Here is a 60,948-nt window from a genome sequence, read left to right as displayed (position 1 = left end):
AATAGATGTTGGCCGATTCTCAGACTTACCGGATATGCACAGAAAATTTAATGAGAATCGGTCCACCCGTTTCGGAGGAGTATGCAGACTAACATTGTGACACGAGAATTTTATATATAAGATATTTCCACATTATTTACTTCTGCAATAGATATAATACTTATTTATAAACAGTTAAAGTATAACTACTGATATAAAAATAGTTTATTATTAGCGATATTAATTATTTTAAACAAATGACTGCAATCTGGTCTATTTATTTAAAACTAGCGGTCCGCCCCGGCTTCGCCTTTCATTTTTATATATAAGATATTAACCAGATGTGTCAAAATTGGGTAATCCTGCGGAAGTTTGCTAGCCATAGTTCACCGTTAAATCGGTCAATGTACGCGTAGTATCGGAAACCGTAGGCACCTATTGAAAAATAGGATATCAACTATATTTCTATAGGTAACGACTTAAATGGAACATTTTGATCTAAATAAGAATGTTTTTACGGGCTTAACTTATAATATAAACTTATAATAGAGCTAACTCTACATTTTAAGCTTACAAAAATATAAATTAAAAAATATAAGTATGTAGTTATATACTTGAAATGAGAACCACACATACCTATATATAAACAAATCTCAATTTATATCCCTTTAGTAACTTCATAGGACGTTATTGATGACTACCTACTTTTGTTAATATCCCTCAATGCCCTCAATAAACATTACTTTTCTTCTGCGGATGTATCGGTCGCTTTTTTATTAATAATATATTTAATATTTTTACAAGAATAGATAAATAGCGTGTAAATAGCAAAGCAAAAAAAGTGAAACTTACGGCATTTTTAAACATAAGTATTCATACTTTATACTATTAGAATATTCGATTATTCGACTATTTGATTATAATATTCTTGTCCTATGTAAATATTATTTACATTTAAATTTAAATTTAAATTGCAATAAACGATGTCTTTATAAAAAGAAGCAAATAATTTAAAAGTCTAACTGTGAATGGCTTTCCTAAAAGTGTAAAGAATTCGAAATCTATGGGCGTATTCAGAAAGAAAGCTTGAAACTTGTAAGCGCTTATCGGCGCTTGTCATGTTCATATATTTTCCTGTCAGTGCTGTCAACCCGCGCAGGAAAATATATGAACATGACAAGCGCCGATAAGCGCTTATAAGTTTCAAGCTTTCTTTCTGAATACGCCCTATGAATATGACACACGAGATGACACATAAGTCAGTTTTCCACTATCTTTCGTATTTAGTCTATGGTGCTTGTTTTCGTCGCGTGCTATTGGTTAATAAAATTCTATGTAATTGTGATTGGCTATAATAAAATGCAGGTAATATTTTAGCCAATCTGAAGTTTCAACCTTTATGAACATTGAATAGAAAGCAAACCATTTAGTGTGCTGTGCTAACATGGCGAATTTTCTTGGTCATCAACATCGTTATCATCAGTAGCAAGTTGAGAATTGGGAATTTGTTATGGGATTTTTCTCAGCAACTGCAATATTTTACTTTTTTGACAAATTTTATTTCCTGCACTTAACTTAGTTGTTGTTTATAAAAATGAGCGTCGACGCATACGGACCGAGCTCTCAAACGCTCACGTTTCTGGATACTGAGGAGACAGATCTTATTGGTGCTGATACTCAGGGTTCTGAATTTGAATTTACTGACTTTACTTTACCTTCACAAAGTCAAACGCAAGCCTCTCAACATGACCACGGCTTAGCTTCGTCAAACCAGGTAAATGTATTGTATTTACATAACCTAATTATGGCTTAAGTTGATCGCTTACGTGACTTAACAAGTTGTTGTAAATTTTAGGTCAACGGCTTAGGAAGATCCGATCTAAGTTCGAAATTATCAAGTGTAACTAATGCAATAGCAGAATTGCAATTCGAGGAAGATGATGAAGCTCTATACAGCAGCAAAGAGTTGCCTGATCATGCCTGCAAATATTGTGGCATACACGACCCAGCCACTGTTGTTATGTGCAACATCTGTAGTAAATGGTAAATTACATTCAATATACACATGTTATTTTGTTTTCCCCATGTATTGGTAAAAAAAAATATGGGAACAATTGAAGTGCCCAATAAATATTCTGACGAAATTAAAATTGAAAAGAAAACTAATGTGTAATAAACATGACATAGAAAATAATAACAGCACAATGTTATGAAACAAGAAAGAGGAAGATTTTGAATTTGTTATGAAACAAGGAAAGGGAAGATGTCTTTGGAATTTCATGTGAAATATAAATTTCTAATGCAACATAATTTTTCCTTACATTTTCCTTTTTAAAATTTAATCAAGAAGGTCAAAACAATCTTATACCTGAGTACCAACTATGTTAACTTTTCAAAAGTATTGCACCATGAATATTAATGTAGTTTGAGTGAGTAATAGGAAGTAAACAGTAACCCTTACATTTGATAATATTTTGTATACAGGTTCTGTAATGGACGTGGCAATACATCAGGGTCTCACATAATTAACCATTTAGTGAGAGCAAAACATAAGGAAGCTGCATTACACCGTGACGGCCCTTTGGGAGAGACCTTACTTGAGTGTTATTCTTGTGGAGCTCGGAATGTTTTTGTTCTGGGATTTATACCAGCGAAAGCAGATTCAGTTGTTGTGCTTCTGTGCCGGTGAGTTGACATTTTATGTATTGAATACTTTTGATAATAAAGTAATCGATTTTTGAATAGTAAATATATATTTGTAAATTTACTAGGTATGATGTACAAATTAAATGTTAGCTATATTATAAAACATAACTAGCGACCCGCCCCGGCTTCGCACGGGTGCAATGCTGATACTAAATAGTAAATACACTACAGAAAAACTGTGAACGTTGTATAAAAAAACAAAGCGGCCCGCTCCAGCTTCGCACGGGTATAAAATAGATAGCTGGGCGGCCGCCGCAAACGCTAAGTCCCGCAATTTTTAAATCTGTTATATCTTCGAAAATATTCACTTAAATCATACGGTGTAAAGGGCCATATAGATCTATATTAAATGAACAATGCATTCAAGGTATTTAATTGGTTAAGGATTAATGCTGTATTGGTTAAAATCGCATCGAAAATTAGCCATTATTTGTCGTAAAAAGTAAATTACAAAAAAAAGTTATTGTGGGTTATCCATAAGAGATAGACATATACCATCGCGGACTTTTCTTTAGACCTTTTCAATGTGTATAATACTTAGTACATTATTTTGATAAAACTCGTAGGGTTCAGCCTGCGTTTGCAATGTAAGCGGAAAAAATGTAATTTTTTACGACATCACATTAGAAACCTCAAAAATAACAGTACTTCTCCACTATTTAATAGATGTTATTATACATATAAACCTTCCTCTTGAATCACTCTATCTATTTAAAAAAACCGCATCAAAATCCGTTGTGTAGTTTCAAAGATTTAAGCGTACAAAGGGACATAGGGACAGGGAAAGCGACTTTGTTTTATACTATGTAGTGATATAACATTATTGTTAGCGTTACCACTTTGACTTGTTTATACAGTTTTCAATACAATCATGGGCTTTAAGCATTTGTCACACCATATGTGTTAAGGATCTGGGGATCCATTATTTTCATATATGTAAGGATTTTATTATCTTGAATTAGAGGAATAATAGAAATACCAATTTTTATTATTGACTAGCGGTCCGCCCCGGCTTCGCCCGTGGTACATGTTTACGTTTTCTCTACATAAGAACCATCCTCGTACTTCAAGGAATATAATAAAAAAAGAATTATCGAAATCGGTTCAGCCGTTCTCGAGTTATGCGCTTACCAACACATTTTGCGATTCATTTTTATATATAAGATACTAAACATCAAGAGATTTCAAAGAAAAGCATTAATTAACTATCCCTTGGTGGCGAGAACTTAATTCGATTTGTAACATATTTGTTCTTGGCTTATCATGCTCCTTGTTAATATGTTATAAATTATGGTGTGACAAGTACCTAAAGCATGCATGCTCTATCAATTAAAATTATAGAACAATTTATTATAAATAATAAAATATTTTAGACAACCTTGTGCTGCACAAAGTTCGCTGAAAGATATGAATTGGGATCAAGAGCAATGGAAACCGTTGATATGTAAGTTTTGTCTATAAAATGTATTTTTAACTAATAAAAAATGTAAGTATAGTATAATTGTAAAATATATATATTATTTACAGCTGATCGGGCTTTCCTGTCCTGGCTTGTAAAAGTACCATCTGAAGCTGAACAAATGAGAGCTCGCCAGGTATGTATAACCATAAAAATAAGCTTCTTATCTCTACTTAGCTCTATGAAATAATTATATAATATTATATGAAAAATACTGGTACTAATTTTAATTTTTTAAAGTTACCTGATACACATTTTTGCATTTCATGTGAAATGGTGAACAGAAATTATTAATTCTAAATTTGATAATTCCAGGTAACACCACAACAAATTGGACGACTCGAAGAGCTTTGGAGAGATAATGTGGACGCCACATTCCAAGATTTAGAGAAACCAGGAGTTGATGAAGAGCCACATCAAGTGTTGTTAAGGTACATATTTAGTATTAACGATAGAAATTTAAATAAATAAATTTCTAAAAATACTTCTAATTCACAAAATATTATAGTTTTCTAAATTTGCCTTCTCCCATGATATTTCTTATGTTGATAAAAAAAGAGAGATAATATCTACAGATTGTTAAAATAACTAGTGTAGTATCAACAGTTTACTGAAAAAAGAAACTAAGCACACATACCCTTTACATATCTATTTAGACAGTCATTTAAATTATTTATTACCTTAAAATATCAATATTCCTCCATCTTTTTCTACTAACAATGAAATAACATTTACAGATATGAAGATGGATATCAATATCAAAATATATTTGGTCCTTTGGTTAAATTAGAAGCTGATTATGACAAAAGATTGAAGGAGTCACAAACGCAAGAAGGAATCGAAGTCCGTTGGGATGTGGGACTCAATAAGAAAACAATTGCTTACTTCACTTTGGCTAAAACCGACAGTGATATGAAACTCATGCATGGTGATGAATTGAGATTGAGGTAAGGCATAAAACAAGAATAACAATTAACAGACATATCAATTAAAATAGTCGTATAAATATTGATACAAAAAAAAAAATTGATTAAAAGTAAATTTATTATACTACTATATATTAAGCAAATTATTACTTTAATTACGGAAATTATTACTTTATTCTTAAATTAGTAACTATTTTTAATATTTTGTCATTGACATTGCAGGTATATTGGAGAACTTCACAAAGCGTGGTCAGGTGTGGGTCACGTGATAAAGGTGCCCGATAACTACGGTGACGATGTAGGGCTTGAGTTGAAAAGCGGCGCCGGCGCACCACTCGACTGCACTTCCAATTTTGTGGTGGATTTTATATGGAAGAGCACGTCTTTTGATAGGTAAAATAATCTAGTTAAATTCGATTCAAACTTATTGCTCATTCCATAAAAATTTTAACAACATTATTAAAAAAAACAAGAACAATTTGATGAAATAATTAAAATTTTCTATATCTGTTCACATACAGTTAAAATCCATACTAACATTATAAATGCGAAAGTAACTCTGTCTGTCTGTTACTCAATCACGCCTTAACTACTGAACCAATTTGCATGAAATTTGGTATGGAGATATTTTGATACCCGAGAAAGGACATAGGCTACTTTTTACCCCGGGACATAGGATAGGCTTTATCCCGGAAATCCCACGGGAACGGGAACTATGCGGGTTTTTACTTTGACTGCGCAGGCGAAACCGCGGGTAGAAAGCTAGTAGAATATATTTGAAAATTGAAATGTGTAATTTTTATATTAAATTGAGTTAAATACATTCCAGAATGCAACTAGCTTTACGCAAATTCGCGGTGGACGACTCGTCCGTATCGGGGTACATCTACCGCCGTCTACTCGGCCATGAAGTGGAGGAAGTTCTGTTCCGTGTCCATTTACCCAAACATTTCAGCGCACCTAATCTACCCGATCTTAATAGATCACAGGTAATTGTTTTATTTACATTACATAAATTTGAGAAATAAACTATATTGCTGTTTATTAAGATCTCGTAAATGTTTAATAGTTACCTCCATATATAGAGATTAACTCATTAATTAACTCATTTTGTGTTAAAATTTAAAATGCAGACATTTTTCAAGTTTCATTGCATCAGTAGCAGTAGAAGAGTTGTAAATGTTGAAATTAAGAAGCTGAATTTCAACCCCTGCATAATATTAATATAGAGAATGTTTCTTTTACAGGTATACGCTGTGAAACACGCACTTCAACGCCCCTTATCGTTGATCCAAGGTCCTCCCGGCACAGGTAAAACTGTTACATCGGCGACTATTGTATATCAGCTTGTAAGACAAAATGGTGGACCTGTTCTCGTATGTGCGCCATCAAACACAGCGGTTGACCAGCTTACTGAAAAGATCCATCGAACTGGACTGAAAGTAGTTAGATTATGCGCCAAGTCGCGTGAAGCAATGGAGTCTTCGGTATCATTTTTAGCACTACACGAACAAGCACGTGCTTTGGGTTCAGCAGATAGTGAATTGCGCAAGTTAACTAGATTAAAGGAAGAAGCCGGGGAACTGTCGGCGGCTGATGAAAGAAGATATAGAGCATTACGTAGAGCGGCAGAACGTAGACTTCTCGATGCTGCCGACGTTGTTTGTACAACTTGCGTCGGAGCGGGCGATCCTAGAGTTGCTCGCATGCGATTCCAATCTATTCTTATCGACGAGGGCATGCAATCTACGGAACCTGAATGCATGGTACCCGTTGTTCTTGGTGCTAGACAACTTATACTGGTAGGAGATCACTGTCAGTTAGGCCCGGTCGTAATGTGTAAAAAGGCAGCGAAAGCTGGTCTCAGTCAAAGTCTTTTCGAAAGATTAGTTGTTCTTGGAATTCGTCCATTCCGCCTTGAAGTTCAATATCGCATGCATCCAGAACTTTCGCGATTCCCCTCCGATTTCTTTTATGAAGGATCGCTTCAGAATGGCGTCAGCGCTGAAGAGAGACGCCTTCACAAAATTGATTTTCCTTGGCCGAGACCGGATAGACCTATGTTTTTCTATGTAACACAAGGACAAGAAGAAATCGCGGGGTCAGGGACATCTTATCTGAATCGTACTGAAGCCGCCAATGTGGAAAAATTAACAACTCGCTTCTTAAAAGCCGGTGTCAGACCTGAGCAAATAGGCATCATTACACCTTATGAAGGACAACGATCTTATTTAGTGCAACATATGCAGTACCAAGGAAGTTTGCACGCCAAATTATACCAAGAAATCGAGGTCGCCAGCGTCGACGCTTTCCAAGGTCGTGAAAAAGACATCATAATCATGTCGTGCGTCCGTTCTAACGAGCATCAAGGAATTGGATTTTTAAGCGACCCGCGCCGTTTGAACGTAGCTCTGACCCGCGCAAAATATGGTCTCATCGTCGTCGGCAACCCAAAAGTTCTAAGTAAACAGCCACTGTGGAACCATCTGCTGGCGTTTTACAAGGAACGTCGCGTGTTAACCGAAGGTCCACTGTCCAACCTGAAAGAATCCGCAATACAGTTTGCGAAGCCGAAGAAACTGGTGAACGCCCAGAACCCCGGGTCGCACTTCATGTCGACGTCCATGTTCGACGCGCGCGAGGCGATGGTGCCGGGCTCGGTGTACGACCGCGCGCGGCCGCTGCGCGACCCGCTCGCATACGTGGGCCCGGAGCGCGCCGCCATGCTGCACGCGCCCGTGCCGCCCGCCGCCTTCTCGGCGCACCGCGGCCTGCAGCGCGCGCCCGCCGCCGGCCTGCAGCGCGGCGGCAGGAAGCGGCCGCCGCGCCTGTCGCAGGAGCCGCTGTCGCAGCAGCCGCCGCTGTCGCTGTCGCAGGGCGCGTCGCAGCCGGACTTCAGCCAGGAGTCGGCCGCGCCGGACTGCCCGTCGCAGCCGGACGGGCTGCTGTCTCAGGACTCCACGTACCAGGGCGGGTTCCGCGCGCGATGCGGCCAGTACTGAGAGCAGCGGGCGGACCGCCGCGGGCCGCGCCGCTTCAGCCGACCTCGCTCCCTCGGGGAGACACGGGACCGACGAGAGACGCCGACGCACCGTGAACCGGACCGACGCCCGCCCGAAGCCGGGTGACAGACGCTCCCCGGGCCCGAGGGCGGTCGCGCCGGCGGCGGGATCGCGAGCAGCTCCCCGCCCGAACATCTCGAGAGTGGACGCGTGTCGCGCGTCCCGATTGTAGTGCACCTTACGACACGGGCTAGGTTTACATTTCATCGTTACGGGGATAGTAAATTGAATGTTCGACCTCCATTCATTTGTTATATTGAGCGTTTCGATATCAGTGGTCGTAAATAGTTGTCATGCGAATTACGTCGATGTTACGACCATCAAGCACAAACTAAAAATTTATGTTCCCACATTATTCTAATGATCTCTTTTTACCCTTCGAATCGTGCGGGGTACGAGAATCATGAAATCGCCCATTAAAAAGTAGGTTTATTATTTCTATATTATTTTATAAAACAAAAAAAATATCAATTAGCCAGTTAGCATTATTCATAAGGGCATTGTATGTGGTTTATGTTCATTTCGCTATCACTCATATTATTGACATTAACAAATTGTTAAGTCAGAATCTTCTAGGCAATATATCAGCAATAAATACTTCATTGTTTTTCCTTCTACAATTTAACCTATATTAACGTTTCTTTAACACATGCTTACTCTTAAAATTTATTCTACCGAATGTTAAGTGAGAACTTTCATGTGATAATATGTATTTATTTTTTCGAGAACTTACGCAATGTATCAAATTATCTATTAATAACGTCCTGCCCTTAATAGACATTTAGAGAAATAGATGTTATAAGAAATAGTAATTTTATATAATTCAAGACGTGTTGATCAAATTCGTTATTGAAAAAATTTAAAGTTTGAAATAAGAACATTTGTAGAAAATGAAATTATGAAAACCATTTGTTCAATGATTTGTGATTTTAATGAAATCGAACGCCTAAAAATAACTTTTTAAGTGCAAAACTGTTTAGTATAAAATATAATTGACGTTTTTCCTGTTATTTTTATGAAATTTCCTTGTTTTTATAATAATTTGTTTTATATTGTGAGGGAAAATCAATAAAGGTTCTATCATCAATATCTCGTTTTATTTATTTTTCAAATCGAACCCGTGGCTCCTGAACTCGGCGCCTTCAAAATATAAGTATAGAGAGAATGTCTATCTTTTTAGGATTTGATAAGTTGGACCAGTTTTTTATGAAACTTACCTATGCTCTTTGATGGTTATGAATGATAGAATTAGTTTGGAATCAATAACCATTTATTACAACGATGGATGATCACCAATACATTAAATACCGCCCGCGTTTTCAAAGAAAAACCCGCATAGTTCCCGACCCTGTGGGATGTCCGGGATAAAAAGCCTATGTTTTATTCTGGGTGTTTTAACTACCCACATTCCAAATTTCATTGTTACACAGGTAATCGGTTCATTAGTATTTGCGTGTAATAGTAACAAACATGAAACATCCATCCATCCTCACAAACTTTCGCATTTATAATATACTATCTTTCCGTCCGCGGCTTCGCCCGCTTTGTCTAAAACATAATAAATAATATACTTAAACCTTCCTCTTGAATCACTATCTATTTAAAAAAAACCGCATCAAAATCCGTTGCGTAGTTTTAAAGATTTAAGCATACATAGGGACAGAGAAAGCGACTTTGTTTTATAGTTTATACTATGTAGTGAAGTAGGATTTCAGCGAAATAAAACTCAAATTATAATATGGATACATTTAATAAAACAATGTTAAAATCTGTATAAGTTATATAAAGTAAAACTACAATATAAATAATTATACAAGTCCATGAGTCAAAAACTTCTTCTTAACAAGCCATTAATGTGTAAGTAGGTAAATGGTCAAAACATTTAAAAAAACATATCGTTCACTTCAAAAATATGCTTATTTTGACTTTTTAGCAGTATTGTAAAATACACTTCACACATTATTACTCCCAGTTTATAGTCTATATTATTACTCTGTTCAAAATATATAACAAGTAAATGGCATATATAAATGCTTGGGTGAATACTAGGTCCATACTTAGTCTGAGCTCCGCACATCACGACTATAATAATTAAAAAAGAGGGCACGTTAATCCTTTCAAACTTGTAATTTTTATTGATTTTATAAAATATATTTATGGTACAAAATGACGTATGGTTTTCAAATATTTTATGATAAACTAATAAATCAGCTTAATCGAATTTCCAATAAAAAACTCTCGTTGAAATAAAATTGCAAGTAATAGTATTAATCCAGTCTGTAGGTATTTATGCTCTACAAAAGGTGGCGTAGAAAATGTTTTGAAACGATATTGTTTAGGTATGAAAGGTTAATCAAAATCCAAGTTTTCGACCTTGACGGACCCAGGCGCTAGCCGCCATCTTGAATTAAAGGTGCTAAAATTAGGTATATTTTAAATAACTTCTCTATTGTTTACTAAATCACAAAAGTGTCTATGAGGGGTTCAAAGAAGACAAAATTACCTACATTTTTTTCATACATTATTATTCTTTAAGTCTTAAAGGTAAAAAGTTACAAGCGACGGAAATAATAATATTTACAGAAATCATATAATTTTAATTTTGTTTAAAAATTGTACAGCTATCATTTTTTAATTCTCTTTGATGGCCCGGGCTGGTTAATGGTGGCATCTTCATTATCGTCGCTGAAATTTTCTGTTTCATTGTCTGTATTTTTAGTTTCCAACCATGAAATTTCGTCATCATGACCAGAAGAAATCGAAGACGCTGGAGCACGCTTTCTAGTAACTTTTTACGGAGGGGACATGGATAAGGAATCCTTAGAAGATATCCGATATGAACGATTCGTAAAGTTATCAATAAAAAGTAAATTTAATCGACGAAATTTCATGGTTGGAAACTAAAAATACAGACAATGAAACAGAAAATTTCAGCGACGATAATGAAGAAGCCACCATTAACCAGCCCGGGCTATCAAAAAGAATAAAAAAAGGTTGCTGCACAATTTTTAAACAAAATTAAAATTATATGATTTCTGTAAATATTATTATTTCCGTCGCTTGTAACTTTTTACCTTTAAGACTTACAGAATAATCATGTATGAAAAAAATGTAGGTAATTTTGTCTTCTTTGAACCCCTCATAGACACTTTTGTGATTTAGTAAACAATTGAGAAGTTATTTAAAATATACCTAATTTTAGCACCTTTAATTCAAGATGGCGGCTAGCGCCTGGGTCCGTCAAGGTCGAAAACTTGGATTTTTATTAACCTTTCATACCTAAACAATATTGTTTCAAAACATTTTCTACGCCACCTTTTGTAGAGCAGAGGCTTTTACATTTCCCCACAGACTGGACTATATGCAATATGTACTATAATATTTTCAATATTAATAAACTATCTTTTAAAAACCAGATCATTCCAATTTCCATTACAAAGTTCAAAATAAATTTCTTAAATTAAAATATCATAAAATAATTGTGCGTTTTTGGTAAACGTAATATATGTATGATGCACAATTATTAATATAAGATCTACCATTTTATGCTAGCTAAAGCTGCCTGATAATACGTATTATTTTTACATAGATTCGACAATATCAAAATTAAATTCTGTCCCAATTACGATAAAATACCATTTGAGCAATGAGTAGTCTTCATTGGATTATAAGTTTTGGAGATTCATACAATATACTTTAAAAAAGAATGTGGAAGACTCATAATAAAAAAGAAATACGCAAACTCTAAATTTTTTTTCTGTAAATTTACAAATAATAATAATATTAGGACGGGCATGTCTTTTAACAATCCTTAAAGATACAATTACTGAATTGTAATCTAGTAGTACAATCAATAATTTCTAAGATCTCATGTAATCACAAATAAAATTAGTCATAAATTTATCGTAAATAGACAGTATTCGTACAATTTCATTTCACTTCAGCATCATAGTGTTAATTTATACTGCGGGGTTTTCTGATTACATTTATAAGATATAAATGAGACATTTGGGAGATTGTATGGTATAACTTCGGAACTAAAAAGACGCAAGAAATACGAAGCAAAAATAATCTATCAAAATATTCGAGGCTTTTAAGGGCCGGCGCCCACTGCCGGCACGGCACGGCATGGCACGGCAGAGCATCCCGCGGCGTGCAATGGCATCCCGCGGCATGCCGTGGCATCCTGCTAAAAGCCCCACTAATGCTGCATAAGTTTCAACCTTATTTCAACTAGCTAGCAATCATAATTCCTCGACCCCAAAGCAAGACACGTCATGCCGCCGCATCCTGCGGCGTGCCGCGTCATGCTGCAGCATCCTGCGATACGTCGCGGCATCGTGGCATCGAAATAAAGTAACTTGAATTCTAAACTGATTGAAATAAGATTCAAAATAACTTCATTAGTAATAAAATCCTCTGCCCTGCCATGCCACGCCGTGCCGGCAGTGGGCGCCGGCCCTTAATTAGCACGTTTCCGTTTACACTTATTACATAACGATACACAACGTAAAACCTTATGGTAAAAAGAAATATTCACTAACTGTTAATCCAATAAAATGTAAATATAGCTGGTTACTATATGTCGTTAAAGCAGTTTCGAAATTCGATACAAATAGATACTGTCTAACTACTAGCACACATCACAAAAGCTTGTTAAAATATTTTATTGTGGTAAAGGCGGGGGTTGGACAGCCGCGTAAGTAGGATAGTAAGGAGCGAATTTTGCAGGACCATTAATGGCCATGTGCTGACTTTCATTGCGATCCTTAATAGTGCGGCCGTATGGAGATTCCTGGTACACTGGTTCAGCTGAAATATTAATATTTATATGAGTAAGATTTATCAAGAAAATATTTCCATTCATGAATGCACAAGGGGTCTATCCTATGTTGTGTATATGGCTATGTTTATTGAGCATTATGACACATACTGATGAAACGTTCATTAGTATGAGGAAGAAAACGTTTTTAAAATATTGTACCAGTTTTATTAAATAGTATAATATATAACAAATTCTGCATTTTCTGACTCTTACTTATCAAAGAAAATATTATCAGTCAATTTAAGTGTTAATGTACTTATATTTTGTCCGTTTGCTTTTTACTAAGTATAAACATTATCAAATATAATTAAGATATAAATTGTTATTAAAACAATATAACTTTAATTTGTTTCAAACTGCTATCTGTTTATGAGAGCAGAAAGATAAAATATAACAGAGATATAACTGAATCATTGAGTTAAATTTGCACTAACTGCTGATTGCTGAATGCGTGATTCACCGTAACTCAACCGACCTTCAACTTGTTTGTAAATACATATAAGTAATATTTATTGCGATCTTACTTCGAATCTTATTCATAAGAATACGGTATGTCAAAGATCATAAAAATATAAACTTTTATTTTGTTACAACATTTTTTATTTTAAGTGTGGGTAACATCATTTAGTAATCAATAGTAAAACAAACGAATATGGTAAATATAATAATATTTACCATAAAAAAAAAAAAAATTTTTGTTTCACAGAACAGACTGTAATTTTATAAAAAAAAAAATATTCGTTTCATTATAACCGGGCAGACCCGGGCCCAGCCGGTAGTATTAAATTAAATAAAGCTTAAAATTGAAATACTTACTGAGAGTAGGGTACAGCGACTGGAAAGGTGGCTGAGTTGGTGACGACCCTGGGACCATCCATCCTCCTGGAGCTTCGCCACCAGCCGGTGCCTGAATAAATAGACAAAAAAAATACTTCAAAAGCTCTATTCCTTTTATGTACAATTAAACCACAAAATATCAAATTTCTTGTATAACAAATATTATTGCAATAATAACATGTTTCGATTTCGAGAAAATTAGTTTCTTCCAAAATTATATGACATTTTTTTAAGCTATTGCATAGCTTCTATCGCGGGTCTTGAGCGCGGGGACCGAATCCAGTAATTCCGTAACGAAAAACCTCACGCTCCCCACTCCGACGGGCGCGGAGGTGTGGCTTGAAGGCATAGCATACAATAGCTTAACCGCGGCAGTTCCCGAGTGTTTTGCATATTTACTACTTTTTCTAAGAATAAACTCTAAACTCAAAAACAATTTAATTTCGTTTTGGTTTCATCTAAAAAAGCTAAATGACAGTAATTAGATTGTATTCGAATCTAGCAATCACAAATAATGCACAAGTTTAAAACAAAATAATTCAGAACTCACAGAGGGTTGAGCAGGCTCTCCCGGAGACACAGGTAGAACGGCTGGTTGGTTTGATGTATCCACACTCGGCTGAGGGGGTGCTGATGGAGCCGCTCCAGGCCCACCCATCAGCGGCACCGTGCCAATCGTTATGTACTTCTTGTCTTTGAAGTTGAGATGCATTCCCGATACTACACATTCCACCTGCGATACAAAAGTCAAAACGAAAGATAGAAATAGGTTTTAATAATAATAATAATTTATTTATTAATAGAACATCAGAGGTCCACTTGTAAGTATTATTTCTTAATTACTATGTTAGTTTACATTGTTTTTATACAGTTTACATTTAAATTAATTTAAATATTATCATTATTGAATATTTTACCATTTATAATTAGTCATTTTATTTTTATTTATATAAAATGTGTGTACTTGCTCACAATGGTGCAAGCACGCACAATCGAATCTGTCTGCAATCATTTTAAGATTTAACAAACAAGTAAGAAGGAATCTACAACGATAAACAATGTATTGATAATATGCTTGTTTAAACATATGTAGATATAGATAAGGAGGAGAAAATTGAAAAAATAATGAAATGTTTCATTTGATTGAAGAGTTTTTCAAACAATATTTTTTAAACTATTCAAATATGTATTCTTATAAGTCTGCTATTTGATTATTATAGCTCCAAGTCCAAAACATTCAAAGTATGTAATATGCAAGTCCACACGTCATAGTGATTAGAATGTTCTTCAACAAATGCCTTCTATATGCAAAGCTCACTGTACTGCACCTTTAAATCGTAATCCAGATCAATAATACTGCAATTGACAAGGTTCGAGGGTGGTATTGGGGGTATTTCCATGTTCAAGTTCCAATGCTTAGTGGTTCCAGCTGGAGCAGGTCCTTCTTGTATTGTAAGAACAATGTCCTTTGACTTCTTCACAGCAGTTGTTGGTGAAGTTGCTCTGTATGTCACCACCTAAAATGATAATTTGTCTATATATTATGATCAAACAGCGCTTTTTAACCTATGCTAGAAAGTTTTTTTCTATTTACAATTATTACTTGATGAATGGATTTATGTGTGCAACTTTAAAAATTGACATATTAATCAAAATATGAAACATTTCATTAATATTTTCAATTTATCTGTATGTTTATACAAGCATTATATTGACACATAATTACTGTTGCCCATATCAAAATATATATATATATATATATATATATATATATATATATATATGGGTGATTATACAAAAATGGGGTAACTCGATGTCATCAGCCAATTTAAACAAAGTCTTATTATATTTTATTCAAATAACAATCTATTTTAAAACAATGAAGCGTCCTTTATTTGGTCACTCAATTTCACTTCTTTATTTAAAATACAAATGAATAAAAAAAATAAATTAATACCTCAAACGTCAGTACTTTGGCATGTCACAACTCCGAAAACCAACAATCAAGTGACTATCGTTTAAACATTATCATCGATTTAAGAAAACTTACTAATTCACTACAATCTTTGATGTACATAGTATTATATACTACAACTTTCATAACGCAATGTTTTCCATTTTATTTAAAAAATAAAATTAAACTTTGTCATCGTTTTCACTAGTCAGTCCGTTGTGTGTTTTTTAAATTTGAAATTCTCGCTAAATATCACCAAGTCGAGATCAAATCCCTGTCTAAGTATTAATGTTGGTAATGAAGTTACTTGTGCACCGCATATTTTGACGGCCGTCATAACTGTACCAGCGCTAGGGTTGTGTTTGTCCTCTAAAATCTTGCTGCGCCAGTCAACATTTCAGTCCTATGGTGAGTCGTTATTTTATTGTTAGTCCGATTTTTATTTTCATTTATAAATGGTTAACTATGATTTGTAAAAATATAGTTTGTTGATATTAGAAATTAGGCAAAAAAACATAATTTTTGATTAAAACCTCATATTAAGTCCCTTTTTATCAATCCGCTGGCATCAGTCCTTTGTCAGATATCGTGCCAGAGGACTGACGCGACCCCATAGTACTGATGATTCTGTCGTTTTTGAGAACTTTTATCTTGATTGCTATTGGTATAAGCATTTCTATTTTATATTTCAGTTTAAAACATCATGCGCCACGCTAAAAGAAACTGAATTTGACTAGGGAAGAAACATTTAAGAAACAGTAGCAAAGAAAAGAGCTATTGAAACAAACTACTAATAATTTTATTAAAAAGATCTTATTTTATTTTGATTATTGATTTTGATGCTTTCAGGGCATAGCTTTTTATATTTATCAGATAAATACGTATACGTATAATACCGTGAAGTAAAATTACCTCAAAATAACATAAAAGTTAATTAATATACTTGATAACATTATAAAAATGTCAAGGGGCTCTTATGAAAACAGATGAGACTTTCATTCGAGCCTTTGGTTTTTAATTTTACTATAATTAGTACTTTTAACATAAATATTGGTAGATTTTTAGGGCTCCGAACCTCAAAAGGAACAAACAGAACCCTTATAGGATCACTTTGTTGTCCGTTTGTCTGTTAAGACGTTTTTTTTGGAACGCGTGGAGGAATCAATCTGAAATTTATATTGGATACTCAAGATTAAGAACCCTTGGGGCTGTAAAAAAATCAAACTTATAACGCAACGCAATCAAAAGATACCTACATCCGTTAATACTGCAAATTTCCGCAAAATTCAATATTCGCAAGGGAATAAAAAAACACACAGGATGCTTCCCGTGTATACAGTCTACTATATAAACTGCTATATAGTTTACTTCTACTTGGTAAATAGCAACGTCTTATAACACAGATAAAGGAAAAATTGCTAAAAGTGTAAATTTTTAGTTACAAACATAATAAAAAATAGGTTTGTTAGGACTCCAACTCGCACTTGGCCGTTTTTTTGTTTCTATTGTTTGTGAATTACTTGAAATATCAAGTAAAACTAAGTCAAAGTAGTAAAAGTTAAGTAAGAGAGTAAGAATATTCACGTTGCGTTAAATGTCAGAAGGCTGTTTTGAAACTTGAGACATTGTTTTTTCCCAGTATCACATATTATTAATTATCATTTTTAAACGTAACTAAGTGATTTTAATACATAAAAGACATGTGCCAATATTAAAACTGAGAGATTTGTATTAATTTTCATTCAATTTCTTTAAGAATATTACAAAATTGTGTTTTTTATCAGTACCATGTTAGCCTCGTCAGTCCCCTGGAGGCCAATTCCAGAAAATTTAAAATATCTCACAATCTACTTAAAAAAGTGGCTGGCCCGATTTGGAACAATATATTCATTAGATTAGCTATCATATACACCCTAATTTGTAACAATCTGATATAAAAAATATAGTAAACAAAATATCCTCAAAAGTTACCCCATTTTTGTATAATCACCCATATATATATATATATATATATATATATATATATATATCCAACAACATGGATGGCCAATAAATTGGAAATATCAAAGACTACAGTGTGGTTAAATACCACTCACACACTTACCTTCCTCAAAAATATCTTGACAAGATGCAACTGAACATTACTCTTGTTTTCTATGTCAATAGTTAAAGGAATGACTTGGCCAGGGCAATATCCAGTCACTGGGGCTCGAACATCTACCGATAACGGAGGTGAAGCACAGCAGAAACAACAAAATGTTTTTTCCATTTGGAAATGAATTGGTTCCTAGAACAAACATATCACTACATCAAAATAATATGACATATATTTATAATAATATGTTTTGTAAGAAAGTATGTAAGACAATTAAGATAATAAATTGCTAAATAAATAAGACATTCACAAGATAAAAGCATTGTTTACTTACTTTGTATGAAGGATTGAGGTTTAAATCCAAAGCATTAATGACTGTAAATGCCATTTTAGTCTCTTGATCAAATTTCCACGGCCTGTCAAGGGTGACTTTAACAGTGTAGCGCACAAAGCCATGCTCACCCTCAAAAGAAGATGGTAATACTGGAGGCAGCGCACAGGTAAAATTATACACCTGCTTGCCAGCAGGAATTTCAATTTCGTTTCCTAAAATATAATGTTACAATATTTTTTAATACAATACATTCATGATATGATTAAAGACTGTATTCTATCAATACATATTGTAAAATCTCTGATGTCTTTTACAATAAACTCAAAAACCACTGCACACATTAATTTGAACACAAAAACAGATCATTTGTATACTCATTCAAAATCTATCTGTGCTCATTGAAAAACCCTATATTATATAATTTATGCTAAAAATAAAATGATATCTCCCTTAGAAATAATTTGTTTGTATGCGAGTGTTAAACATAATAGTAGGCATATTAGCATAAATATGTAACGGTATACCAATATGGGTATGGAAATATTAGAAAGTAATTGTAAGAGTCTACCTACTTATCATACATGTACCTACTAAAAGTAATAATATAATATGTATGTACCTGTACTGCTGCCAAGAAGATAATAGGATATTTGGAAATATTCTTCATTTCCAGTATGAAGAGTGTCTGTGGATTGAGTTTTTCCTTCTGAATCTTCTTCTTGTTTACTTTCACTCCATTCAGTGTGTGCCTCTCCTTTGAACTTGACATGAATACCTTTAGATTGAAAAAATAAGCTTACACATTGCTATATAATATATAATAAAAGGTAAACAGTAATTAGGTAAAGATGCACATACTAATTTTTCAATACCTATGGGTAAAGAAAATGCAAAGTTTATATACATATTACTACAAAACATCAACACAATGTAGATGCAAAAACAGATTTGCACTGCCTCTTTAAAACTATGACTCATTTAGGCAAATACATATTTTTTAAATAGACTCACCTCTAACTTTTTTAGGGCTATCAAAAACGTATTCAATTCTCCCATTTACTGTTTGACCGGCATAATAGGCATTCCATTGATTATCTAAATAAATTACAGCTTCTTTAATTCCCATGTTGTTAAAATTTATATAATTTTTTAGGAATACAATAAAATAATGCAAACAGAACTGTCGGAAGTTCTCAAACTCTACTTTTAACACTGCTGACTGTGACCACAGACTGACACAGTCACTTTGACAGTCACCACAACAGTAACTGCTCTGCTCTCTGCTTACTGCCGAGTGCCGACTTCTGATTTCTGAAATCTGAATTTCTGCATTTAGTTTGACAAAATATGATAATTATTGACTTAAGGCTGCAAACACAAACTAAACTAAACTAGCTAAAAGGTTTTTTAAACATTTTTTTTATATAGGTACATATTTCTATTTTTATATAGGTACATATTACTTTTCCAGCGAAATTTTTCTCCCTTTTATAAAAATATGTTGTAATTTGTAAACTATCAGATAAAAAAAATCATGTCTAGTCATGCATATTTTCTCTGTGAAGTATATATAATGCAGCAGCTCGTTTCTGGTATGTGTCCATGGCAGCCTATAAAGAGCAAGTACATAATCGGCCTGCAACCATTGAGATAATATTAATATGGAGACGACACCGCCTACATCACTTATGTTCCACTCAACATACGTCATGTGACGTATGTTGAGCGGTATTTTTTAATGGTTTTAAAGTGAAACGCATCAAACATGCCTTCGTGTGTGTTACGATATTGCACAAATAATACAAATAATACGGAAAAGTGCAAAGGAATAACTTTCATCGTTAAGTACCTAACTAGATAATAATTTTTAAAACTTAGTTAGAGCAAAAAAATGGCGCATAGATTTTGTTCGTGGTGTCTCCTCCATACGTAGTAATATTATCTCAATGCCTGCAACTGAATTGATCGTATAACCGGCAACCGCCGCGCTTGAATCCGCCCGCCTTTCAATAATCAAGCACCAAGTTTGCGAGCGATAATCGCATGATCGCAATCGCGACGGTTAGGGCTGCGTGACCGCATCGAACTTCGGTCTCGTGAGTTTTGAAAATAGAACTCCATTCCGCTGCCGCAGCGAGCGCGGGTGAAAACCGCTTCGTGTATGCTTAGCCTAATTGTTAGAAGTGCACGTGCGGGCCGAGAAAAGTCTTGTGCCTCTTTTTAGAGTATAATTAGTATTCTTTGGTCTTGTGGCGCTGCACAGACCCAACTTGCTCTGTACAGAGCACCTGCACAGCATGCACATTTGGATCACAGATATTTAATTTATTTTCACTTAATATTGGCAAATAGAAGAGCCATCTTGCCGCAAAAGAGAGAAAAAAAATAAAGGTGACATCCACTGTCACCTGTCACACTGACATCTATCAGATCCTGAGACTTGAAATTGAATGTGATGTGCAGATTTAGGATGTTATCTCCTTAATTTATTTATTCCGATTTATTCATTTCAAATTATTGAGTCGAATATAATTTTTAATTTTTCATACATATTAAATATACAAGCATCTTAGATTTACTAAATAAATAATTTTCATCAATATTATCCTAATTTAAAATATAACTTAGTTTTAACGATGGATGAATCAAAGAAAGAAAATCCGCAATTATCCGTAGAAGAACTTAAAATCAAAGGAAACGAGTGTGTCAAAGATGGAAAATATATCGAAGCTGTGCTGCATTATACTCATGCCATTAAAATGGAACCAAATAATTATGTCTTATATAGCAATAGATCGTTTGCATTTCTTAAATTAGATCAACACTATTTATCACTACAGGATGCAAACGAAACTGTAAAATTGCAACCCATTTGGGCAAAGGTACTTACTTGAATATTTACTAGGATTTTGGAATATATTAAGATGCTATTTGAATACATTACAAAAATGTTTTAACAGGTTTATTGAAGGAGCTATTATATTAAACAAATTTTATATCATTTAGGGTTATTTTCGGCGAGCAGAAGTAGAAGCTGCCAGTGGTTTATATGATGAAGCTATAATATCTTATACACGGGCTTTACAACTGGAACCTCATAATCCCAAACTAATGGAGTCTATTAGAGGCATAACTGAATTACAGAAAAAGAAATTAAAAGGTGATTAATAGTCTAAACCTAAAATATGAGGTTTTATTATATATATATTAATCAATATCAATTTAATTAATTTTAGGAAGCCAAAACACAATTTGGATATGTACATGTATAGGCTTAATAATAGGAATTCTTGTTGTGATTTTGGATTACACACTAACTGCAAATCCTACATTAACTGTAAGTACTTAATATACATAAATAAGTGAATAATATGTTTTAATTATTGCTTGAATGTGGATGATACTTTTCAGAATCCAATAAGCATGGTAGCATTTTCAATTGCCCTGTCGGGTATCGGATTTGCAGTTGGAAAGACTGCAACTCTGATGACTGCGTGGAGTGCAGGAAAGTCGTTACAACCACCACCTGATTTAAGTAAGTTATTATTTAATTTAATAAAAGAAAAATGATTCTAATAAAAATTGTATCAGTTACTATAAGTATCTTATGTATTTTTATTATATTTTTATTGAACAGTTTCAGATGAAAAGCAAGATAATGAACAAACAATACCTGAAAAAAAGACAAAGTACAGTAAAGCTCAAGCTAGGCAAAGGTATAAGCAAGGCAAACAGCTATAGTAAAGCTTTAATATAAAAGTAGTATACTACCTTCATACTAGGTATAAAACAAGTGTTATGGTGATGGATCATATTTCAATTTTTATCATCTTCATTAAAACATCATCACTCTTGTAAATTGATGGAATATTTTTCAATAATTACCCTGCATAATTATTATGTTTTTTTATTCATATACTTACATACATTTATAAAACATGGATATGATTTAAATTTTAAATGTTAAGTCAAGTCAGTTGTATATATATTATATATGTGTATTATACATATATAGGTTTCATGCATGTTATAATATGGTATAAAGGTATAGGCTATAGCCTATAACATGCATATGATTTAAGTTACTGCACAAACCTTATTACATAATTATTAATTATAACAAAATTTGTGTGACTATTTAATAAAAGTTACAAGTACACCCTGTATCTGTATTACACTTCATATTAATTTTGATTTGACTTTACATTTAAATTTTACTCTAGATTTATGTATTGTGATAAGTATAGAAATATGCATTTGTGATCTTATTTTCAGTTGAGATGAGATCATATGAGTTTTTGCTCCTTGCTCATGTTTTTGAAAGAATTTTTACATCTTGCAACTGATGACTTTTGAAATTGCATATAAGGTTTAAATTAAATGTAAATAGTCACAGCTATTACTGTGTACATTGTCTACATAATATTTTGAACATATTCCTGTATTTCTACAAATTTCTATTATACATGTATCTGGTTAAATTATAAGATAGATTTTATAAACAATTTGGGACATTCTTCAAAGGCGTCTTACTGTTATTTGTTATTTTATTGTTATTCTAATTTTTAATTGTACTTACTGGATAAGAATAAGACATTTACTAATATTTTGTTTTATTAAGGAAATGTTAATTAATATGAAATAAATAAAACGTTGGATATATGGGGAAATACTTTATTGAACCTAGTGTAAAATGTATTTCGAAAATTGCTTTAATACAATATAATATTATTTACTTAAAATTCTTGGTCTTGTACCTTATACTTAACATAAGTCCAACACTATATATACGAAAAATAAAAATAATCTGTATAACAATATATATTACAACTTCTACAGATGGTGACAAATTTACAAAAACTTAAGTAAAAGTGTTATCAATTTTTTGCAATATTTCCATGCTCCTTACAATTTACTATGTGTATTTTGAAAACATTAACCTACTAAATACCTCCTTCTAGAAGGTGTCAGTAACATTTTGTGTGACTTTTGTCTCATAAAAAAAATATTAACATGTACTTATCCTTACCGTAATAATAACGTAAGTTGTGGCAACATTGATAATATAATATGAAATAATAACATGAATATTACATAGTAATATTATGTGAATTATTATTATGTACTTTAATATTGATTAAAATGTTAATGAACTATTATTCTTAAAATTGCACCATGTGGACAACATAAGGTAACAAACAAACATGGTACACTATTTATTGTAGAGTCGCACTTTGGTGTTTATATTACTACACATGTTAATATATATTTATTATTAAGTCAATCGCTATCTGAAATAGCTTTCTTTCGCCGTTTTGCCTGCTTCGGTTTGACGATTTCTTCCTCCTGAAATATGATTTTCAAAATGTTATACATTTACAATACAATTTACTTAGCAATATAGTATATAAAAAAGAGCGTGTCTGCCGAGCACATGTGTAAGAAGTGAAACTTCTTTGGCAAGATTCAAATATACCAAAATCGTCGTCTTACTCCATGACGCGACGGTATAGTCATGACGCGATCTTGATATTTTACTCTTAACGCGCCTAGAGAAGTTTCACTTCAAAAATAGTAATAGCGAAATAAGTGAAAATTTTTTGACTGTTGGAATTATGAAATTTAATATTAACACAAAGTATCTCTGCAAGTTGAATCAATTTAATCTAAATTGGATTATAAGGTTCGGTCGTTCTAGAGATAAATCCAAAGTATAAACAGAAAGAATGAAAGGCAAAAAAAAAACAGCATGTGTCAGCAGTGAAATTTCTTTGGTAAGATTCAAATATACCAAAACCGTCGTATGGTTCCATGACGTTACGGCATTGCCATGACGCGAATTGAAATTTTACTCTCAACATTAGCAGCTTCACTTCAAAATAAATTAATATTTCAGGACATATTTCACACACGGCTCGATCTGATCCCATACTAAGCTTGTAAAAATCTAAATAAGTTGTGTAGTGTTGTTATAACTCAGTTACTACTTATGTATGTAATTGCATATAATATTACCTCACTATCCTCATTTGATGAATGTAAATTTTGATTTAATGGCATTGAATTCGAAGCTAATTTTCTTGCTCTCCTCAACATTGGTAATTCATCTTGCCAAGCCAAAAAGAACAGGTCACTGTATTGTCTCTGGAATAACGACACATTACAATCTTTTTATTAATATGCAGTGGATTCTACTATTTCAGAGTTCCACGTAAGGCAGTGTTACACCTACTTTTGTTTTTATATCACAGGGAAGATTTCTCTAATGTATTTTTTCTTTACTTTTATTACAGGTTGAAGTTGTTTTAGTGAGATAAGTATTTGTAAGTTACATAATTAATATGCATATTATAATATATTTACCTTCAAACTATCACTACTATTTGATTGCGAGTGCTGCAAAGCTTTCTGCATACATTCCATGTTAAAAATTGACATATCATTCTGCTCCACACAACATACTCTTATTTGTTCTAGGTGACCTAATACCTGTTAAAAAAAATTATTGTATTTTGTTTGTATTTAATTTTCCAAAAATTATTCATGATTAAGTATGAGAATTTCTTAAGTAAATACTTACTAATTCAGCGGAAGGCGGCGCGTTTGGTGGAATGTTATGTTTTCCTGGACGTTTTCTTTTGTTTGGACTTGTACCTGGATATCGTGTACTTAATAAAACGGCCAAAAGATCAGCTACTTTATCTTCATAATCCTGACACCAATACATGACAGTAGACACAACAAATGAGTCGTCCTCATCCAAAGATCTGCAGAACATTTGTCTCACAACATCTGCAGTTGGTCTTTCTTGTTTTAACATGAGCAATACCGATGTTGATGCTTCTGCATGGTCCTTGTAGGATAATTTAGGTATAATTGGTAAAACATCTTCAACTGATATTTCATGTGCTGTCAAAAGTTGCCATAAGCAATATTGTTCGAAGGTCTCCCAGCCCAGACTTGTAGATAACATTGTTGTTATATCGTCAGATTTAAACATCATTAAGTTTCCCTGTAATGTTAGACACACTAGACGCTGTAGTTGTCCAGCATCTAATGTGGATACTATAATATGCAATAATCTGATATGATTTTGAACTTGATCTTTAAATTCTCTGTATACATCAGGTATCAACCATACAAGAACATTTGCATCACATTCTTGGCACTTTTCAAAATCATCAGCTAAACTCTCGGCAAGTTTTAATTCTAAATTACTACAATAATCTTTATAAATATCTGTTTTAAATTTAACATTTCTTTTTTTTGCGGGATCTCGTTCAGCACGGCGTTCTTTCTCATAACAAATTTTTAAATAAACTAATAAACAATAACCTAAACTCGGAACAGAACTTTGTGCATACATCTCTTTGAATGCTTCCATTATTAACTTACGTTTCGAATCAGAACTATCGCTACTAAGATAGTTAAACATTGAGAATATTGGATTATTAAGAATAGTTTCCAATTCTGATGTAGTAGGGTTTATACTTATTTTTGGGGGTGGAATATCTTGTACGGCAGCAGCAAATAAATCAGCAAGTGCTACTGCAGTAGGCATTGGTGGAGAGCATGCGCTAAGCAATGCTGTCCCTGCACTTGCTGTTCTTTCATCAAGGAGGGTTTCAGCAAATGGCCGTAAAACTAGAGGTAAAGCTGCTGCTAGTTCAGGACGTTCTCTTGCCCGAACCTCTGATAGAGGTAAATCATCATCATCAGTATCTTCTCCAATATTTGGACTGGCTTCATCCTCATCATCAGAAAATACTGGTTCATCAGGTCCACCCCTAGGCAGATCTTCAATACCTTCTTCTCTTAATCCAGACACTCCTTCACCATTACTACAAAACTCCTTAAAAGTCTCTCTTACAGTTGTGCGTAGTTCTCTATCTAATTTTGGAGAGTCAAATAGGGGTTGTAAATTGGGAAGAACCCTCTTTTCAATAATTTGTTGAAGGGAATTGAAAATTCCTTGTCTTACTTTGTCTGCAAATGATGGATAAAAATTAGGAATAATGCGACAGAGAAAATCAAGAAGGGTTGCAGTAACTGCTGGATGAGATCTCATAGAATGATGCATTACGAGTATAGCAGGTTCAATATTCATGATATTATCTTTTTCAGGGTCATAAAATAACCAGTCATAAAATAAGGCTAATTTTGCATTTGAAGCTGCAACATTTGAAGTGCAAGTTGTAAGTAGCCAACCAATGACTGCCCATCGCGGAATTATGTCTGAACACAGTAACTCATTTGTAGGATGTATAACCCCTACTATGAAACGAATCATATCACTACGTAAGGATTGAGATTCAGGTGTTGCAAGGTATTGTCGTTGAAACCATTCTTGATATTTTTTATGATGCCCAAATCGTACTTGCGATGTCAAGAATACTAGTTTTCTTTCCATATCTGGAGTGAGTCTGGACTGTAAATATCTTCTAGAAGTTCGTGTTTGTAATAACTGGAGTACATTGGTAAAAGTTGGTGATAGTGTTTTAGGATTTAAAAGAATATCTTGCCACAATTGATTAAATTCGGGAATTCTTGCAACATTTTGGAGTAAACGGACTAAATCTCTTCCCAAGCTTAAGACTTCATTGAAATGCTCCCTTATGAGTGCTATCACAAAATTGACTTCTTTCTGTCGCAGAGCCATTAGTTGTGGTATATTATGATCTTCGATTAATCTCAAATATGTATATACCACCATACATATTAGTACTGGAAATTTGTCAAGCCACATTTTGTTGTCAATATAAATATCCAAAAGAGATTCCACTAAGAAAATATTTTTAGGTGTGATGTCACCACCAGATGCATAACGCATTAAATTCCAACAAACACTATCCACTCCTGTTACAACATTTCTTATCATTTCTTTTACAAGCCATAATAATTGATTCCGTGTTGTATCTTGGAATTTTAAATACCTCTCTAAGATCAAATTGGACAAGTTGTTAAGAACACATGTTAGACCATCTCTTGTTATTAGAGTAAGATCTCTATAGCATTTTGTGGCATTATGCGGCTCAGTGAGAATTGACATAAGCATTCCCAGCGACACATCTTCATGATTTTTGCAAACAGCATTGTTAAGTGCATCGTGAGCTTCCTTTTCACTACAATCAGCTACAAGAGATTGAAAAAAGATGTAGGCTCTTTCGTATCTCTGAAATAAAAGAAATAAGTATTTTATAAATAAAACATAAATTTAATGTATTCACATAAAGTAATGCACATTTGATATATTGAATTTCGCGCCACAAAACCGCAGCGCCGCCACGGATTCAATAGGAAAATATAAATTTTTACATGGCTGACTAAGTAAATCTTTGTTAGTAACTGCAAATTTGAAAAAGTACCTCTTCAATTTCATCCTTGTTTTCTATAGCGGTGCACACAAAAAGTCTAGGTGAATTAGCTTTTGTTTGTTCCATAGCTCAGAATATTTAAATCCTCAATTTAAATAATAATTTGGCAGAGCTCGCCTGCATGGCCATCGTAGGTGAAAAATATATATATAAGCAATACAATCACCACAGATAATAAAATATACATAGGATACGCATAGGATCTATATAGTGAGCAGAGCTGCCAACGTTAAGAAAATGATCTGTTTGCGACATGCAAGTGTTGCAACTTGTGACGTACAAAAGCTTTACAAAAGCTTAGTACAAAGAGTACAAAAGCTACAATTTCATCGAAATCTATATTTTTTATTTTAATATTAACATGCATTGGGCCGTTGTTTCGTGTGCGAATACTACAGTTCCACAAAACTCAATAAAACAAAAAACTGAAGCATCTTGAAAGAAGTCAACCTGTTTTTATTAAATAATAAAAATATTTATTTATGTAATTTCTACTAACTATACTACAGTAACTTAAAGAAATTAACAAGTCAATTGAAGACTAAAATTTGGTTATTTTAAATATATAGAATAATTTGTATTTTAATAAAATAGGCAATAGACATCCATGATACATCCGTAATATAGTCTGTATTAGAATGACATAAGTCATATGTGTCGTCTGTTACCGCCTGGCGCCTGTCGCCATTTTGTGAAAAGCTACAATACTTATCTTCCAACGAGTAACAACATTGAAATTTTGCGCCAATCACACATTATTTAATACCGAGCGAAAAAGTAAGTTTACGTTTTTCAATTTGTGTAGAAGTTATAGTTTTACAGGTAATTAAAAAAATGCTATAAAACTACCTGGAACAAATATTTTTTTGATTGTTCTATATTAACTATTGTCTAGGTTCAGAACCGGCGTCGTTAATCAAGTATTGTTTTGATACTTAATTAATTTTAGAGATACAGATGGATAACAATAGAGAGAAAGAACGTGATCGGTCCAGGCGTGGTGATAGACCTTCTCGTTTTTCTGATGCCACTCGAGACCGCTCCGGGGACAGAGAACGCTCCGATGGGAAACGATTATTTGTTTCTAACATACCTTATGAATTTCGCTGGACTGAACTGAAGGATCTATTCAAGGAAAAGGTAAACAAGCAAGCAAATAAGCGTTTTTTTTAAACCCTCAACAGAAGAGACTATCCTTATATATAATTATGAAATAACTAGATTTCCGCCCGCGGCTTCGCCCGCGTTTTCAAAGGAAAACCCGCATAGTTCCCGTTCCCGTGGGATTTCCGGGATAAAACCTATCCTATGTGTTAATCCAAGTTACCCTCTATATGTGTGCTAAATTTCATTGTAATCGGTTCAGTAGATTTTACGTGAAAGAGTAACAAACATCCATACATCCATACATCCATGCATCCATACATCCATACATCCATACAAACTTTCGCCTTTATAATAGTATTAAGATTAAGATAACCAAGGCATTTATGTCCAAACAATAGTCGTTTAGAGTTTTTGATGTTATCTTTGTCCTCTATATTGGTTTTATAGTTTAAAATTTGAGTCACTCATCTTCCTCTAGTCAAATCTAAAACAATAAAAAAAATTGTATTTGATATACCTACAACATATGACATTATAATACTTATATTGACCCTAAATCTTAAAATCTTTATCTATTAGGTATTCTATATTTCATAATTTATGAGCATAAATTGAAAGAAATGAATTATTTGATTATGGTATCATTATAATTGGGTAATAAATAATGTTTATATTATTATATAATTGTTTTAGGTAGGAGATGTTGCTTATGTGGAGCTTTTTACTGATGAAAATGGTAAACCCCGAGGCTGCGGAGTTGTTGAATTTACTAATGCTGAAGCAATGAAGAAAGCACTATTTGTAATGCATCGTTATGATTTAAATGGACGCAAACTTGTTTTGAAAGAAGAAACAGGTAAGTGAAAACTGTGCTTTCAACAGTTATTAATTAGAAAATATATTTATAAAAACTTATTCTAAAATATGTAAAAAAGGAAATTCGTTTGCAAATTGGACAGGTAATGAAAGGAACAGAAATAATAATTCAAGATCAACAGGGGGTGGCGGAGGTAGAAACAATAGAGATGAGAAGGATGGGTGAGTTGTCATTATGTTTAATTTATATCTTTTTTACATCCAGCTTATTGTTATTCTTTAACATCATTATATTAATAAATTTCTTATGAACACTTTCAATACCTATTTAAATGTTTTCAACAGATGGGCAATGAATAAGCCACGGGAGCCAGAGAATTTCAATACATATGGGCTAAGTCTACAGTTTTTGGAATCAATCAATGTTCAACCGCCACTAGTCAAGAAAGTGTTTGTTGCCAATGTATGTTTACTTTTGAGTGTTATTGAATTTAATAACATATGATATTACCATCTCCTAATAATTTATGTACTGATTTTAGCTTGATTACAAAGCTGATAGAGTAAAGATTAAAGAGGTTTTTAAAATGGCGGGAAAAGTACGTAATATTGATTTAGCAATTGATAAAGATGGTAATAGCAGAGGCTTTGCTGTTATTGAGTACGATCATCCTGTAGAAGCTGTGCAGGTATTTTATTTTTTGTCTTGTAAACATGCACTTATACATTTTTTCATATCTGTAATTTGAAAAAAAAAATGTTCTATTTTTAGGCTATATCAATGTTTGACAAACAAATGTTGTATGAACGTAGAATGACAGTTCGCATGGATCGGGGTACAGACAAAACAGAGGTTAAGTTACCAGAAGGATTGAAAAGTATAGGTTTAGGGTTGGGACCCAATGGTGAACCTTTAAGAGATGTTGCCAGAAATCTTCCTCAGCCAAATCCAGCCAATAACATGAATCTAGCAAATGCAGGAACAGCGATAGGAGCCGGTGTGTTAGGTGCAGTGCCGGCCGCGAGTGTCGCTCTGAATGGTCTGGGAACTGGTCTCACTGCTAGCACTTTGGGAGCAAATGCAGGATTGGGTGGTGGTTTAAGTCTACAGGTGAGAACCGTTTAATCTATACATAATCTCATTCTTAATTTTTGTAATATATCTGTATAGTCGTATTTTTAGGGCCGATTTTTCAATGCTTGGATAAAACTTATTCGTCAAATAATGTATAAAACTACCATTTTAAAAACGTATTCTAATTGCCCGTATTTGACAGTTTATGTGACATTTTAATATTATCGTGTACTTTATTGGACGGATAAGTTTGGACATCAAAAACTGACAACACAGTAAATGTCAGTTGACTTCGTCTAATTAAAAATACGACTGTAATTATTTTATTCAAATGATGAACTTCAATGTTGATACTAAATTTTTATATCCAGTTTACACTATTAACACATTTGACTTTGTTTTTAGGCTCTTGGTTTAACAGGGCTTGGAGCTTTACAGAACCAGTTACTTCAACAGGGTATCACAGCAAATGACCTAGTTAGTTCAGTTTTAACACAGGCACAGGCAAATGTAAACACTAATTCAATGGGCATGAACACTAATGATTTAGGTCCTAATGTGATGGGAAATGGGGGCATGTCCAATAGTGTATTAGGACAAAATCCAGGGCTTAGCAGTGGTCCACATTCAGGTAATTTTTACTTTCACTAGGAAATTATTCATTTGTATATTTTCAATATATGGGAGAGATACATAATAAGTTTATTATAATATAACAACGTGAAAATTATTTGTAGGGTCTAGTCGTCCAATGGTTAATGTGTCAATACCAGGACAAGGCTATGGAAGGGACCCTCCCGTCCAACAGTCCAACCGCGAGAAACAATCAGATATGGTTATCATAACTAATGTAAGTATAATATTTTGTGTTTAGCCAAAAAAAGAAACTTCATTCGAAAAATAGAAGAAAATCGATTGCCCAGGAGGGATCACGGGCAGCCGACGAGAGGCTAGGCGTTGTCTTGGTAAAGCAAAAAGATGCTGATTCGAATCTCGCCTCGATCGAACTTTTAAGCTATTGCATAGCTTTTATCTCAGACTGAGCGCGGCAACCGAATGTAAAAATTTCGTAACGAAAAAACCTAACACCTCCCACTCCAACCGGCACAGCGATGCGATGCTATGCAATAGCTTAACCGCGACAGTCCTCGAGTGCCACACGTATTTCATTTTTTTTAAATTTATCAATATATAATAATATTTCAAGATGTTTTTTAACATGTTTTTTATTTTGCAACAGCAATAATGTATAATTTATTTCAGCTGCCCCAAACAGTGACATGGCAACTGATTCGTGAGAAGTTTAGTGAATGTGGTGATGTGAAATTCGCTGAAATGACAGCACCTGATACTGCTATTGTGCGTTTCCACAAAGAGTGGGATGCGGAGCGAGCAGTCAGTATCCTTTTAATAAAGACAAAAAAAACATGAAAATTGTGTTGCCCCACATACTGAGTCGTACATAAAATATTAAAAATTTATTTAACTGTGACAATTCGAAGTATTAATATTTTTTGCATTATTGCTATGTCTGAATGTCAATTTCCTTAACAGCTGTACAGAAATGTTTGACAGGACTCGAATAGATGGGAGGACAATTGACGTCAGATTTTTTTAATCCATTCCTGAATGAGGTTAGTAAACTGCGTTTCTATCACTTCTGTTTCATTTCGTATAACATTTATCATTTTTAGTTTATTTTTTTTTATATACAAGCAGTGTTTATGGTGATTAATTGGGATATTATCATTTTCTTGAACTAGGATATGTGTTTCGGAATTAAAGAAATATCTCATTATATTTCTATCACCAGATGTTTCCTAGGTGTTAACCTCATTGGCTCAGTATTTCTACGTCTCAACTAGCAGTCATTGTGGGATAGACTATTTATTTCGGCAATGTCTTGAATTATTAGCTTATAAGAATAATTTCGAATTCTTTCTCCAAGTTGCAAAGAAATAATTTATGTATTATGTATGATTTATATTGATTGTAATTTAATGTGGTGTCGTGTTGAGTGGACGATGGTTGAACTGTAAATATTGTTTACACTAACTTTGATTTTATGAAGGGATTTTCCAATAAATGAAATGTTTTTGTGTTTGCAGGAGAGTCGTATCGAAGTTGGTCTGTCGGTCAGAAAACATTCATCGTCGTCTTAATCACTACTGCAACAGAAGTTTTGACTTGATTTTTTGTTCATTGACATTATTTCTTGACAAGAATTGTATGTAGGTTAGTCTAGTATAAGAATCCACACTCGTTTTATGCATTTCCATGTCTTACATTATATCGCAACTTTATTAAACTGTTGGAAACTTGGTCCAAAATAAGTAATTGTATTGTGTCAAGGATAGCTTTCCGTCGATGTCAGCGTGTGAGGTATTGTCGGTATAATATTGTATGCGGGTTGATCTCCTATAGTCCGTTCGCGTTAAGAAAATAGTGAGTCATCAGTGCAACTACAGGATGAGGGTGTATTCACAGTGGAGAAAAAGTACAAACATTTTTTTAAACATTAAATTATTATTAATGGAAAAAAAATGTCTTAAAATTACTTAAATCACTATCTAGTATCGCTAGATTCTTCAGTTACATTTATTATGAAAAATTTTGTTCTTTTTCGTTTTTTAGTTGCATTAAAATCACACAATTTAAAGTACTTATAAACATTGTAAATTATGCGTCTCTCTCCGCTATGGATTATTGATCCACTTTTATTCTTTCGAATTGGTAAAGTATTCATTTTCAAAATTTATTGTTGAACGAGTCACGCAAAATACACAACCGTTTTGTTCGAAGGTCAGATTTCAACTGGTCACTGTGAACTCGACTTTCTAATTTGGGGCGTGGCCAGGCCGGCGGACAACGATGACTCACTATTTTCTTAACGCGAACGGACTATAGAATGTTATTGCGCTATATTCTATTCAATTTCAAAATATTCTTACACGCTCCCATCATACTAATATTGTTTAAATAGATTTCATGTCAAATTAAATTTGCTCGATTTGTAGTCAATAAATGGATACGTCGTAAAATTTGTTGAATTATTTTATGCTTCAAAGGTGTGTTTTCAGCGAGATTGGAACATTATTTTTACTAAAATTGTACATGAATTTAGGCACCGGCAAGGTGATAAGATTTTTGATTTTAGCAAGGGTTTTAGGGAAATTGGCCAAATTGCTCATTATGGGATATTTTTAATACATATTCCTTATGGTGTCATTTCATTTGCATCTTAAACTTGGACTTATTTTGATTAAAATTGCGTGCTGCATATACTTTTAGAAAAGTACTGACTCTCGTTTTTAAACGACGGATGATTCTTGCATACATAATAGTTATGACATCCAATACATGTATGAATGTTGCTAACATCGAAGAAGTACGTTGCGTTGAAGTTATTGGATGTTGCCGCGTATACATTTGAATATACGCCAAGAAACATTTGTGGACGATTTCGGGAAGTTAAGGTTGAATTAAATATAACCAAATTTGTACAAAGATGGAAGTAGTTGTCTACCTTTATTTCTGCCTCTAAAATATTATCCTACTAAACTACTTTGTACAATACGCCACGTCTCTTTGTATAATGTCGCCTGGATCTATTGGGTATACAAGATTTCTGTGCGAATATTTAAAATTTTATTTTTTCCGTTCATGCATTATTAGTTTATCATAGATTATAGAAAATCGAAGTGAGTATACAATGCAATAGATATCTGTGATGATTGCCGCTTTCTTTATTGCCTGATGAAAAAATCTGTCTACAAAGTGTTTAGCGGGTACCTACGAGTTAAGAAACCATCGACTTCTAAATTAGCCAATATGAGTCGCAGTTTTGCTTCCGGATTTTGGTGTCTGAAGAAAGAAAATCATTATAGGACATCCCGCCTTCAGAATGTGGTGATCTTGACCTACCTTATTTAGATCGGTAAGTGTCTTCAGCCAAAACCTTCCATTTTATGTTTCATTGGATGGGTTTGCATGTTCGGACTTTACTTCTTATAGGTTATGAAAGCTGGCAACATCGATTGTAAGATTCTCTTCAATAACTGTTGAAGCTTTTTGTAAAAAAGGTTTCTACGATGTGGTTTGTTGCTCATAATTGTTTAGGTTCAACAGATCTTTATGTGTAAAGTGGGGTCGGACATTAATTTCGAAGCTTTGAGCTGCACCTTTGAGTTAAAATGTTCTTCATTTGATAGCAAACGCGATTCTTATGAAGTTTTCACAAATTGTTATTTTTAATCTGCTCTATTCCTAAGATGCACATGTGAATATATTGATCGTGTATCTATTATTTCGTGTACCAGGTACCTACGCCCTTGTGTACGCCTATCAATTCTTAAATTATTTTGACAACTTTATTTTCATTTAATGCCTTGTTTTATTTTAATTAGATGCAGGAAAGGATATGAAACTATTGGGATAGCGTAGCAAACAATTTTAAAAACAATCATTGCATGCAGTCGCACGACGGGCCAGGCATGAAAAGGTAATTTTGTATTAACTATTCTTGTGTAATAATATACCATTGATAAATTTGTAGCTCACTCGGGTTTTTAGAAACTCTACCTTTGTTATTGAAAATTTGCACTTGTATCGAAAGTCGATAACTTGGCCTTTTTAAATCAAATTGCATCACTAGGATAAAACCACTATTGTTCAAGTCAAGCTTAAGTCATAAGGGACAATTTCCGATATTTATTATAGAATTTTACTTTTGTTTTCCAGATGTTTGCACAAGCTCAAGTGATCGTGAAGAAGACTGATGAATATTACCTATTTATAAGCTATTTATTTATATTGTTTCTAAATAATAAACGATAATTCCACAGTTTATTTCTTTTATTACCACAAAAAATCTATTTTAAAACATAAATACAAATCTTGAGAAAGATAACAAGACATTCTATCAATGATATTATTGAACATCCGAGACATAAGTTTATGACGCCACCTGTTTTCACTGAAAAAAAGTTATCTGACATCGAAAAATAACAGTATTATTTCGCCATTTGAATAATAACTCTTAAAAACCGACTAAGCTCAAGAAAAGTGAGGCAATTCAAAGGGTCGGCCCGAACGCATACACCGTAGTACCGTACCGTCAGTTGGTTTGAAAAGTTTTGTACTGTATATTCAGCACAATACAATTATCAAGTTTTTTGCTACCGATGTAGACGTTATTAATCTAATATTGCCACTGACAGTATGTAGCCTGTTTTGAATTATCTTCTTATATATAAAAATGAATCGCAAAATGTGTTGGTAAGCGCATAACTCGAGAACGGCTGAACCGATTTCGATAATTCTTTTTTTATTATATTCCTTGAAGTACGAGGATGGTTCTTATGTAGAGAAAACGTAAATATGTACCACGGGCGAAGCCGGGGCGGACCGCTAGTATTTAATAAATATAAATATAATAATTGGCCTAACTAATTGTGATATATATAAATTAGAATGAGTATGTACTAGGTATGTAATGTTCATACTTACAGAAAATATCGTAAAAATTAAAGATGATGTCTCTGATGACTCGGACCTTTGGAAATGAAGTGATTCTTATTTCTAATACATAAGAGTCTTGAGACATATAATCTTCTCTGTCTTTGTGATACTGATCTAATTCACAAGTGCTTAGGCAACCACAGTCTCGTGAGCTAGTTGGCAAACCCTGAGTGTTACGTAGCTCTAACGGAGCTTCGGCAGGTGCTAATGTTACAATATCCTTAAGATAATAGAGCACGCATTTTAGTTCCCGTATATGACAAATTCTTTCATGAGCTAGAAAAATAAAAACAGGTTATAGAATAGCAGAAGAAGCAACTGGTGGTCAAAAGATGACAGGAAGATTAATACTCACGTAAAGTTTTGTAAAAATGTGGAACGCAACCGCACAATCTATTGACTAGCATAATTCTGCATTCTAAGAGACAATGACTATACGAATATATTGGGTATCTTTCGCTAATTGGTTCGTCGATAAATCTAAAACCAATATTACATTTCAACCACGAGTGGCTAAAACTAGCCTCTGGTGACAATTTCATACTACATGTACATGTACAACAACACACATAATTACTCTACTTACTACTAGGTACTATACCTAAGTTATTTATAAAGAAAAACGGCTAGACATTTTTTGTGTATTATGTTTCACCGGAAATGCGGTATTTCTAGACGAGATTTGTAACATGTATAAAAAATATTGTTTTACAAATTATTTTATACATGTAAGTAACATATCCTAGGAAATGTATCAATTTTATTCCATTTTATTATAGGTATTTTTATTTATTTCCCACTACAACATCAGAATTACAAACATTTTCCATAGACATTTTCATGGCAAACAATTTTTTTGATGACCTCTATTGACCTCCGAGAAATAAGTCGCAAAATATTCGCGAAAAACTGATTTTCGCGGCCTTTTGATCTTTATAACTCTTATCCGGCACGATATCAATTAAGATATCTCATATTTAGTACAACCCCATAATAAAGGAGAAGGTATAAAAAATTTTAGAAACAAGGAATTATTTATAGGTCGTCGTCTAGGCGATTTTTAATACCTAAGCATTATCATAACCTGCATTTTCTTATCCGTAATGGCATATCTCGTAGTTCATCCGATATTCTGGTAGTCCAGACAGAGAGACCGAAAGACATAAAACCTTCCACATCGAAAGTGAAAGATGATGTTGTGCCCGTGATAACTTCATCGGGGCCGTGAATATAAACCTAGAAAATATGAACGGGAACCCCCTTTTTAAAATGCGGTTAGAAATACATTGCATATTATAACATATATCTACTTAATGGATTTTAATAAACTCAAAAGCTCAGAAGGTACACTTTTTTAAGTTTAACGGTACAAAAAATTATCTACGATACGAACATTAATATTATTGCGCGAGGGTATGATATGATAATTTCTTTAAAACAATACCTCACAATTCACAAAAATAATTGTAATTAATTCTGTATGACACTTCTATACAAAGTGAATTGAATTCCGGGATGTAGGTAGTCACATGATCGGGAATTTGCCTCACCTGTTGTACCCAAATATTACCTAATATTTCTTACTTACTTTATAAACTTTAGCATAATTAGTAATCTCTAGGAAAAAATCCCGGTCGTAAATGGAAAGTTCAATGTTGTTTTTGACGTATTTCGGAGAGCCGGATTTCCATACACTGAAAAGAAAAAATATCAGAGAACCCGCATGAATTTTTACTTATTGAGTACAATTGATTTAATGTTATAAAATTGTTTTAATAACTGTATACACCTTGACGGTGGAATATTTTTAGATTGAAATTTGAATGTGACTTCACAGTAGGTAGAGATTGTCTAATCTAAAAATGAACGCCCTTCCACTAAACTTAATTGTTTCAATGTGTGAGGACAAATAATTATTGAACCACTTTTATATGTGTGCGCGCGGCGATTCTACTGCAAACTTTGACTTTCGCGCACTGATTTGTCAACTAATCGGGCGATCAGTTCAGGTGCCTAGCATTGTATGGCGGGGAGAGCGCGCTATGTACGGAATGACACGTCCGTTCTGTCGTGCATCGCGTCATTTATGCACTAGTTGGCCAACTGGTCCTGTCGTTCGGGCATGGACAGGACTGGAGGACTGAACGACCAATGAGGCAGACCAATTTGTGTGTATTGCGTCTATACACGTACTTTGAATGTGAGCGTAAACACAGTGGAGGGGCGTTCATTTTTAGATTAGATAATCTCTAACATTATTTCTTTATGGGTTTTCATTAGTTTGGTAATATAATTATATTGTATTATCTAAGAAGATATTCCGAGATTTCATATTAAAAAACTAGACACATTAAATGAGAGCACAATAAAATATCAGTTTGGTCCATAAAATACCTATAGTCTAAACTCTAAAGGACCTTCAATTTTTTGCAACAAGCCCTTAATCGATACTGAGCTTTTTTACTGCTAGTGGCTTCTTTCAGTTAAAGCACGTAGTTTTATTTGCACACAAATATAGGTAAATACAAAAATATAATATACAAACAGCTTATTAAATTGAATTACGGTAGACTGGACAACGCAGTACACAATCACATACATATATCTTATACCAGCTTTGCACCCGCGGCTTTGCCCTAAAACCTAATAAATTATATACTCAAATCTTCCTCTTGTATCACTCTACCAATAAAAAAAAACCGCATCAAAATCCGTTGCGTAGGTAGTTATAAAGATTTAAGCAGACATAGGGACAAAAAACGACTTCAGGCGAACATATTGTAACATATTGTGGCGCCCACTTGAGGTGTTCTGAAGGTTTGCACTAGGAGAGGCAAGAGACTCCAACTTCAGACTTTGGCGCCCCCCAGAATTTGTCGCCCTGGGCCATCGCCCCCTCTCGCCCCCCCTAACGCCGGCACTGGGTACTATGTAGTGAAGAATTGGTAAGAATTAATACAAGATAAATACATATAATAAATCATATTGGTTTGTCGGGTTTGTCTTACCTTGGTTGATCGTAAACGGCAATATTTGAATTAAGAACATGACACATTCCCATTTCTGTCATTGCTGACGTTATTGTTACTGGGTGATTTATTTTTGTAACCATTGCCTCTATTGTATTAAATTCAAAACTCCTAAAGACAGCTGCTGATAACTCTGCGTATTCCTCAGGTTTATAAACCTTCAAAAATCATAAATTTACAATTTATTTAAAATACATACCTATAGGTACACTTTACACAAACACAGGCTATATTGTTATGAGTAGTCATATGAGTTACTGAATGCTTCAGAATTAGGTACATAATTTCAGACTAATGCGATATGCCTGGCCGAAAAACAGTTTTCTACCCGGGGGCAGGAATGAATCATTTACCGTTAAATGAAGTTGCAATCAACAGTTTTGTTAACAAGTCTATCAGAGTTGTCAAACATCAATAAATATGTTTTTATAAATTTGTTTTACGAAAAATATATTTATACAATAATCATATTTCGTACATAACTATATTATGGGCTGATTTTTCAATCCTTGGTTAATACTTATTCGTCGAATAACGTATTAAACTACCATTTCAAAAATGTATTCTTTGTCAGTCTTTGACAGTTTACGGGTGACATTTTAATATTATCGTGAAATACTTTAAAGGGCGGATAAGTTTTAACCATGTTTTAACCATGGATTGAAAAATCGGCCGTAAATGATATTATATTGTTATTTGCAAATATCTTCAACAACTTGCTGTTAACATGTTTTCAGTAGATAGTTTTGTGGCCCAACAAAGAATAGGATCGATTTAAATTTTATGTAGGTAATTCAGTCAAAATAAATTACCTACTTAAACTGTAATAGGTATTGAATGCATTTTACACGTAGGTACCTAATTGATAGTTGATACATAGAGGTCATAGAAGTTCCTATTCTTAGTTGGATCGCATATTATGAAAAATATCGTATCGCACATTTATTTGATATCTGACTTATATTTACCGTAACGACTTCATCAGCCACGTCCATTTTGACATATTCTAAGCTTTGTATATTAGTGTGTATTATGGCCCATAAATATCCTTCAGAAGCCAGATCTGAAGGGCTATTGTTTTTTCTAAATATGAAATTTGTAACTGTTAATTCTATTAGAAAAAATACATAGATTAAACGGAAATATTTATAGTATTATGTTCATTGACTCGCTTTCATTTCTTACTCTACTCAGTGTCTAATGTTGTTTAGTTAAAAATAATTAACGTTCATATTCGGAGGATCGTATAAATTGAAGTATAAAATAAATTACTTCATTATATCACCTGATAACATCTTTATATGTAGGAATGTTCACTTTGTATAGTGGACATAAAGTGATGGCCGGGAAAGAAATATTCCAATCAAAGTAGTCCATGTCAACACTCACTACTGTAGGAGCTTCCTAAACAAACAAATAAATAGTAGTAAATAATATAGGAATAATTTAGGTCATCTTTCCTATAAATCTTTAGTTTGAAGTACTTACGATAAATCTTTGATACTGAGCTATAAGAAGTAAAAATATTAGCGATATCGATACAATAAAACTGAACAGCCAAAAAATTCTGTAAAATATTAAATAATGAATTATATTTAATTAACGTAATAACAATAATTATAACGTAGGTGTATTTACGAATTATGAAGCAATAAAAAAGGGCATACTGTAATCAAGTCAAGATTTTCTAATAAACTACAAAATTATATTTATAAAATCAGTATCTTTAAAAAGCTTTGCCGTTCAAAATTAACCTCTCAAACAAATAAATGCGATCATTAACTAAGTAAGATAGGCCGTGAGTCGTAGCGTTTCGTAATCCATTCTTTATGTAATTAAACACCTCCTTTCTTCTGTAATTGCCGCGCTTTCTCTTAAATAAAGATATCTTTCTCTTAAATTTGATCATTGTATCTGAAACAAATTTAGGGAAAACAATAATGTAGTTAAGCGTACTCGAGATTCAAATATTCTGAGAGAAATAAAAATAGGTAACATCCAAATCATTATAATATGATATTCTCAATAAGCACTAAAGTGCTATAGAGCTTTTTTATGATTCATAATTTCCTGGATGAAATAACTTTTTGGTGATTTAGCGGGTGCAGTGTGTGATCTCTCAATGTGGTATGGATTTTTATTGTGTTGTATATTTATATAACCGTACCTAAATAGAGTAGGTGTTTTATATTCCTATACTTACATCATTATAGTACTTTCGACTTTCTGTGTAAGGCGTGGAATCAGGTCTATAGGTAACATGCAATTGGACTAGATGTATGCACAGCAATGTTTTTAATACGTGCATATCTTATATTTTTATTATAGATAGGTACTTATTGTTATTTGTAGTCATATCAAAAGCAAGCCCATATCTTTGTTACCTATATTCTATGCAAAAATTTAGTAACTTATCGTTAGTTTCTAAATAAAAGATCCTTTACAAAAATCAGACAGTTTATGATTGTAGGTACGGTAATACATTTAAACATCTTTATTATTTATTTTACAGATCACTCTATGGTTTTTCTTTTCTTTAGTAATCGACATCGTAATGTAATATCAATATTCAAGATTCAACGATAATATTTTTATTTGTATTGGAAACAATGATATTCAATATGCCTTGTGGATATTGTAACGGAATATTGTCATAGGCAATCACAATTACTGAATTAGAAATAAGCCAGTATTTTTTGCTTTACATACACCTACAGCCTTACAATGGGGTAAACCTTGTAATAGTGCAGTCATTTTTTCGACTAAGTTAATTAGACAGAATTACTAGTTATCTACCTAGTTTGTGTAGGTTACCTTTTCATTTGGATTTCAACGTTACGAAACAAAACATTTACGTTAATATTTCTTATTCTTTTGCCAATAGGTATAAGAGCGGTCACAATCATAATTTAAATATATTTTGAAAGTAAAATCAAACGCAAAAATATTCCCGTGTATTAATTTGGTAAGTGTATTAGTTTGGTATTTAATATTTGAGTCGAGCATGCTTCGGCTCGAATTGAGTCCGCTTGCACCGGGAAAGATACCACACCACTTGCTTTAAATACTAGCATGTGATTGCTACTGTGTTCCATTCGATGAGTGGAGGAGTCGCATGCCAGTTATTACTCGACCTTTTTTACCTTTTCAGATTTAGAATGCATGATTGCAGATGATCCACCGATCGGATAGCTATAGTTACAAACGCAAAAAGTGATCTTGCAGTGACCTAAGATGTAATTGTATTTTCAGTTCTAATAAATATCGCATCGAATATATTAGCAAAATTGATAAACTGTTGAATTAATAGGAAGAATACAAATGGTTTGTAAGAAACACGAATATCTGACTCTGAAAGCGATAGTGCTCTTCTAGTTACGATAATAAATAGGGGCTTAACGCTACCAAATGGCCGATTAGGGCATTCTTGACTACAACACGGGCATTCTGATAAAGTTCGCGTTTGTTTGCAATGAGTCTCGTGGGTTTTATGGCGAGAGAATAGATAGCTCCCTCGCTAAATCACACTTGTATGTGCACATTCGGATACTCAGTTGTTTTAAAATGAAACATGAAATCGTCTTTATTAAGTAAGTACAGGTATTTACTATTCATTTATGTAACATTGTATAGCCATAGTAGTTCAACCATTAGTTCAACACGGATAGGTATGTGTTGTGAACTAAGTATATTCGGAATATTCTTCTAAATACTCAAGGCAGAAGAAATGCAAAAGAACAACCCTTCTCAAAGATAGTAAATGTTGAGATGATAAATATTGCGCTCATTTAGGTTATTTAAAACAGGTTCAGCTTCCGTATGCTTTTTATTTGCATGTTATAAGCCCTTCCACGTCAACGTCATATCCAAGTTATTTGATAATTCATTACTTTGTATGTTTTTATTTACAAATTTTTCTATTGTGATTTTAAATGCTTACGTTACCTATTGTAATTCATTAAAAATAAAATGTGTGCGTGTACTAGTGTACACACGTAAGAAGTGAAACTTCTTTATGACCTTAGTTTTCAAAGAATAATTTACTATATGCAACTTTACAGAAATACGTCGAATCACGCGTGGTAGGGATAAGAAAAAGATGGCGCGTAACGGAAAAATGTCACGCGTAACGAAAAAATGTTACACAAAAGTTTTTTCCAACCCCGATATAGAAGTTTCACTTCAAAAAGAGTTATTATATTCAAATAGAATAAAATATTTTAGGTAACACTACTTTAGTGATGGTTAATTCCAATCGATAGATCATAACAAAGTTCCAGTTAGACCCATTTAACCCATTGACCACCGAGCGGCCCGATCGGGCCGAGACACAATAGATTTTCTATTGTGTCTGTGATCCGAGGACTGACGGATTAAAGTAAGTAAATAACTGTAAGTAAATAAAAAAGTTACTTCCATGAAAAAAATACTTTTGCCGAACATTGAAATTTTAAGATATCCCAATTTTGATGAAAAGAAAATAATATACTTTTCTTCCAACTATTAACTATACTTACAGTAAGATGAAGTTATTGAATGACCTTTAATCCCTACTTAGGGGCTAATGGCCGTAAGGTAAGCTCGTAAAACAAAAATGCGTAACAGCCTGTTGGAATTTTTAACGTGTTTTGAAGAATGTAACAAAGTGCTTTTAACATTTTGGTATCTCAACTTTAATATTTGCTTCATACTAAAACGCTTAGAATTCTTGACGATGAAATATTTTATAAAGTTAAGAATAACTTTTTAATGCCATGTTTTTGTTGTGAAAAACGAGGTAATGTGATATTAATTTTCCCACGAAAATTTCCTTTCCTGACAATATTAAATGTACGTGTTTTTATAAAAAAATATATTTTAATTTTCATTTATTTACAGATGTATAAAAATTTAACTAGTTGATATTTAACTAAGTTCTCAGAGATTTCGATAAAATCATTTATTATATTTTCGTGATAAAGTTGAAAACCCTAAACCCTTAAACCCATTTATTACAAGCACAGCAATTCATTCGGCTTTTTTTTAAGAGGACTATAAAATATTTAATAAATTTTCATTATTTTACAGATTTGTCCAAAAGGTAGAAATTAAGTAGCATTTTCGATATTATAAAAACTTTACAATTTTCGTTTTTATAAAATCGCTTATATTAAAAGGAAAATCTCACAAAAAATAGAGTTTTTGAAAAATATAGTCAGAATAGTAAGAAAAAATAACTACAACTAAAATTTTTCGCGTTTTTATTGTTTTTAATTGTTATCTTCCTCTAACTATGGATTGCAAAAGGAATGGGATTAATATAAGATATTTCTTATTTTTAAAATCGACTTTCTGATAACGTTCTAAAGTAATACCGTCGCTAAGGTTTGCAATGGATGGTCATTATTCTCAGTCGAAGTTTCTAGGTCGTTCATCGAGATCTTAGCTCAATCTCCGGTCCATTCCAACACACCACTTGTCAACATGCCTAAACTAGATTTAAGTTAAATGAGAATGATTGCCTGGTCAGTGAGAAATCCTTATTGGCACCATCAGTTTCAACGATAGGTTCAAAATTAATGTTTGTTCTTAGTTAAGCTTCCTAATGCATGGAGTAGGTAATGGCTTTTCTATTTATGGAAAGTTCTTTTGTTAACTGAATGTTGTTTTTAATTTGTGAAGTAATGCGAATAAGAAGCCGTCATGTAATTGAAACATACAAGTAAGTATTCTAGATTAAAGAAAAAAATAAAAGTCTCTAAGGTTTTATCGAAATAGAGCAGTAAAGAAAGCTGCACTTAAAAGCATCTACAGACGCTCCGATTTGGTTGGTGCCAACCATCCGACCACGACCAAATCGGAAAGTGTAGAGAGCGGTCGGTCCGACATAATTATTATTAATATTGGTTTGACGTGGTCGGATGCGCCGGCGATACCGACCAAACCAACTTCCTATCCGATCCAACCAAATTGGAACGTCTGGAAGCTTTGTTCCGACCAAATCGGCTCATTCCATAGAGTAATATAGGTAATTGGTTCATTCATATTCGCAACGCCGCCGGTGTAGGACGTCAACATGAACGCCGAGGGAGTTACTGTCACCGAACGTGACATATTAATAAAATTGCTGGAACTATATAAAGACTTTCCCTGTTTGTGGGACTTAAGTAACAAAGATTACGCAAATAGAGATGCCAGAAATCAAGCGTATTTTATTATGTTAGAAGTATTAAAAAAAATTGACAGTGCGGCTACATTAAAAACGTTAAAAAATAAGTTGTAAGAGCCGCATATGACTGTAATTTTCTCTATTTCTATAGTAGAATTTAGCCCATTCTCTTCGTACTATGGTCAACTGACATATTACTCTATGGTCAACTGACAGCTGGAAGGCCAACCGTCGGACAATCTGTAGCAATGTTGGAATGGTTGCCTTGTCGGTTCCGATATGGTTGGCACCAACCAAATCGGAGCGTCTGTAGATGCATTAAACTGGCATAGGATGACATATTTTTCGTAGTCATTGCGATATGAAAATATTTTTAGGTTTTATTTCTTTTCATTGTGACTGGTTATTCAAATAAAAAAAACATGATTCTAGTTATTCGTTTAAAAAGTCTGCCTATATTCTATAAAACATTTAATAAAGCCATTGCGTTTCACGTTTCAATTATAGCACAAGTTTCTGCAATCTTGAGAGATTAAATGCTGCTTAGTGAAAACTTGTGAAATAGGAAAACCAAAAGTGCCTGCGGTGTGCTCTTTTTAAAAACTTTACGTTCATGTTCACGTTAACCGCAACACTGCAAACCTTCTAAAGAATTATTTGTTCAGTGTTGACTCAGGTGGATTCATTTTATGTGATTCTGTTTGTATTTTAGCGTTCTATTTATGTCAAATATTTATTTACAGAACACACGGAATATAAAATGATGTATAAAAATAAACTTCGGTGGTTATCTTGCTGCTTGATGTGGCTTAAAGGGTTTCGCTTTTTTAATATAATTCAATTCATTTACTTATTTTAAATACTTATTTCCTTTTATTAATGGTATCATAAAATATCGCTAATTAATTAAATTTAAAAGCCATATCATTGAGGATTTTCGTATCTTAATGTAGTTATAATTTGGCGCTGAGCTCTTTAGGCGTCGGCTGAGGGCTTCCGAGAGAGCAATAAAAGAAGAAGGGACGTTAGCGAGTAATTGTTAAGGGTGTAGAATAATCGGTAAATAAACGCCATCAAATCAAAAATAATATTAACAGAAATATCATTTATGTAATAAAATAAGATGTCTTACTGTGTTGTAAAATCTTTGCATTAATTTAAATTTTCTACAATACAATAACGAAATCTAAACCACTAATTAATAATAAAGCAAAGAAATCAATTAACACATGGTGTTTGTTGAAATGTAATAACGTTTATTTTGTGTGGAGTCCCATATTTATACAACAATAACACTGAATAACGCTGTCGTTAAGTATTTGTTTACGTAATGGTTGAATTTGCATTTAGTAAATAAACTGAATTGCGGTAAATATTTTGTGCGTGAACTTAATTTCCTGTACGAAAATATTGGATATATTTTATGTTTAACCATAAACCATATGAAACATTCCGGCACAGGACCCTTTTGATGTACCTAATTTTTTTCTTATTCGTCTCGTTTCTGTCCGTCATCCTAACCTATCCGTAATATAATGGAGTTACACTGCTTGTTATGGAGGGTTCTAGAAGTGAATAAGTTTAAACTTAATCCAAGTATAAGTCTCATTTTTTAACTGAGAAATGTGACGTCTCCTTCTTATATAGAAAGGCAGCGAGCATTCGAATCGCACAAACTTTAAACTAATTTAACTTTAAAATGGCTTTTCCCAGTTCTTCGAGGTGTTGACAAGCAAATGTCTTGAAGTTCCCTTTAAATTGAACTATACATTTTTTATTTCAAGTGTTAGTTGTGATTAATTGAATAAACATAATGTTGATTAAAATATATTTAGTACTACAAAATCATAAGTTTTCATTAAGTGTGAAAAGTTTATGTTTATTTATATTAATGCGTGATATGGATATCATATTTTAACTTTTACTTCTGGATAATAACTAGGAAATACCTTATCCTAATATTATTATAACTCTTATACCTTACACTAATATTATAAAGAGAAAAGATTCGAATTAAAAATTATATTTAACGATTTTCATTACGAGTTATAAATTCAATTACTAAATAAACTAAAACTAAAAACTTTACTTATAATTTTACTCTTGTTTCTTTACATTTATATGTATACTATATACTATGTAATGTAAAGGGTAAATAATAACACTCGACACGCCGACGATAGTTTTATCAACTTATTAATAATTCACAAATATGATTTATTTCATTAATTTAATTAAAGCGTTTATAATAATTATATGATAAAACATACTATGCCTAAAACATTCAACTAAATATAAACATAATTATTATTCAAGCAGTTAGAATAATTTTAAAAGAATAATTTTAATCTTAATAATGGATTATGTTTATAAAGCAGAAAATCGATATACGGAAACAGCCTGTTTTTCTTTCAGGGCCCAAAACCTTTACTTGAAATCTTCATTTACCTACATAAAGAAATGTTGTTTTGTTTAATTCATTATTTTGCAAGCGCTACGCCGCTACACGCTACGAAGTATCTACGAAGATTTGTTGCTACGACAATTATGGAAGAGTCTTAAAACAACATTAATTTGAAATTTATTTTAAAAGCGGTTCAAAAAAAGATTTCAAAAAACATTAAATAATTTAAAATTAACACAGTTCAGTAATAAATGCTTATACTATGTTGAAATAAAAGTCTTATAAAAGCTGTATAAAAATTCAGGTGAACGGTGGGGTTTGTCGAAAAACAATTCGAATACGAGTATACGTGATCCAAAGCTATATCCGCAGGGACTTTCACAGTGATATATTGTCGTAGGTATCGGTAAAAGGTGTTTGAACGTCTACCCAACTAACCTTTTCTAGCGAAGTGAATAAATCTCCCAATTGTTTGGAATTATCTCTCATTAGAGGTGTTGAACGTTGCAAAATATTGTGTTCTGTGGAAAGTTCCGTTGTGATAATGGTAACGAAAAGATCAATGCCAGATTTAGTGTGGGAAGTGGCGTTTTTATTTTTAGGGCGGCCATCGACCAAACCTTGTTTTCCCTACATAGTATAAAACAAAGTCGCTCTCTCTGTCCCTATGTCCCTATGTATGCTTAAATCTTTAAAACTACGCAACGGATTTTGATGTTTTTTTTTAATAGACAGAGTGATTCAAGAGGAAGAGGTTTTAGTATATAATTTATTATGTTTTAGACAAAGCGGGCGAAGCCGCGGGCGGAAAGCTAGTTATATATAAAATAGTAAAAATAGATAAATAATTTATGACCAATTTTGTCCAAATGTTGTTGTTATGGTTTCTGTTGTATGGCTTTTTTCTTTGTTTTGCCTACCTGTGTGTAAGAACTGGGCGTGTAAATAATAAAAATATTATACTTTTACAATGTGTTACAATAACATTACAGGAGATATAAACATATTTGTAGGATACTAAATAAATTTCAACCATATATGACGAATAATAAGGCTTCATTAGGTATTCAAAATTTACGAGGACAAAACGACGTTAAGTAAGGAATCATACAGAATTGACATATTATCCGGACTGATAAGGAATGCATCCCTGGAGAGTGGTTCCGAATTATAATGCTGAGTATGAACCATGTATAAACATATTCTATGAATGTCTTTAGTGAATTAATTTTAGATAGACACATATTAAGTTAGCGCTAAATTTATAGCTAAGACGGGTATTAAATTGAACTCGCTTGTGAATGTGTTACCGTGATTTATGTAAAGCATGAATAGGCTGTTTAATCAAGATAGGGCTTGGGATGTATAAGGATGTAAAAAATAAAACGTCTTGTTTATTTTCATAAACAATAATTAATTGATAAAATAAGTTTTATGACTAACTATAATCAGTTGCAACATCGATTTTTATTACCTACTTGTTTTAACATTTCTAATACATACATATATATATATTGTAAATAATTATTAAGATTAATACATATTGTAGGTGGATTGTAGGTGTTAGTACGGACTAGTATTTTTTCTATTCACAATTAATTAAATACATTGTAATCTCGTCGAAGTTTTATATAAAATGGCACTATAATAGCGTTGTATCAGTTACCATTTAATTTTAAAACAGAGCGAGCAAGGATAGCTGTAATAAAGAAAATTAAAAAACAATCTTCGATAAAATCAAAGCAATTGGCAACCATACTTGTGAGCTCGCTAAGTATCTTAGAACTGGAATCCCTTGTCGATATTAAGCTCGATCGCTTTTGTGTTTTGAAAAAAGGAATAGACTGGAAATTAGTATAATATCAATAAATTGCTGTATTAGTGTGTGTGTGTGGGTGCTTATTCTTTTGAGTCTTTTTTAATTAAATTACATCGTCGATTAGAAATAACTCTATACAGATACTGTTATTTTTTAAGCCCAATATGATGAAGATGAGATAAGATAAAAAAATAATAGTTTAGGTTAATTTATTCCAAACACCTTCTCGGTATACAAAATACTAATCGTTAAAATCATTGATTTAATTATTAAAATTTAAAATAACCCATATCATGTTGTGTTTGTAAAAAATCCGCCATCTAAATTTTATGTCATAATTAATTTCTAAATGCGTATTAGAATGGTATCACGCGTCCAAATTAAGTCTCTGTCCATCTTCTGCTTCATGTTATATTATCCCATGTCAAAATAAATTAAATGTAGGTATGACATTTTAATCAAGTGCCGCATAAATATTAAATATCTGTATGTAGCCAAATTGTCCTTGGCAATAATTAACTGCGTTGTTAATTAACCACAGACAACACATTCCTACACTTCTAGTATAGTCACTTTTCCAATTATTACGTTATATGTTATTAAATATTAATGTTGAATCATTTATCACGTACAAACTTTCGATTTATGCCAGCAATTAGATTTTGTTTAATACTCAGTTATCAAAATGCCACTAGGTATTATTAAAACTTTTACAGTAATTAAGCTATTACATGCCTTTTTCTGACATATTTTCATAGTATTTTCGTTATCTCTATGAATTGGCCGTATTAAAAGGACTGTCGAATACAAAAAACAAGCCTGCGGCATTCATTCGATATAATCGGAAAAAATATTGAAATGTTTATTAACACGAAAATGTTGCTGCGAATTTTTTGCAAATACGTTTATTACTCGGGCTCTGGAAATTTCGATTATGAAGATACATTTAAAGAGTCGATATTCTACAAACTTTATACTGTGTTATCCTTTTCAGTATACGTAACAATGATTTTATTTGAAAATTTCGCTGCAATGTTCGGAAAATTTCCTGAAGTGGAAAAGAATTCAGCCGTCATGTTCTCGGCTATTCATAACATCATACTCGCTAAAATGTTCTTCTTGTTATATCACAAGAATTCTATAAGGAAATTGAACTATGAAATGGCAACCGTCATGGAGTATATTGAAGTGGAGCACATTATGGAAGAGCAATACAGGAAAGTAAAATTTGGAATTACATTTTACGCTGTGAGCGTCTATTTGTCGTTAGGCGCCTACGGCATTGAGAGCTTGAGGAAGGTAATAAGTGAAGGCAAGTGAATTTACATTTTTATCGTTCTACATATTTTATTCATGCGATTTAAATGAAATATTTACTGGAAACAATGTTGGCTAATAAATTGAGTTATATTTTACAGAAAATAGGTACGTGAAGACGTCGTTTAATAAAAAAATTATGTAATTCTCGTAATCATAATTTTAACTTCTAGGAGCTCCGTTCTACACTGTTGTTACTTTTTTACCATTTTACGACGATAATTCAATTTTGGCAGCAATTATCCGTGCATTCTTTTATATAACCTGGTTGTATATGATGTTACCGATGATGGCGGCTGACTGTATGCCTATTATCCATCTCATAATGATGGCATACAAGTTTATTACACTTTGTCATCATTATGAAAACATCCGGGACGATTTTGATATAAACGTCAAAACCATGAATAAGCGAAGGGCAATTAACATTTTGAAATCTGGTTGTTTAGAGGGAATTTTAATGCACCAAAAATTATTACAGTAAGTAATTTGTTAATGAAATTTCGATTACTTTTGAAAACTTAAAAATACTGGATCTTTTCGTTCAATCCTATGCATTTTGTATGAATAACCCCAAATGTGATTTTTAAACGTGTAAGAATTGTCTATAGAAATAACAATAATAGGTACAACTAGGATTATTTGTGATGCTAATGCAAAGTGGAGATTCATATTGAATACGGTTTGATATCTTGCTTAATCAATAATTGGTTCATTTCCATTGTTTTCAATGCACAGCTGACTTCAACGATGCCGTGATTATACCGCATTCAGCGTAATGAACATGATATTCCCGTTCCTTGTGGATATATTAATCCCTACAGTTATTTTTAAAATACATTGATGTTTAACATAAATTCTATTCTATTTCAATACAATTTGGAATAAGTTATAACTTGTCTAAATGTAACTAGGTCACTAACGAATCGTCCTTATTCCCTCTTGTATGTAACCTATTCATTAATATTATATCCAAACATATTACTATAATAAATAATGAAAAAAAAGAACCACATTTCATAATAATAAATCCCTTTTTCATGTGTCAAGTAGACGATACATAATTCAAGTCAAGTACGCTTAACTTATTTAAGTCTATAGAAATTATATTCATATTTTTCATATGATAATTTACGTTGACGAATGAGTCTGAGTCATTAATAAATTTCTAATCTCCCTTTGTAGAACATAAATTGTCGTATACACGTGTATGGGCTCTATAAAAGGAAAGCACATTCGTCGAAAAACGCTTAAAGCAAAATTTCTCGTAAATAAGTTTAACCCGAATAAATAAATATTATTGGTTCGTTAATACACTTATAAAGCATTGAAACAAGCTCTCTGCCCTGATACTTCATAATAGGGAATTTTATTTTTCTTCCTGCTCTCGAAACGTTGCACGCGATTTATCCTCTTCGTCGTCTTTATCATAGCTTATTGCATTTCTTTCTCATTATTGTGCCGTTTTATTGAAAGCCATTACTATTGCTGATACTTGCTATGTAATATCGATTGTTGTGGACGTTGAAAATTATTGTTAGCCATTGTAGTCCAGGATCCTTCGCCCATTTTTGCAAGTGATTACTATCAAGCTAATTTTTCGTGAGTAGCTTTATTTTGATGAGATGCCCAATAATTTCCTTTCGAAACTCTCGACTGTGGTAGCTAACAGAGGTAACAAGAATAAAATGTTTTGATTTGATGGTTCTCAAATATTTATTACGCAATTTGTAGGACAATATGTCTGTTGAATTATATAAATATTAACTAAGTGAAAACAAAAAAATCAGCTGGTTAGTAATCATTTATGATGACCTCGTTATCGATACACATTGGAAAGAGGGGACTCTTTGATCAAACAATAGATTTTGTAGGACAAATATTTTTTCGAATAATTTAGATAATTATTTTGAGATTGAACACAAAAAAAATTCAGTTAGTAATAAGTATTTGAGAACCATCAAATCAAAACATTTTATCCTTGTTACCTCTGTTAGCTACCACAATCGAGAGTTTCGTACAGGAAATTATTGGGCGTTTCATCAAAATAAAGCTACTCACGAAACATTAGCTTGATAGTAATCACTTGCAAAAATGGGCGATGGATCCTGAACTATTGCTATTTTTATTCAAATCTTTTATTCTTTTTCTGCGTTTGTAGTTATATTTTTACCTTTTCTTTGCTCATTTCACATGTACATTTACTTCAATTAAAGATACAAATAAAACGATACATGTAATTGTGTTTTTCATCCGTCCCTAATTGACACAGCGTCAAAAGTAAAGTAAAAATCCTGTACCGTCTAGCTCTGTACAAAATCTGATTCACTTGACACATATTGCGTGAGATTAACTTGTTCGTTCTGTACAGCCTAGCTGAAGAAATCCACCGTGTATTCGGTATTATAATGTCATTGCAAGTTTGTGAAAGTTCAGCGGTAGCAGTTTTACTTTTGCTTCGTTTAGCGGTAAGTAGAAAGAGTTGCAAAGTTTCAAGTTTCTTTAATGGCGGCACTGATTGCGTGCGCTCAGACCACTATATTAACCTGACTTATCTAGGCTGCCATGTTCGCGCCGCTAATGCTATCGTTGAAATTATTTCTTGGTGCTTTCTTCACTTTTAATTAAATCTCGAAACATTTATTATTGCACACTGCCAGATCATCTATATATCTTGATGAGCTATTAAATACGTAATATTCAAGAAAGTTGGTCGAATTAATGTTACATTCATATTCCAGAGACAAAATAATATGAAAAGTGAAAACATCTACTTGTATTTTTCAATCAGTATTTTTTTTAAATTACATAGGCAATATACATGTTCATTATATATATATAGTAACTAATATAAGTAACCTAACTTTTATCTAAAAATTATCTTCATATTATTTTATAAAAGATGTTATTTTCAGTTATCCCCTCACTTGGATTTAACAAATGCGTTTATGACATACACGTTCGTGGGCTCACTATTCTTTTTATTGGCTTTGAACCTTTGGAACGCCGGTGAAATTACATATCAGGTAACTTCAACAAAAAAACTATAAATAAATCTGGTATTCTTTTTTATGGATTCCGTTGTTATTTCTAAAAAAGTATCATGTAGGTATAAACCTTATGTTCCTACACATTCGTTTTGATACGTAATAAATATATTCAAATTTACTTCGTGAAATTAACATTTTGTGTCAGAAATAATTAAATTTTAGAGAAACCTTAATCATTAATTAATTTTCTTTTCAACGTTCATTTAGTAAAAGCCGCGATATTGTAATTGTTTGCAATTACTGTCATAATGCCACTAGAAATGAACGAACATAAACAAATAATTATTATTATTGAAACACATTTGGTTATTACCATAATATTACTGCTATTACGAAATATCGATTTTAGTTTGTCACGTAAACGCGGTATATCAAATGTCATGAAACTATTAACGTCTTAGTTATAAGTTTGTGAGAAAACCACAGAGAAAACGGAAGATAAACGGTAGATGATCATCTTTCAATTAATTTTAATTTATTGATTAATAAATAAAAGTGGAAATGGCTCTTTAAATATACTTATTGTTGCATAGATGCTAACACTGACGGCTAATTATTTAATTGGAATAAAAAAGCTAATAGTATATAATAATTGCAGGCATCATTACTTTCAAATGCGATGTTTTATTGTGGGTGGCATTGTTGTGAAATGGAGAAAGAAGCCCATAAGGATATAAGACAACTTGTTTTGATTGGGTGTGCACAAGCGCAGAAACCTCTTATATTAAAAGCTTTTGGTGTTCAAGATTTATCCTATGCTACGTTTGTATCAGTGAGTACCTATTTACTGTGAAAGAATTAGTTTATATTGTAAAATTCCTTTTCATAATTAATTTATAAAAATACTTATTTAATAATTTATATTAGTACCTACCTACCGAATGAAGCAAATTTAGTTATAATTATTAGCTATATATCTATATCTATTCTATATATATATAAAAAGGAAACCCGTTTTACTTGGTCACAGTATCACGCGTGAACGGGTGGACCGATTTCGATAATTCTTTTTTTATTATATTCCTTGAAGTACGACGATGGTTCTTATGTAGAGAAAACGTAAATATGTACCACAGACGAAGCCGGGGCGGACCGCTAGTATATAATAAAATGTTTAAAATTTTCTTGTAAGTTAGTATCTTAATATTTTGCTATATTATTTAAATAGCCGTTAGTTTACACATTTTTTTTTATAATTTTCAAATAAAATTGCAAGTAAAATGAATTTTTAAATAAGCAAAAGAATCATCTAAAAATTCGTTCGTGTTTTATTTAGTTTGGTTAAAATTTAAACAAGCGTAGTGTGGAGAAAAGCTCTACATAAAACATATTAGAATTTTTAACTCAAAAGTTTTATTTCACTTAAATTTAACCACGGGTATATCTTTATCTTCGTATATAAAATAAAAAGTAAAAAGAAAAAGAAGAAATGCTTCGACTTGGAAATAACTTTGTTTCTTTGCAGGTGGCAAGGATGACATATTCAATTTTCGCCGTATTTTATCAAAGGAGGGATTAGAGAAAGAAGCCATATTTTACGTATAGTTTGTGAATGAAGATAAAACAGGATAAAAAATAGATATTTTCGTTCGTGTTTTTACGTTCCTTTTTATCGAACTATATCGACGATGAAGTATCAATACCTCCTAACTAACATTTTAGCGATTTTCGTTTTATAGCATTTTCGTACTTAAAATAGAGTAATACATAGGCCCATAAAGGTCATTTCTCTGTAAACAGTCAATTTGAGCAAATATTAAAGTGTAGCAATACCTTATAACAAAAGTTGCGTCATTTTTGCTGGCAATATATTCTAACTACAGCCTGAAGCGTCCGCTCTATGTTTTTAAGCACGCTTTCCTTGGGCTCATTTACAGTTTATTCCTGGGTTAAGAGTTTGGCATGCTTTCAAACCAAGAAGAAAGTATTCTAACACGTGCTTCTCCATCAAACTCAACAAACCATCGAAAAATTGCCATTCTTGATGAGTTTCTTGATGCTTTTCCAAAACTACCATCGCATAATGCGCGTAAAGATACCAACAAATTGTTCGTAGAGTCAATTAAATTACTTAGCATTGTACATGTTACTGGTTTGACGAAACAGCTGCTGACCTGACGTCTAGCACTTTTGTTTCGTTTGTAATTAATTACCTGGAAAAGCATTGTGTCAGCCAACAGCTGCCTATTATTATATTTTCTGACGGATGCACTTACCAAAATCGCAACGCAGTTATGTCGAACGCACTATTATATTTTAGTAAAAAGTATAATATTACTATAACATAACTCAAAAGTTTTTAGAACCCAGTCACATGCAAATGGAATGCGATTCAGTTCATAGCACCATTGAACGCCAACTTATAATAATATACGGGCATTTCTCCGCAACTCGAGGTCAAGCGCCTATTTTGCGTGAGAGAGGGAGGTGGAGGAAACCAGCTAAAACTGAAACCACCCGAGCACATGAAGCCAAGCAGCTTGTGAGGGCTGCCGAAGGCTTCAGGGACGGACCCGGGAGACCCCAGGTGTCTTGCCCTGTACTCCGCAACCCCCGTACATTCCATGATGACGTGGGCTGCCGTTTCCTCGGACGCCATGCATGCTCTGCATAGCGGACTGTCTGTGATCCCTAAATTAAAGAGATGTTTGTTGAAGGGGCCGTACCCTGTGAGGGTCCCTGTTATTACACGTAGTAGCACTCTGCGTAGGTTGAGAATCGGACGTGCAAGTCCAGAGTCAAAGTTTGGTAGGGCTTCTCTGGCATGCTTGCAGTCAGATCTGCTTGAACATTCTGCTTTTTGTGCAGTGCTAGTGAGCTGGGTAATCATCAGCCGGATCCAGCTTGCAGGTAGCGGTATAATTGGAAATGGTCCCATGACATGATGTTTCAGATGCCCTTCTGGCTAATATGTCAGCAGCATCGTTTCCTCATGAGTTAAGTACTGTATCCTTTTATTCATTGTAGTACTAGGGACTTTCCCAAATCACATACCCTAGTTAGGGCTAGGTGACACTAGAATTAACCCTGAAGTGATTTCATGGCTTTTGATTGCCATGAGTGCTGCTTTGCTATCCTATACTTTGCATAATATGATAGGATCCGAATCGAAAAGTTTTTACATTCCTTTTGATTATGGCTAAAGCTGCAAGTAGAAGTCCTAGGTATTCAGCCTGAAAAACTGTATTACGGGGTCCCAAGGGGTGCGAGATGTTAATGTTTAGGTCCTCAGAGAAGACCCCAGCACCCGTGCCATTTTCAGTCTTGGACCCGTCCGTGAAGATGAGTAAATCTTCGACGCTGTTGTGCTCTGACGTGTGTTCACGTAGTAGCTTATATTTCTTGACTTGAACGCCAACTTAAGAACAAAGAAATTTACGTTCCAAGTGATTATGCCACTATAACCAAAGCAGCAAGAAAATCTCGTCCATATGAAGTTGAACAAATTGAAATAATGTTTTATATTAAAACCACTATCTTCGAGCATAATCACGTGTAGTGACAGGATTTTAAATCAACATTTTACTATAGTATTGATACAAAAACCTAATATTAAAATAAAAAAAATGTTGTCATCTTTAGAACAATTTCTTCTAAGTATATTGGCAATAAATTGTATCTAAAAAATACGGCTTCCTGTTTAAATACAATTACAAGCAATATCTAATATCTGCATGTTTTTTTTAAAAAGCTGTGAAGTTATATTTCATAAATGATTCCATGATATCTAATATCCTTTGATAATGAACGTAAGCTAAAATAATAATTAAAAACGGTAACGAAAAAGAAATAAAACGTTTTTTTTATCTACTGAAAAATGTAGTTTTTGTAGTTAGCATATATTGACACTTCATCGTCGATATTATAAATAAAAACCAGCCAAGTGCGAGTTGGACTCGCGCACGAAGGGTTCCGTACTATCCATTTATATTAAAAATCACGTTTATTGTATAAGGCCTTAATATTTTATTATTATTTTTTTTATTTTTAAAACATATTTGTTGTTGTAGCGGCAACGGAAATACATCATTTGTGAAAATTTCAGCTTTTACTAGCTATCACGGTTTATACACAGCCTGGAGACAGACAGACAGACAACGAAGTCTCAGTAATAGTCAAATAATAGGTTCCCGTCCTTTAGTACGGAACCCTAAAAATAAACTAAATGCAAATTGGAATAAAAGGATCGAGTGTCGTGGGTTGTATTGCTGCTTATCTTGTTTATCTCCATTGTAGGTATACCTTCTTGTAATATCTAGTTCCTACTCGTACTACGTAATTAGAAACTGTTTCCCGACTATTCTACCTACTTGTTTTATCATTGTTGTTTTAAGTATTCTGATATGTTAGTAGATAGCACTTTATAATGCATGTTATCATTAATTCACTCATTTTATTTTCTATTATTGCGACGGTTGTTTAAGACCAATAAGTTTTAACCAAGTAATGATAATACGTTCCTTTGTGTTTATCGGACGTTTTACTTCTGTTTGTCAACGAAAAAAAAAATATTATCCAAACTCTTTATTATGTTCCACAACAAATTATTTCATTTAAAAACTGAAATAAATTACTTACAGACGCATTGATGTAAAAATGCGTAGCGCTTAGCTAGAAACTTTTCGGTTAATGGATCATTATTTTAAGAGGTTGTTCTCGAAAATAATGCTTTTATATTCATACTTATACGTTATACCATAATAGGTTTTAATGCATTAAAAAAATGTGCTTCTATATCAACAATATAAATAATTTCTCGAGAATTTCACTACCACTCGGTTTCAATTTTCCTCAACATGTACCTCCCTATAAAGATCGATAATAATTTAATAACAATAATATTGTTTTGTCAGTCCCAAAACGTGCCTCAACATTCACCCCGTAAGCCTTTAAATTATAATCCAAAATATCAATATTATGTCAGGGTCAGTAACGACAACTCCATCATTGATGAATTGATCGAATTAAATGTCTGAGAAAGATAGCCATTAGCCCATAAATATATCACACTTCATACTAGATCAGTAAGCAAGGTGAACAATGAGAAATAAACTAGCATATATTCTTGTTTCTATCAGTTTCTCTTAGTTATTGGCCATTTATAAATACAATTAAAAGGATATTGTTATTCCTATAGAAAAAAAAAACATGTTCACCATCACATGGTCCCGTAATATATGTATTGAATGCTAAGCATACTACCTACTGATATCTATTGCATTCTTCCCTACGCTTTTCTGCAATATCGCTACCAGCATATTAACTTTATAGAATTTCCATTTAAAAATCTGACATTCTGACATACAATACGTTTGGGAATTTCAGTGAAAAGCGTTGCATTGAAATTTAATATAAGAATAGTTATCTTACAATTTTGGAAAAACGCAGTTGGTATAAATTATAATCATTCATAAAATTTGATGTATAATTATAAGATAAAGTATTTAAATAACTGATAAATCAAAAAAAGTTGTAACAACTTCTTTGTTGAAGTAAGAATTAAAGATTACTCATTCAATACAAGATAAATGAACTTGGAAAGGGAATTAAGATGCGAGATAAGTTTTACAGCAATTTGTTTCTCAGCTTCTTGCCTCCAATAAGTAGAACAAACAGGCAATCTTGTAAATCCCTCAAACTTCGCAAGCCCCTTCAGACCTTCCCGCAGCTCGCTATTCAGAACAAAATTGCCGAGAAGCTGAACCGAAAATGTTAATTGTAAACGATTCTATTTTTAATCCTTAAAAGTAGCTTTTAAAGACTAAGATCAGGGTTGGTACATTTGTTATATATTTAATCGCTTAATATCTTTATCAAAAAATTGTTTCCTTGAATATTATGTCATAAAGAAATTACCGGATCTGGAATTGACATAAAAAATTACGTACCTAATTTAGTTCATAAGTTAATAAATGTTTATTTCTCCTTTGATAGATACAAGTATTCATATTGATTTTCGGGTGACTGAACATTATTCATAAATTTATATTATTTTTTAAATATGTGTGTTTATCAATTTCTAACCGTATTTAACCAAGGATATGACGAGTTTAAGCGTATGAAAGCAAACACACCAGCCGGTAGTATGATTAACAACTGACAATAACTAACTTCTATCAATTCGCCCGAACCCGGAAGTTGCTATTATCTCAACAAACTTTGCTGTCCCAAATCCAAACAATTACAGAATCCAATCAATTCAAGATACAAATGCTCGTCATTGTCCTGAATTTGCTTTGATGTATTTTAATAGACGTATTTTATTTAACAATATCCGTTTTCTATAGAGATACCTACTTTATATTAATGGTGCGTGTTTTGTACTTTCAGGTTATTTAAATATTGCAGAGTTTGCTTTTGATGTAAAAAATGTTTAAAACATGGATAATTTAAAATTTAATGCTTAAGCTATTGTAAGAAACGGTTTTAATACCGTCGTGTAAGATCCATATGTCGCTAAAAACAAACTATTGTATTGAAAATATTACATTATGCACCTTGAAAATTTTCATTTTAATCTCCCAATGTAGGTTTACAACGATTCAAACTATCTATTTTACGTATTTATGTATTTTTTGTAGATTAAGTTTTAATTGAAGTAAAAACTGTCCTAGGAGTAGGTACAATAAAATCAGTAAAGCCCTCTCTTAAACGATATAATTATACGGTATGTTATTCTTTCATTTCCTTCCTTAATTAACATCAAAAACATCTTCTTAAATCTTAATTATCTAGTAAACAGTCGCTGACGCGTCTCAAAAGAAAATAAACAATGCGTACTGTTCAAACATTGTCATGTATACTTACAATTCGCTTGGAAAACAAGTCAGTCCCGAAAATACCTCAGTCTATAGACTATACTGGTATCTAACGTCACATTAGCACAGTTTATGGGCCGGGTTAACGAGGAATTCCTGAAGATCGTTAACCTTCCTATCATTGGAGATAAATTTCGACGTGACGCGTGGGAGTCCAACGCCAATTAAATGCCGTATTCAAATTATCTCCTTTAGTATAAATTTTCTGTTCAACTCATATTTCTGGTTGACCTTCGGTTTTTAGATTGATTGAAGTTAATAGCACTTTATAGGATGAATTTTCCAGTTTTTGAA

At 32.9% G+C, this 60,948-nt stretch overlaps 7 protein-coding genes and 1 long non-coding RNA gene across 11 annotated transcripts; 4 read left to right on the top strand and 4 right to left on the bottom strand.

The window, feature by feature from the left end:
• Positions 1-1,392: 1,392 nt before the first annotated feature.
• On the top strand, positions 1,393-9,219 carry Upf1 (Upf1 RNA helicase). Its single transcript, XM_089707529.1, has 10 exons — positions 1,393-1,753; positions 1,835-2,022; positions 2,464-2,664; positions 4,059-4,129; positions 4,213-4,280; positions 4,460-4,575; positions 4,882-5,091; positions 5,293-5,463; positions 5,900-6,059; positions 6,318-9,219. The coding sequence occupies exons 1-10, from the start codon at positions 1,574-1,576 to the stop codon at positions 8,070-8,072; spliced, it is 3,120 nt and encodes a 1,039-aa protein (XP_089563655.1). The 5' UTR covers positions 1,393-1,573; the 3' UTR covers positions 8,073-9,219.
• A 644-nt stretch (positions 9,220-9,863) lies between these two features.
• LOC149479943 (uncharacterized) lies at positions 9,864-12,225 on the bottom strand. Its single transcript, XR_016317152.1, has 2 exons — positions 11,507-12,225; positions 9,864-10,367 (listed from the first exon to the last, which is right to left on the bottom strand). It is a non-coding gene; the product is annotated as an uncharacterized LOC149479943 (long non-coding RNA).
• Positions 12,226-12,600: 375 nt separating this feature from the next.
• LOC149479942 (arrestin domain-containing protein 17) lies at positions 12,601-19,464 on the bottom strand. Its single transcript, XM_089707487.1, has 8 exons — positions 19,189-19,464; positions 18,797-18,952; positions 18,178-18,389; positions 17,853-18,035; positions 15,123-15,311; positions 14,345-14,527; positions 13,774-13,864; positions 12,601-12,944 (listed from the first exon to the last, which is right to left on the bottom strand). The coding sequence occupies exons 1-8, from the start codon at positions 19,301-19,303 to the stop codon at positions 12,799-12,801; spliced, it is 1,275 nt and encodes a 424-aa protein (XP_089563613.1). The 5' UTR covers positions 19,304-19,464; the 3' UTR covers positions 12,601-12,798.
• Positions 19,465-20,604: 1,140 nt separating this feature from the next.
• LOC149479941 (uncharacterized) lies at positions 20,605-22,781 on the top strand. Its single transcript, XM_089707501.1, has 5 exons — positions 20,605-21,059; positions 21,184-21,337; positions 21,414-21,514; positions 21,589-21,712; positions 21,815-22,781. Exons 1-5 carry the CDS (start codon positions 20,814-20,816, stop codon positions 21,916-21,918), a joined length of 729 nt encoding a protein of 242 aa, XP_089563627.1. The 5' UTR covers positions 20,605-20,813; the 3' UTR covers positions 21,919-22,781.
• A 56-nt stretch (positions 22,782-22,837) lies between these two features.
• On the bottom strand, positions 22,838-27,722 carry IntS3 (integrator complex subunit 3). The gene is made up of 5 exons (XM_089707500.1): positions 27,543-27,722; positions 24,758-27,349; positions 24,541-24,666; positions 24,193-24,321; positions 22,838-23,523 (listed from the first exon to the last, which is right to left on the bottom strand). The coding sequence occupies exons 1-5, from the start codon at positions 27,615-27,617 to the stop codon at positions 23,458-23,460; spliced, it is 2,988 nt and encodes a 995-aa protein (XP_089563626.1). The 5' UTR covers positions 27,618-27,722; the 3' UTR covers positions 22,838-23,457.
• A 456-nt stretch (positions 27,723-28,178) lies between these two features.
• On the top strand, positions 28,179-35,392 carry rump (heterogeneous nuclear ribonucleoprotein rumpelstiltskin). Of its 4 annotated transcripts, XR_016317167.1 has the most exons (13): positions 28,179-28,328; positions 28,501-28,691; positions 29,352-29,514; positions 29,594-29,696; positions 29,820-29,937; positions 30,017-30,163; positions 30,247-30,585; positions 30,955-31,180; positions 31,287-31,399; positions 31,813-31,948; positions 32,112-32,183; positions 34,956-35,050; positions 35,290-35,392. XR_016317167.1 is itself a non-coding variant. In XM_089707550.1 (12 exons), exons 2-11 carry the CDS (start codon positions 28,509-28,511, stop codon positions 32,165-32,167), a joined length of 1,560 nt encoding a protein of 519 aa, XP_089563676.1. In that variant the 5' UTR covers positions 28,179-28,328; positions 28,501-28,508; the 3' UTR covers positions 32,168-32,183; positions 32,658-32,968. The 4 variants fall into 4 exon arrangements, 3 of the variants coding, with proteins under 3 accessions (XP_089563676.1, XP_089563674.1, XP_089563675.1); XM_089707550.1 differs by lacking the exons at positions 34,956-35,050; positions 35,290-35,392 and adding an exon at positions 32,658-32,968 and having other exon boundaries at positions 29,618-29,696; XM_089707548.1 differs by lacking the exons at positions 34,956-35,050; positions 35,290-35,392 and adding an exon at positions 32,658-32,968.
• Positions 35,393-35,420: 28 nt separating this feature from the next.
• Positions 35,421-41,029, bottom strand: LOC149479938 (pickpocket protein 28-like). The gene is made up of 10 exons (XM_089707646.1): positions 40,853-41,029; positions 40,587-40,665; positions 40,384-40,502; positions 40,067-40,181; positions 39,078-39,256; positions 37,658-37,763; positions 37,154-37,305; positions 36,425-36,549; positions 36,058-36,345; positions 35,421-35,524 (listed from the first exon to the last, which is right to left on the bottom strand). Exons 1-10 carry the CDS (start codon positions 41,005-41,007, stop codon positions 35,421-35,423), a joined length of 1,422 nt encoding a protein of 473 aa, XP_089563772.1. The 5' UTR covers positions 41,008-41,029.
• A 9,298-nt stretch (positions 41,030-50,327) lies between these two features.
• LOC149479937 (uncharacterized) lies at positions 50,328-55,382 on the top strand. Its single transcript, XM_089707329.1, has 6 exons — positions 50,328-50,781; positions 50,960-51,266; positions 53,158-53,254; positions 53,702-53,812; positions 54,435-54,608; positions 55,302-55,382. The coding sequence occupies exons 1-6, from the start codon at positions 50,328-50,330 to the stop codon at positions 55,353-55,355; spliced, it is 1,197 nt and encodes a 398-aa protein (XP_089563455.1). The 3' UTR covers positions 55,356-55,382.
• The last annotated feature ends 5,566 nt before the right edge of the window (positions 55,383-60,948 follow it).

The sequence above is a fragment of the Colias philodice genome, chromosome 19, assembly GCF_061535455.1.
Source record: "Colias philodice isolate Cphi_HAF_F1 chromosome 19, ilColPhil1 Martin Lab GWU primary, whole genome shotgun sequence".
NCBI classification, from domain to species: Eukaryota; Metazoa; Arthropoda; class Insecta; order Lepidoptera; family Pieridae; genus Colias; species Colias philodice.
The sequence above is the reverse complement of the archived record's forward strand: the minus strand, read 5'-3'. Positions and strand labels throughout refer to the sequence as shown.

Bases quoted from the DNA above. Each gene is read 5' to 3' on its own strand.
- LOC149479941 (XM_089707501.1), top strand. From the start codon at position 20,814: ATGGATGAATCAAAGAAAGAAAATCCGCAATTATCCGTAGAAGAACTT. The intron at 21,515-21,588 runs GTAAGTACTTAA...GATACTTTTCAG, and splicing joins CTGCAAATCCTACATTAACT to AATCCAATAAGCATGGTAGC. The intron at 21,713-21,814 runs GTAAGTTATTAT...TTTATTGAACAG, and splicing joins ACAACCACCACCTGATTTAA to TTTCAGATGAAAAGCAAGAT.
- LOC149479942 (XM_089707487.1), bottom strand. From the start codon at position 19,303: ATGGGAATTAAAGAAGCTGTAATTTATTTAGATAATCAATGGAATGCC. The intron at 14,528-15,122 runs GTGCAGTACAGT...TTTGTATCGCAG, and splicing joins ATCTGGATTACGATTTAAAG to GTGGAATGTGTAGTATCGGG. The intron at 12,945-13,773 runs GTAAGTATTTCA...TTAATATTTCAG, and splicing joins GTCGCTGTACCCTACTCTCA to CTGAACCAGTGTACCAGGAA.
- LOC149479937 (XM_089707329.1), top strand. From the start codon at position 50,328: ATGTTTATTAACACGAAAATGTTGCTGCGAATTTTTTGCAAATACGTT. The intron at 50,782-50,959 runs GCAAGTGAATTT...TTTAACTTCTAG, and splicing joins GAGGAAGGTAATAAGTGAAG to GAGCTCCGTTCTACACTGTT. The intron at 53,255-53,701 runs GTAAGTAGAAAG...TGTTATTTTCAG, and splicing joins TACTTTTGCTTCGTTTAGCG to TTATCCCCTCACTTGGATTT.
- rump (XM_089707548.1), top strand. From the start codon at position 28,509: ATGGATAACAATAGAGAGAAAGAACGTGATCGGTCCAGGCGTGGTGAT. The intron at 31,181-31,286 runs GTAATTTTTACT...AATTATTTGTAG, and splicing joins TAGCAGTGGTCCACATTCAG to GGTCTAGTCGTCCAATGGTT. The intron at 31,400-31,812 runs GTAAGTATAATA...AATTTATTTCAG, and splicing joins ATATGGTTATCATAACTAAT to CTGCCCCAAACAGTGACATG.
- IntS3 (XM_089707500.1), bottom strand. From the start codon at position 27,617: ATGGAACAAACAAAAGCTAATTCACCTAGACTTTTTGTGTGCACCGCT. The intron at 24,667-24,757 runs GTAAGTATTTAC...TTTTTTTAACAG, and splicing joins CGCCGCCTTCCGCTGAATTA to GTATTAGGTCACCTAGAACA. The intron at 23,524-24,192 runs GTAATATTATAT...ATCATATTTCAG, and splicing joins CATCAAATGAGGATAGTGAG to GAGGAAGAAATCGTCAAACC.
- LOC149479938 (XM_089707646.1), bottom strand. From the start codon at position 41,007: ATGATCAAATTTAAGAGAAAGATATCTTTATTTAAGAGAAAGCGCGGC. The intron at 40,182-40,383 runs GTGATATAATGA...TTTCATATTTAG, and splicing joins ACATATAAAGATGTTATCAG to AAAAAACAATAGCCCTTCAG. The intron at 35,525-36,057 runs GTAAGTATGAAC...ACTTTTTTTCAG, and splicing joins TAATTTTTACGATATTTTCT to TGAAAACAGGTGGCGTCATA.
- Upf1 (XM_089707529.1), top strand. From the start codon at position 1,574: ATGAGCGTCGACGCATACGGACCGAGCTCTCAAACGCTCACGTTTCTG. The intron at 2,665-4,058 runs GTGAGTTGACAT...AAAATATTTTAG, and splicing joins GTTGTTGTGCTTCTGTGCCG to ACAACCTTGTGCTGCACAAA. The intron at 4,576-4,881 runs GTACATATTTAG...TAACATTTACAG, and splicing joins CCACATCAAGTGTTGTTAAG to ATATGAAGATGGATATCAAT.